General features: G+C 35.4%; 6 protein-coding genes, 2 long non-coding RNA genes, 2 other non-coding genes and 3 pseudogenes across 14 annotated transcripts; 7 read left to right on the top strand and 6 right to left on the bottom strand.

The window, feature by feature from the left end:
- Positions 1 to 325: 325 nt before the first annotated feature.
- LOC125194504 (serine/threonine-protein phosphatase PP1-like) lies at positions 326 to 3,361 on the bottom strand. Its single transcript, XM_048092757.2, has 4 exons — positions 3,012 to 3,361; positions 1,083 to 1,642; positions 782 to 1,003; positions 326 to 588 (listed from the first exon to the last, which is right to left on the bottom strand). The coding sequence occupies exons 1-4, from the start codon at positions 3,193 to 3,195 to the stop codon at positions 562 to 564; spliced, it is 993 nt and encodes a 330-aa protein (XP_047948714.1). The 5' UTR covers positions 3,196 to 3,361; the 3' UTR covers positions 326 to 561.
- Positions 3,362 to 3,794: 433 nt separating this feature from the next.
- LOC125194506 (RNA-binding ASCH domain protein) lies at positions 3,795 to 6,160 on the top strand. Its single transcript, XM_048092761.2, has 6 exons — positions 3,795 to 4,070; positions 4,921 to 5,064; positions 5,223 to 5,290; positions 5,419 to 5,469; positions 5,558 to 5,617; positions 5,704 to 6,160. The coding sequence occupies exons 1-6, from the start codon at positions 3,941 to 3,943 to the stop codon at positions 6,064 to 6,066; spliced, it is 816 nt and encodes a 271-aa protein (XP_047948718.1). The 5' UTR covers positions 3,795 to 3,940; the 3' UTR covers positions 6,067 to 6,160.
- Positions 6,161 to 17,054: 10,894 nt separating this feature from the next.
- LOC125195359 (uncharacterized) lies at positions 17,055 to 21,116 on the top strand (annotated as a pseudogene).
- A 974-nt stretch (positions 21,117 to 22,090) lies between these two features.
- LOC148929393 (pentatricopeptide repeat-containing protein At2g36980, mitochondrial-like) lies at positions 22,091 to 22,980 on the bottom strand. Its single transcript, XM_089056833.1, has 2 exons — positions 22,458 to 22,980; positions 22,091 to 22,365 (listed from the first exon to the last, which is right to left on the bottom strand). The coding sequence occupies exons 1-2, from the start codon at positions 22,978 to 22,980 to the stop codon at positions 22,091 to 22,093; spliced, it is 798 nt and encodes a 265-aa protein (XP_088912959.1).
- A 13,129-nt stretch (positions 22,981 to 36,109) lies between these two features.
- Positions 36,110 to 38,464, top strand: LOC125209375 (uncharacterized). Its single transcript, XM_089056832.1, has one exon. It carries the CDS (start codon positions 36,110 to 36,112, stop codon positions 38,462 to 38,464), a length of 2,355 nt encoding a protein of 784 aa, XP_088912958.1.
- LOC125197593 (small nucleolar RNA R71) lies at positions 36,503 to 36,609 on the bottom strand. The gene has a single exon (XR_007172129.2). It is a non-coding gene; the product is annotated as a small nucleolar RNA R71 (small nucleolar RNA).
- Positions 38,465 to 39,983: 1,519 nt separating the features above from the next.
- LOC148929392 (uncharacterized) lies at positions 39,984 to 41,224 on the top strand. The gene has a single exon (XM_089069830.1). It carries the CDS (start codon positions 40,079 to 40,081, stop codon positions 41,222 to 41,224), a length of 1,146 nt encoding a protein of 381 aa, XP_088925956.1. The 5' UTR covers positions 39,984 to 40,078.
- A 3,255-nt stretch (positions 41,225 to 44,479) lies between these two features.
- Positions 44,480 to 45,500, top strand: LOC125195356 (uncharacterized; annotated as a pseudogene).
- LOC125197592 (small nucleolar RNA R71) lies at positions 44,882 to 44,988 on the bottom strand. The gene has a single exon (XR_007172128.2). It is a non-coding gene; the product is annotated as a small nucleolar RNA R71 (small nucleolar RNA).
- A 6,440-nt stretch (positions 45,501 to 51,940) lies between the features above and the next one.
- Positions 51,941 to 52,871, top strand: LOC125192480 (uncharacterized). The gene is made up of 2 exons (XR_016137653.1): positions 51,941 to 52,187; positions 52,390 to 52,871. It is a non-coding gene; the product is annotated as an uncharacterized LOC125192480 (long non-coding RNA).
- A 2,108-nt stretch (positions 52,872 to 54,979) lies between these two features.
- LOC125195355 (uncharacterized) lies at positions 54,980 to 55,693 on the top strand (annotated as a pseudogene).
- A 1,418-nt stretch (positions 55,694 to 57,111) lies between these two features.
- Positions 57,112 to 58,075, bottom strand: LOC125191861 (uncharacterized). Its single transcript, XM_048089288.2, has 2 exons — positions 57,558 to 58,075; positions 57,112 to 57,480 (listed from the first exon to the last, which is right to left on the bottom strand). The coding sequence occupies exons 1-2, from the start codon at positions 57,921 to 57,923 to the stop codon at positions 57,283 to 57,285; spliced, it is 564 nt and encodes a 187-aa protein (XP_047945245.1). The 5' UTR covers positions 57,924 to 58,075; the 3' UTR covers positions 57,112 to 57,282.
- A 7,730-nt stretch (positions 58,076 to 65,805) lies between these two features.
- LOC125192980 (uncharacterized) lies at positions 65,806 to 70,723 on the bottom strand. 5 transcript variants are annotated; one of them, XR_007171501.1, is made up of 7 exons: positions 70,588 to 70,723; positions 70,416 to 70,509; positions 69,807 to 69,894; positions 68,993 to 69,654; positions 68,534 to 68,632; positions 68,348 to 68,440; positions 68,051 to 68,241 (listed from the first exon to the last, which is right to left on the bottom strand). It is a non-coding gene; the product is annotated as an uncharacterized LOC125192980 (long non-coding RNA). The 5 variants fall into 5 exon arrangements; XR_007171504.1 differs by having other exon boundaries at positions 68,534 to 69,075; positions 69,197 to 69,654; XR_016137798.1 differs by lacking the exon at positions 68,051 to 68,241 and adding an exon at positions 65,806 to 65,824 and having other exon boundaries at positions 68,534 to 69,654.
- Between the last annotated feature and the right edge of the window lie 1,218 nt (positions 70,724 to 71,941).

Here is a 71,941-nt window from a genome sequence, read left to right as displayed (position 1 = left end):
TACACGATTCAAAAACTAAATAAAGATATGAATTAGTAAAAATTCCCCTTAATCCATTGTACTAGTATATATTTTGGCATTTAGAAAGCCAAGTTATAGCTAATTCTAATCGATGAAGAAATCGTTTTCATTTACTCCTTAGTAGCTTAAATCCCATTGGCTTGCATCTTGAATATGAGAGAGAAGAGCATAAACAACAAATCTCACTCACTCTTTCCACTGTACACCAATTGCAAGAAAGTGAAGAAACTAAAAACAATCTCATAGCTAAAACCTAATAAGTAGATCACTATACACAATATACAGACTAAGGAAATCTTCAATGTAAAGGACCAAACAAAATGATTTACCTTTGCATTACTGATTGAAAGCATCCACGAGTTCAGAAAGTCTTTGGTGGATATCACACATTAGTCGAAGCTATTACAATTTTTCACAGTTTCTCCACGGAAGAGATCTTTTATATGCAACATTGACTTGTTTCCCTCAACAGTTCAGCGACGTCTGTGATCATTATTGTCGTCGATCAGAGTATTCTTGATCCCCCAAAGTTGGTTAAGGTCATCCTATTTTAGCACCAAGAAATGACTGCAATGATGCAAAATATACGTAGAGATTTAGGTTCTTTAAATTGTACGAAATAAGATGAACTACATGAAGTACGAAGATTGTGCCTATGACAAGGTAGAGTGACTGCCTAAAAAGAGAACGTTATTGTGCCTATGGGAAGTCCCTTAAGATGTCGGATTCTAAAGAGTCAAAGCTGTCATTAGGGGACTACCTTTGTTTTCATTAGAGGAGTTCCCAGCTTAGCTGTAGTAGTGCTCCCAAATCCAAATTTGGCCTTCTTTTCTGCAGGCCTTAAAATCTGAAACGAGCACATCAAAGACTCATCCACGCTCATTATCGCACCAGCATTGTCAAAATCTCCACAGTAATTTGGGGCCGAGAATATTGTCACAAGTTGTCTGTCAGCAAAGAACTCATATCCATCTTCGACCACCTAAAAATTGCCAGAGCCATTTAAACTAAGATTTGACAATGTGGACAAGGTAATTGACAGAACAACAGACAGTTCAAACCTGGTGGGCACGGCAGATAAGGTCAAGATCATGCTTTTCAAGAAATTCCTTGACCGTCTCGTGACCAAAAGTATACGACACTCCCCTATCGTTAATCCCCCACCCTCTGATATCTCTGCTAGGATCAGACCACAGCAAATCGCATAGCAAACCAGTTTCAGGGACGTCAGCAGGACGCTGTAAATTTCTGATTTGATCCAAAGTATTGAGATCCGGAGAGAGTCCTCCGTGCATACACAGTATCTTCCCATCAATTAGAGCCGCAACAGGTAGACAGTTGAAGCAATCTGTGAACACTTTCCATAGTTTTACATTAAACCGTCTCTTGCATTCATCGTAAAATCCATATATGCGGTTGACTGAAGCACATTCATGGTTGCCCCTCAGTAAGAAAAAATTCTCAGGGTACTTTATTTTGTAAGCAAACATGAGGCAGATTGTTTCCAGGCTTTGCTTCCCCCGATCCACATAATCACCCAGGAACAAGTAGTTTGATTCAGGGGGTGACCCACCATACTCGAAAAGTCTAAGAAGATCAGAATATTGGCCATGAATATCACCTGCCAAAGTTATGAATGAGAAAATGAAGAGCTAAGACTGGATTTTGGCAGTACTATACATAATCCACAGAAATTGGGTATGCAAGAGTGATGTGTGAGACCGTTAATTTCAAGTGTTCCACTACAAACTCAAACTTGGAACTGAAGAAGTAACAAAACCGAAAGAGCTTTTTCTTGAAGATCACTGTATGTCTTTTCAGCATAGGATCTTCAACTAAATAAGACCACATAATTTGGGAAGTAGTAATAGGATGCACGGTGGATACTTAAAAAAGACCGGGGTAATAGGCAGCTCGCACGTATACAGCTAAAAGACTGGCACATAGACTAAAAGGTGGGTGTTGCCTGTCATTAAGCATCTAATGTAGTGATTTTAAAGAAAATTGAAGAAGCATGTATCTCCTACTAATGCAGAAAAGATACTTAATCTCATGTGCCTTTTAGACCTCACTTGTCGTCCATACTAGAAATGCAAATGTTTCCGAGTTGCCACACAAGCACATAGCAAATAAGAAAATTCGACTTCTTTTAGCCTTTCAAGATTATAGAACATCCCATAGATTGTTGAGACTGATTCCATAATTATGGAGACCACTGATCATGAATATTGAATACATACAGCACTTGTAGAAGGCCATCCACAAGTTTTTTGGGTTAAAACAGAAAAGCTGTGAAGAAAACTGATGAAGAATGGAATGAAGCAAACAGCAACATCATATATTTTAAAAAACGGGGAAGACAAATCTGATGAGTGAGAATAACAGCACATTCAAACTCTCCAATTCTCATAGCCCCTTCCAAAATTGGCTTTGCAAACCAAGGTTCTAGTTTAGCTAAGCACACAACATCCTAGTTCGCATCATTATTCATAACCGCAGACCAATTTTGTTCTGAAACTATAACCACCCTAATCAAGACCACAAACCAAATATGCAACTCTGTATACTCAAACACCACTATTTAAGAAGTACACAGTAATTCCATAACAATAAAAGCAGACTCAAGTAAGATAGGAGTATTTGGCTGTCTAAGCTCCCAACACAAACAAACACCACGCTCACAAACAGTAATCACCATAAACTAAGTTCACTGCTAAAGCTTAAAACAGCAATGCTTTTCTTTCTTTAGTAGTAAAACTCTTCACGTATTCCATCCCTACACCAATAAAATCAATCATTCCCAAACTAGAGCTCAAAAGTCAACGCTGATCACAACTTTCACTACAAGTCAACCCACCACAAAAATACCCAAAATGAAACAAAACCCTAGCAAATCAATAGGACAGTAAATTCGATCAGCAGTAAACAACATTTCGTTTTAACCAAAATAAAGGAGTACACAAAAATCGAAACTTGGGAGAAAATCGGACCACAGATTTTAATGGGGGCTTCAAGCTCAAGAAGATTAGGCTGGTGGAGGAAAATCTCTTTGGAATGGAAACAGAGCTTTCTCATCTCCGACTCCGACAGCTGCACTTGCTTCCCAGGCCTCCCTTTGACCTCAAGCAATCGATTGATTATATCATCCAAAGCCGCTGAATCCATCTGATTCATCCCTTCTTCTTCGTTTAACCAAAACCCTGGTCGTGTGTGGATTGATTGTTTTGTTAGCAATTCTTTATAGTGTTGAAAATGGCGTCGCCACTCCCAGGAAGATGGCAGTCGGTAGATTCCAACCAATGAATTATTTTAAATTTTGATCAATCGAATTTGTAAATCCAAATAATGCCAAGGAAGGACGTTCAATAAAAAATTATGACGTGTATAAAAGTTATAGAGAATTAATGTTACCTAAAGTATGCTTGATTTTGAATTCAATAAAGATGTATACCAGTACTCTAATATTTTATTTTGTTATTTCAAATTCCTCAATATAATGCGAAACATATTTAAATAAATAAAAATGATAATATTTTATTGAAAACCTATTTGAAAATTATATACTCCATATTATATCACACGATTTCCATGGTATATTTGACCGGATCGATTCCGATCGAAATCCTCTTCTAAGTTTTTGACTATTGCTCTATGCTAAGATTTCATATAATAAAATAATTCTGATTATCGAATTTTGACAACAATAATACTAATAAAATAAATATAATAAATTGTAATCAATTCAATAATTTCAAGTAGTTTATGCTCGCAAACAAAGAAAGAACGAGTCCTTTTGCCAATCGGAATCATTGATTGTAAAAGGAAAAAAAACCATCACTTCATCTTCCAACTTGCAAACAACAGCTTCTCTCAAATCATTGAAGAAATCAGTGTCCAAATTCACTGAAAACTCGAAGATATGGCGAGCAGAAGAATGGAGTCGTCGAATTACAGAAACCCATGTATAACAATGCACCAACCGTGGGCGTCTCTGCTTGTGTATGGCATCAAACGGATTGAAGGCAGATCTTGGCCCTCTCCAATTCGAGGTAACAATTCAAATCCCTTTCAATTAATTCTTCTTTTTATCAAGTTTGAATTTGTGGGTACTAGCTGTTAGTTCATTATATGCTTCTTATAAAAAAATTTATTGTTGAGATTTGAATTTTGATAATTTTGGTTGTATTGCTTTGCATGATCGAGCAAAAGGAGACATTTTCAGTTGATTTCTAGCCTTTTGATGTTAGTTTTTGTGCCAATTGAGACTTTAAGAGTAAACTTTTTTATTTTTGAACAAGTTATAGTTGGACAAATTAAGTCTTTATGATTTTTGTGTAGTGAGATTAGTTAGGGTGCATAGCAATCAAGGTGGAAATTGTAATGAATTTATGGATATTGCTCGATTTGGGCTTTAGGACATTGCTTGGTTGAAAGACTAAGGAGTTCGATTTTCAATATGCCTCTGATCGACTTGAATGAAGAGAATTAGTGTTCGGTTTATGAATTTATCTGGAATCATGATGCATATGGAAGCTTCAATGAGTACTTTTCAGCTGATTTGACCTTAGATTAATTACATCAACCTATGTGTTTAGAGACAGAGAAGTTAGAAAAACTAGTGGCTTTTCGGGTGCAGCATTGGTTTAAGTTCCTTTGTGATCATTCGTGCAATCGGTCATTACTTTGATCATTAAGGTATATAGTCGTGTTTCTGTTAAGTTTCTACTCCGTTTTGATTTCCAAAGCCATTTTTTGTACACCTATGTGTCATGGAATCATGTGTATTCAAGTCCAATGGTTGTTGTTTTTACTTACATAGTGTCTATATTCAAATGTGATTGTTTGTACAATGGTTACAGTGGAGTCATGAATATCTTTGTCTTCTGTTTCTTTCCAAAGGACGGCTGTGGATTCATGCAGCGGGTAAGGTTCCCGAACCAGACACAGTCAAAGCTATGGAAGAGTTTTACAGGGAGATCTACAAACTGAATGGAGTAACAGATATCAAATTCCCTGAGCATTACCCGGTTTCCAGACTTCTCGGTAGCATATTAGATGCATTAGTGTAAATTAGTTTACGTCTAAATTTTTCTAATCCTAATCTATGTTTATATGATGTCAAATAAGTACCAAAACCTCTTCCTTTCTAGATGCTGAAAACCACTAGAAATCGTGTAACCATAAATTTCATTTTTCCATAGGCTGTGTTGACGTGGTAGGTTGCCTTACTTGTGAAGAGCTAGTAAATTGGGAAGCTATACCTGCATCGGTGATCACCAAAACTTCTTGTTCTTTTACTTACAATTACCTGCAATAACGGGATCATTGGTGTAAGTCCCTCTTGATGCATCAATGTATCTTATTTATGTTTATAAAGTTGGGATTTTGCTACTGCAGGTCAGAGTAGAAGGACAGACAGCTTTTTGCTGGCTCTGCGAGAAACCTCAGGTCTTCCATTGCACCCTATACTTTTTTGTCGATTGTTTTGGCTCTTAGTCTTATTTCTCAAGATAAGAATGCTGATTCATTCATGTAGAGATTGATCGTTCCATTTGAAATGCGTGGATTCCAGGGTGTTTATAATCTGGAAAAGAAGGTAGTTGTAGAAATCAACTCGAATTATTTCCTTTATGTTCTTCCATATTTATAGATCCCTCATATTTAATCTCGTTCTGCACGTAGATATATGAAGCCGCTGTAAGAGGTCTCTCTTCCGTCAAAGCACCACAACCAGTTACTTTCCCCCTTCCAGATCCACGAGACCGGTTCTCTCTGAAACCTGGTTCACTTGCTTCTTTTCCGAGTTGCACAAGTGCCTCAGCAGAGGAGAAACCTCCTAGCCTCGTTGCAGCAATTGCTGGCGCTAGAGCAGCTGCAACCCAATTCTCCAAGAACAATATCGCCGGAGCTCCTAAGATAGTCAGTATTGAAGGTAATGGGAAACCAATCTCTTCGAGAACAAGGGATAAATCTAAGGAATGGGTGCCGGTTCAACGAGCTGGTGGTGATACACCCGATAGCTCCTCTAGTAAAATTGGCTTATGATTAGTGGCGTGGTTGTTAAACGATGTGCTACCCTAGGTGTGTATTTTTATAGACACTCTCCGTGCATATCGAATTTAGTCATGTTTTTTTTTTTTCCATATTTGTCCGTTCTTGAAAATTAGTAGTACTAATATCACTTCAACCATTTTTTCTCGTACATTATCAATTTTGCAACAAAATTCCTACGGCGTCGAGGATGGTGTGGTGGGAGCATACGAAGACCACGCCGGATGAATTAGCATCGGGACGGCTCCTTTGCGGATGATGGGGCAGTCGAGGAGATGCATGACATGGCGAGCTTGTGAGATGGGGACGATGGAGCTAGGCCTGTCAAAACGGGTGCCCACACCCAATTTTGCCATGATTCACCCACCCAAATCCGTATATCTCATAGTTAAAATTAAGATATTTGTGCACGGTGAAGTAAAAATTAAGCAGCATATTTTTTGTTTGCAACACAAAAAGGAAACATGGTAAAACATGCACAAATAAATGTAGTTGGTTAATAACAAAAAAATCAAGAGCAAATGCGAGCCCATATGGAACAGACTCATCAGTTTACCAGCCAATATAGGGTATTTTGCGGACAAGCCAATGAATTAAAATCATTTCTTATTAAAATAAAAAATGTGTTATTCCAGAAGAAGAGTTGGCAACATCGAAAATGTTGATTGTATTGCAATGACTTGAAATTTGCACGCATTGATTATATTGGAATGACTTGAAATTCGCACGGTTATAACATTACCTTTTATTTACATAATTAACTATCAATTATTGTTGGTTGATGGATTCATGGAGTGGAGTACGTGTATTACATGGTTTACAACTTTACATCGTATTCTTTAACGTAAAATACACAGCCCATAATAACTCCATCGTCTCCGGCCCAACCTCTTAAAATAAACCCGAGATCTATTACCATTTACCAAGCCCACTTATAAGCAATACTAGTACTCCCTATAAATTTCATTACTCCCTTATTTTTACTTCAGGTCTTCCATTACACCCTATACTTTTGTCCATTGTTTTGTATTTTCAGTTATTTTGAGTGTGTTTCTTAGTGTCATTTCACAAGAAAAGAATGCCGATTCATTCATGTAGAGATTGATCGTTCCATTTGAAATGTGCGGATTCCAGGGTGTTTATAATCTGAAAAAGAAGGTAGTTGTAGAAATCAACTCGAAATATTTTCTTTATGTTCTTCATATTTATAAGTGTGACATCTATTATGGGATAGATGGAGTACAATGAATTTTAATACGGAGTATTTGATTAATATTTAAAAACACACTAACACTTAATTAACAACAAACTGAAAACGTTGAGTGTTTTAGATCAACTTGAAATTCGCCCGTGCTAAATAGGCTAATCAATCAAAATCATCTTTTTGTAATGATGTAGTACTATGATGTGATGGAATCAAAAACCCAATTTAACTGGTGTTGAAACTAAAAAGAAGAATAATATTAAAATATTTAATCCTATATTATAATTTTTTTACAATTTTTACACGTGCACTTGTTGACAAATTGTAATGACCAAAGATTCAATAACTCTATATATATATTCTCAAATTCACACAAATCACAATCCAAATTTCTAACTATTGATATTCGAAATCAATAAATCAAATTATAATTCACAGATCTAAAACCAGTATTATAAATTTCTAAATATGCAATTCCAAATTAAATAATTGAAGAAATAAAGTACCAGCCTTATCTAATTAATTGAAAAACCAATTAGATTTAACTGAAAAATTAGTACATATATAATTAGTTTTTACTGTCTCTAAATAATCGAGTATCTATTCAATTGAAAAAATAGCATAAATTTAGTTGGAAAATTGGCGTGTACTTAGTTCTATTTAACAATGTTCCAAGTCACCGATCTTTTAATCCTTTTCATACTTTACCAATTATTTCATTATCAATCTTTTTATCATTCTCGAAAATTGGCATATATATATTCTATAGAATGGTTGGGATTCATTGTTGACTTTAGGGATTTATTTCGAGAGATTGGGCTTAATGATTCAAAGCCCAACTGGGATTATACAATGACGAGTTGATGACTAAACGCAATCCTAATCCGAGCTTAGGTTTATAATTATGTGAGCATTATCATCGTTGTTATTATTATTATGAATGATGTGGTTAATGATATAATCGATTATAGCATATAGTATTATTGAAATAGAAACAACAAATTATAAACGCTAATCATTTTTTTATATGAAATTTAATACTTGCATTAAACTTATATAAAAACACTTGTTTGTGAAATGCATTAAATTATTTATCTAAATGTTTATTACATTCATTCATGTATATTATTATTATTTGAATAATTAAATTATTCCTCACCTCAATTGCTTAATTCACCATTTAAAAATATCGTAAAGAAAGTAAAATGAATGGAATGACTGCAATGAGTGTTGGAATAATTGAATGAACAATTACTTAAAGCTCTCTATGATGATCAACCGAGAACGACGGAGAAGGAGCATAAACTATAAAGCGGAAGCGTACCTTGATCCATCTAGAATTGAACGGTGGAATTGCTTTTTGCTTTGCAGCGGCTATGGATCTTCCAAACGATCAGAGACATTCTTCGCAATAGTCTGCCGAGAGAATACAGAGATATCGAATGTTCTTCTGACGTCTGGGACCATAACCCTAGCTTATATTTATATTAAATATAAACCCCTTTATTTTCTATTCGGTCCCTCATCAAATAGAAAATCACTTTATGGTATCTACACTTATTTCCATAACAATTAAATACACTTTAGCCCAAACTTTAATCTTTATTGGATCACTTTAATTGGGCAACTGAAAGATAGCCATACACATTAAATTAGTCATGTGGAAGCCCAAATTTCTAACAATCTCCCACTTGGGCAACACATGACACCAAATAAATGTGTACAAACCGAATGAGCGCTCAAAAGTGCTATCACGTAGTGTATTTCCGAACAATCTTATCATCAATCATATCGACATAGGACTAAAGGGGCAGTCACCATATTTTTTCATGATTAAACCCATCAGTAATCACATATGCAAATATATTCAACAACAGATCAATTATGGAGTGTAGCATGAAAATTTCATGCAAGGTGATCATACATGCCTATTTCCAACTGGTCCTCCCAAAGTGAGATCAAACCAAAAATAATGGACAAAACATAATACTTTATTTCTGCAGAGAATAACATGAGTTTTATAACTACATGTTCGAAACACAATATAGAGCAATACCAAAACTACTCCCACTGAACGAAAGTATCCTTAAACAACATAACACCCATTTGGGCTACATACCCATGAAAGACCTTGGATGATAGTACCTTAATGATTGGATTTGTAATCATCAAATCCATTCCCTTATGCTCTATATGTATTTGTCCATTCCGAACCCTTTATTTAACAATCAGGAAGCTCCTGTTGTTTTAGAATATAATACTGCAGAGTTATTGTCACAACATAACTTAAGTGGTCTTTCATTACCTTAATAGTATGCAGCCTAGTGACAAAATTTCACAGTCATATTCATTAACTAGATGCCCCAAAACAAGTTACGAATTCTGTTATCATGGCAGAAGTAGCTACAAGTGTTTGCTCAGCACTTCTCCACGAAATGGCTCTACAGCCAACAGACACACGTAACTTAAAATGGATCCTTTACTGTATTGGCATCTAACAAAATCAGAATCAAAATTCCTAAAGATCTCTCCAAATGATCTGATTTTATGTATGCGAGCATGTAATGCTTAGTTCTCTATATATATCTCATAACCCGTTTTGCTGTTTCCTAATGATCCATATCGGGTTATTGAAATATCTGCCCAACATATAAACAATTGAAACCAAATTGGGTCTGATACACACTTGAGCACACATTAGGCTCCCAATCACCGAAGCATATGGAAGCTTCTGCATTTTCTAAATCTCAAGATTTATCTTATGGCACTGAATGAGACTAGGTTTGTCTCCGTTAGTCATAGGGGTATTTCTTTACTTGCAATTATGCATCTCAAATACTTTAGGCACCTTTTCACTATATCCCTTCTGTGACAATCGAAAATTATTTCATTCGATTCCAAATACAAAAGAGGCTTCCCCAAGATCTTTCACCTCAAATTTCTTCGAGAGTAATTCTTGGTGTTGCGCAATATTCCTTATCATTAATTGCAATCAATATGTCATCGATATGCAATACCAACAAGATGCATTTGCTCCCACTGAACTTGTGTTACACAACCATCAATAGCATTCTTTCTGAATCCAAATGAAAGAACTACTTCATAAAATTTGTGGTACCATTGACGAGAGTCTTAATTGAGGTTGTTGAGATTGACTTTAAATGATATCATCCGCATGAGATTGAATGTTTACAACAATATCATCTTGAGGTTCTTAATATGCTTCTTCAATGATAGTAATTGATACCTGATCATTGTCAGAAGCAGTAGTAGGTGTCTATACAGACTCCTCCTCAAAAGTAATGTTCCTTAACACATTCTTCTCCCCAAACTCAACATCCTCAAGGAATACTATATTTCTCGTCCCAAAAATTAGTTCCTTTTGTGGGATCATAAAATTAAAAAACCCCTAAATTTTTCTAGAAGACCAAAGTGAGGATATATGCTACAGTCTTTAATGCCTCTCCCTAAAGCGAATGCGACAAGGAAGAATGATAAATCATACTCCTTCACATATCTTTAAGAGTTTTATTTTGTCTTTTAGCTACACCACTCATGCTAGGCGATCACGGCATGGTGAACAAAACGACGATCTCACACTCTTCCAAATAGAAGGCAAAAGGTCTTTGACATTGTTCACATGTGCAGTCATTTCTTTCGTAGTATTCACCACCACGGTTAGATTTGACTTTCTTAATGCCTTTGTTGAGTTGGAGCTCAACATCAACCCTGAATATTTTGAACTTGTCTAAAGCCTCATACTTTTAATAGATTAAATGTAGGTGCCTAGAATAAGAATATTCATTTGTGAATGATATAAAATATTGTTGATCATTCCAAGAAACCGAAGTGAATGAACCACAAATGTCCGTATATATCAATTCTAAAATGTATAGCTCTATTGGCACCTAATTTCTTAAGTTTGGTCTGATTTCCTTAGATACATTAAACACACAAATCAAGTTCTGAAAAGATAAGTGTATTCAATACAACATATGACACAAGTCTCACAATCCTTTATTTTGAGATATAACCAAAACACTTGTGTCATAAATTAACCAAATTCTAGTTATTTAATTTGCTTAGTCCCTTTTGATTCAACATGTAAAGCTTCTGAATATGAAGTAACATAATTGAGCATACAAAGATTGTTATATGCACTTAAGGAAACAGTGCCCACAATACTAGAATTATTTGAAGGAAGAGCTTTACTATTTCTGAATGAACAAGAGAAACCAAATTTGTCCAAAGCAGAAATAGAAACCAAATTTTGTCTAAAAGACAGTACAATAAAGTATCCTTCAAAGACAGAATAATTCCAGTCTTTAATAACAATCTATAATGCCCAATAGTCTCTACTTCCACCGATTTGTCATGTTCCACATAGATGTATCTTTCACCATCAATTGACTTTCGGTAGCTCAGACAGCCTTGCACTGATAACCTTATGTGAGTAGTAGCACCAGAATCTACCCACTAAATACCATTAGAGACTAAATCCAAATTAACTTTAGAACAGACCAAAACAAGAATTGTAACTTCCTTTGCACGTCATGCGCGATATTTACAATTCTTCTTTTTATATCCATGTTTACCACAAAAGAAACAACTATCATTATCTTTATGTTGTTTCTTTTGTGATCAACCCTTATCCATAGTAGCATTCTCAAAACACTCTCTTAATGCCTTTTTACTTTATTTCTTGAGATACTGACCAGATGTGCAACACCAAATGCACAAGCAAGTCTTTAAAGTTCAAGCTTTAGCGAAGCAACGTGAGACATTTGCATAATGTGCTCCCTTATGTTGCCCTTGCCCTTATACTTTATTGAGATCAAGCATGCTTGTCTCAACCTTATCGTTTTTCGCAAAACGTTCCTTAATTTTGGCAAGGTATTCACTTGGCCGTAGTGATATACGTTGATGCAGTGCTTCGAAAGGCTTCTGGGATGCTACACCTAAAGATCAATAGACTTACACGATTAGAGTATTCCCACTTCTCATAGTTCCTCCTTTGATAAGAAGCACTATAGTCCGTAGGAGAAGTAGGTTGCTCAATCCTCAGCGTGTAATCTAGATTCATGCAACCCAGAGCAATCAAAAATACAATCTTTGCAATCCCTAAAATTTGACCCATTCAACACTAACATATTGTTCATGTTGGAAGAAACTGCAAAAGCAGACATCATAATTGAATAGAGAACAAAACCAAATTAATTGTCATGCTCACATTATAAAATTCAAATAAAATGGTAGCATCTCGAGGTACCAGCACAACATTCAAATCAAGTCTGTGGACAGTAATATAAACTTGCAAGTGGCAACCTCTTTGTAGTGATCAAACACTGACAATAAGATCATGTCAAGTAATGTCCACCTTTGGGCATCACAATTACTTACACAAAAACTGGATAATTGTCACCTATTTATCACCACAGGTATGTGTGTATCTCGTGCCAAATAATAATCTTCCTTTGGGCCGACTAATATCCGCATTAAAATACACACACTTCACCGTCCTAATATTCGCAATAAAGAAGTCTAGACAAGAGAGGTTACTTTGGCAACGTCATGTTTCGACTAATCTATTTTGAATATTAGTAAGACATTATGAGGTTACGAGCACAACATCCACATCAAGTCTTTTGACAGTAATGTGAACTTGCAAGTGGTAACCTCCTTATAGTGATAAAAAACTGACAATAAAATCATATCAAATAGTGTCCACCTTTGGGCATCACACTACTTACACGAAAACTGAATAATTGTCACGTATTTATTACCACAAGTATATGTGTATTTCGTGCCAAATATTAATCTTCCTTTTGGCCGACTAATATCCGCATTAAAATACACATTCATTAGTAGAAAATAAGGAACATGAGATGTACCCAAAAAATTTGAATTTAAAAATTAAAACCGAATACAAACGCTCGCAAGGGAGTCGTTTATAATTTTCTGGAATAAGGTGATTAGCCAACGAGTCATTAGGTTCGCATATCTTGCGAACTCAGTGAGTCGCTAAATCCTGACGGCCAGTCCAATAGCTCCCCAGCAAATTGCTGCTCTTGATGGGATTCTATATAATTTTTCTCGATTTTAGACAAAAAACGACAAAACCCGAATTTTGATGTTCCCAAGATCGTAACCAACGAACTTTAACACACCAAAAAGCAACATCAAAACAACTAAACAAGTCCACAAAATAATAAACGACACCGCAAAGGCATATATTATCAAATTCAATAACCAAAGTCAACACATGTAATAAACAATTCTCAAAACCATACGAGAATTTAGATCTATACACAAGATCATAAACCTAATATGCGGCGGCGGTACTTATCTTCAATTCACTACGGCAGAAGGTGAAGGGAATTCGCATGTATTAAACAATCAAACTCAATATACATACACAATTTTGAAACCACTGAACAAGAATGAAATCATTCCATTTAACTAAAAGACAAACACCGTAAGTTTGCAACCACAAAACCATACTCAAATTCTCATGAATTCACCACCATCATGAATGACATAATTATTCAATTAACATACCATAATGAAAGGTAAGAAACGCTAAGGGTGAATGATAGTATAAGGCGGCTACAAACCCTAATATCAAGAAATTTGATTTCTTGATCCAAAAGGCAAACGAAAATATAAAACCTTAATTCTCCTTTTCCAATTCTCAGAGAATCATCAATAGAGTGGCTCTGATACCACTTGTTGGAATAATTGAATGAACAATTACTTAAAGCTCTCTATGATGATCAACCGAGAACGACGGAGAAGGAGCATAAACTATAAAGCGGAAGCGTACCTTGATCCATCTAGAATTGAACGGTGGAATTGCTTTTTGCTTTGCAGCGGCTATGGATCTTCCAAACGATCAGAGACATTCTTCGCAATAGTCTGCCGAGAGAATACAGAGATATCGAATGTTCTTCTGACGTCTGGGACCATAACCCTAGCTTATATTTATATTAAATATAAACCCCTTTATTTTCTATTCGGTCCCTCATCAAATAGAAAATCACTTTATGGTATCTACACTTATTTCCATAACAATTAAATACACTTTAGCCCAAACTTTAATCTTTATTGGATCACTTTAATTGGGCAATTGAAAGATAGCCATACACATTAAATTAGTCATGTGGAAGCCCAAATTTCTGACAATGAGGACCCATTTTTCCCCAGCAAGGTTTTTGAATAATATTGTACTAGTGATTACATGATTACAGTATTCAATACATTACTGAAATACGCTTCTTTGTTTTAATTTTTTGTTTTATTTGAAACATTCATATTTATAACACATCGTAAAGTTTGTAATATTTTAAGTCAATTTTAATTTCATGGAAAAGTACCAAAACTTGAAAAGAACAAAAATTTTATACCGCCTCTTTAAAAAATGGAATCAAACAAATGCCGAGAATTTATAAAAAAATGTTTCCATGTTATTTATGGTAGAATACTAGATATAGCTAGTACTATTTGTTGTTTCTCATGCATAATTAAATACGCAAAATAAAAATAAGTTCAATAATAGTAATCAATGAATATTTTTGGTAAGCACCGTATCTGTTATGTCTTTGATTATATGTATACGTTCTTCATTCGTATCGTTAATTGTTTCTATTTATGTAATAGTAATACATGTTGTGCATATATATATATATGACTTGATTAAATGTCTTATTATAATAATAATAATAATAATAATAATAATAATAATAATAATAATAATAATAATAATAATAATGTTTCTGAAACAATAACAACTAACATAAACTAATTAAGCTCAAATGACACAATCAACGACCCATTATTATGAGGGAAGTTTATATACATTCAAGAAAGGTATACAGATTAATTGGTGTATCAAATTGGAATTATCAATTATACACATTATATACATATACACGGCCTATCATAAAACATGTAGATATTTCAAATGCAATGTTTAATCTTAACACAAACCCATAATAAAATATCATACGATTATCCATAATTTCAACTCATTTTACACATCGCACGTGCTATTCGAAGCCATAAATACAATTCTTTGTTTAATGGGCAATGAAAAGGTCAAAGCAAAGATCGACGTGGGATAAAAAGAGACACCAGAGAGAAAAACTAGTAAGATGAGCCAAATATCAATAAATTTTAAAAACTAGTAATTTTCATTTTACTTATGGCCTTGATACTCACTTAATTATGTAATCAATTCTAGACTATAAGAAAAAACACACACACACACGCGCATATATATATATTTATAATCTTTAAATACAAAAATAAATCGATAAGGATATTTTGGTAATTAATATCATATTCTGTCTATAGAATGAATGTGTGGGCTATCTTATTAATTAACAAACATCATTAAAATTTGTAACTTGACATTATCTTAACTTTCAGACCGAACACAATATTCCTCGTTACCTGTCTAACTGTCTTATTATACACAAATCCATACATGATATACAACCAAATAAGCCCTTGATATATATTTTTAGAGTTAAGGCCACATTTGGTCCCTAACATATGGCCATTTTATCAATTTGGTCCTTAATATTATCTTTTTGATTATTTGGTCACTCACAAATAAACATCGACCCGAATTGGTCCTCACCGTTAAAAAATAGACGGTCAACGTTATTAATCATGTTTTGACCAAAATTAATAATTTTAATTAATATCTTTAATTATTTCAGAATAATAAAAATATAATTGTGTAAAACACATAAAAAAAACGTACTAAATACATTAAAAAATACAAATAAAAAATTAAACACACAGCAGTCTCCACTGGAAAATGCCGACTTAGACCACCTCCAACCATACACCAAATCCTATTTTTGGTGTAAAAATGTGCTCCAACCATACTCCATACCCATATCCATTTTTGGGTTTTTTAATCAAACAACACCAAATTTGAAGTGAACACCAAAATTGAGTATCTACTGCAAAAAAGTTTTAAATATTGCATAATAGTCCTTATTATTATTTTGATAGTTGAATCAGCCGGCGACCAATTTGTATACTGTCAATTTGTGTACTAGTACAGTAGTACTTGATAGTTGATTCAAACTATCAGCCGCATAATTTAGACACAATTTGTTCATGGAATTTACATATATTTTTCTAATAAAAATAATTAAATAGAAATTAGCAAGCTGACCATATTATAATAAATTATGTTTTTTTACAAATAATAACTGAATAGGAATGAATATTGCTGAAAAAATCTTGTTATTATTTCAAGAGTATATGACCCGATATGACACAATAAGAAATAAAAGTGCTCATCTGGAACTTCAAAATGCGCTAGTTGATCATTTGTGGGAACAATACACAAATTTCGAGTCTTGAATTTTAGCTATTTTTTATGTTTATCGTGATATGTTTTATGTAATTGCGATATATTTAAATGAGTTTCAATTTATATTTGAATTTTATTATTGCAAGTTTAGTGTATTTAATTTTAAAAGTAGTGTAATTTTTTTTAATATAAAGTATATTTAATACATAAATATATTAATAAAAAAAATTTGTATAATTATTTAAGTTACATAAATTATTGATAAAATATTATGGGACTAATATGTAATTTAAGTAAATATGTAGGTATAATTGAAAAGGTATAAAAAGAATATAAATATGGAATATTCTTTTGGGTTTGAGTTTGGAGTAAATGATTGGAGTAAAACTACTTTTTGGTGTGATCCAAACTCAAAAATGGGTTTGAGTTTGGTGTAAATGGTTGGAGATGGCCTTAGAATTTCTTGTTCTTCTTCCCAAAGAAATTCCGCTCCGATGCCCGACGCAACCCCTCCGCCGCCTCAACCCCCGCCGCCTCAAAGTCCGCCGCAACCCTTGCCGCCTCAAAACCCTCCGCATCCCATGCCGCCTCAAAACCCTCCGCAACCCATGCCGCCTCAAAACCCTCCTGTACGAGCGCCGGCTCAAAATCAGTCGCATTCGACCCGCGAAGGTAAAATTTTTATCTCCGTTTTTGATTTTTTATTGTTTAGGGTGGGGTTGTGAGAAATGTGTGATTTTTATTGATTAGAGTTAGGTCTGATTTTATAGTAATTTTTTGGGGGAAATTGAATAATGTTTCTTGTTTGGTTGTGGTCCCCAAATAAGACTACATATATTGCGAATGGGTTAGGGTAGATTAAAGTATGAGTTATTGGTATTGTTTTTGCTGTGTATTTTTTTGTTTGGCCATATTATGTTCTTTATGAGCATGTTGGGTATGCTCCATTTTTTATATTGGGTTTGTGTGCTCTACCTTGTATTTTATTGTGAATGTTTTGTACTGGGGAACAAGCAAGTTGGTGGGGACCAAAGTTGTTTCATATTGCTCACTGCAATTATTTAGGAATAACACAAAAGTAATTATTTTCTTACCTGGTGTCTTTATTTGTTCTCTTTAAGTGTGTTGGTGCATTTTGTTTTCTTATGGTAGTATAGTTCGTAAGTTTGAATTAGTGTGACTGGAGTTTTAAAAAATACTGGTGGAAGTTTCTATATAGTTAGTACAGATCTGTATGAATAATGGCTACATTGAGGATGACTACATTGAGGTGAAGAATAAGACAGAGTTTGGATTGTATTGTTATTGGCCGTTTGCAGGGGAAGGCATAAGATTTAAACTTCAAATTCTAACTTAATTACTGTGCTATATTTGCTAATTAACCTTAATTACTTAATGCTACATTTTCTGATTTGCTAATTAGTAATGAATGCACTAATCACAATTAGTAGAATCAAATTTTAAGGAACATGTAACGTTGAGCTTTTTCATATTAAGCTTTACTCAATCTAATTTATATTGAGCTCTTTCATATTGAGCTTTACTCAAACTTTCCTTTTTAATTTATATTCTGCCACCTCAATAAAATATTGAGCTTTACTCAATCTAATTTTCCATATTTACTCAAATTTAATGATTGCTAAATTTAATGAAGAAAAAAACAAGTTGAGTGACTAAAAGTTACAATACTTTGTGTATAATTGTTTATGTGTGTGGTGCAGTTTTGTGTATTGAGTGTGAAGGTGCAAATTTGTGCTGAGTGCTGATTATATCTTTTTGCAATGTAGATGGTTCTTTCACAACAAGGTTGATGCACTCTGGTATGATGTTAGATTCTGGTGGAAAATGTTATATGGGTAGGCAGGAGCATTACATTGACAACTGTGACCCCAGATAGGTGGTCCAAACTTGAAGTTGACGATGTGCTCGAGAAGCTTGGACATGATGTCAGTCGTTTACATTATTATTACTTGAAATCCGGGATGAGCTTAGACGAAGGACTGGGGAGATTGTTTGACAACATCTCATCAATGGAGATGGCTGAATTAGGAGTCCAGAGAGGGATAGTGGACATTTATGCAGTCCAAGAAAATGATTTGTTAGTTAGTCAACTATCACAAGAGCTTGGTTTAAGTGATGTAGGAACTGGGGCCGTTGATGTAGAGGCTAGTAATTCGGGATATGTGGATGTAGGGGATGATGACTTTGATATATGGATTGGGGATGGTGTTGGAGGTGATAGAAGGGGTGGAGATGTAACTGGTGATACACTCATTATACCTAAATTGAGTGAGACCAGTGAGAAGGCTAAGAATAATGACAAGGCGAAAGCGATTAAGAAGGAGAAAAATAAGGTAGATGGGGATAGCTCTCGAGTGGCTGATGAAGATCCCGAGGATGATCCTTTCTTTGTTGATAGCGATTATGACCTCAGCGAGCATGAAGAAGATGCAATCATGGCTGTCCAAGTTGAAGGCTGGAAAAAGGTGGTGGATCAGATGTCGACACATCCGATGGAACACATTGGTGATACGAGTGACAGTGATCGACTCCCAAGTGACTCACCAAGTTCAGGTACTGAAGATGAGTTGGATTACGACAACGACAAACTCTCGACTCGGAGGTACAAGAAAGCCACTGATTTTAATGACCCGCGTTGGGAAGTTGGAATGCGGTTCAACTACAAGGATGACTTTACTGAACTCATCCGACATCAAGGAGTGGTGCAGGGCAAGAAGTTAAGGTTGAAGAAGAACGACAAGAACCGTTGTGTGGCGCATTGCAGAGGAGTTCTGAGCAGCAAGAATGGCCCCCCTTGTCCGTGGTATGTACGGATACGCTTTATTAAAATCAGCGGCTACTGGCAGATTTCTCGACTATGAAACAAACACAAATGCGGTGGGGTTTCATTCAACCATGGATGTGCCAATTCTAAATATCTGAGCAAGAAGTATAAGGAAGATATCCGACTCTTCCCTGACATGACTGTGTGGCAGTTCATCGAGAAGGTGCACTCCGACATGAAGATCACCATATCTTCTGGAAAGGCTACGAGATTCATGCATCAAGCCCGTAAGATGATTGAAGTGGACTTGGTGAGACAATACAAGCGATTGCAAGATTATAGGGCAGAAATTCTAAGGAGTAATCCTGGTAGCACTGTTGTCTTATCGACCCATCGTCTTACTGATGGGACTAACAAGTTTAAAGGGATATATATAGCTTACGAAGCATGTAAGATCTCGTTCAAACGCCATTGTCGCCGCTTAGTAGGGCTAGATGGGTGCCATCTCAAAGGCCAAGCCAAGGGAATACTTCTGACAGCCGTCGGGCTCGACCCGAATGATCAAATATTTCCAATCGCACATGCCGTTGTTCACATTGAAAACACGGAGATATGGACTTGGTTTCTGGGACTTCTAGTCATGGATCTGGAGATAACTGACTCCAGCAAATGGACATTTATATCAGATAAACAGAAGGTACAATAATTTCTGAAGATAATATTGTCATGGTTTCAACATTCCTTGATTAATTCATATTTCGATTGATTTTTGTTAATTTACTTTGCTGCTAGGGTCTGATTGCCGCTATGCGGGCCTGCGTTGAGCATGCCGAACACCGTATGTGTGTTTGGCATATGCACAACAATTTCAAGAAGCAGTTTCCTTCGTCAAAGTTGAAGGATAAAATATGGGAGGCAGCTCGGGCTACCAACACTTATGGATTTGATGAGGTTTTATTGGAAATCAAGAATCAAAGTCAAGGCGCATACAAATGGTTGATGGAGCACACAAGGAAGGAGAATTGGAGTCGAGCCTTCTTCGGGTTCGATGCAAAATGTGACATCCTTGTCAATAACATTTCCAAATGTTATAACAAGGTGTTACTATTTGCTCGTCAGAAGCCGTTGTATGCGATGCTAGAGTGCATCCGAATGTACCTGATGGATAGATTTACAACAAGGAGGAAGATGGGTGCCAAAATGGAGGATGTGTTTGGGCCGAAAATCCGTAAGAAGCTCGAAAAGGCAAAACAGAAAATGGGAGAATGTATGGTAAGGGAGGCTTCCGAGTGGATCTATCAAGTGAATACAGCTCGAGATGAGCAATTTTCGGTTAATCTGAGGGAGCGAACGTGCAGCTGCAGGAGATGGATGTTGACGGGGATACCTTGTCCACACGCAATTGCTGCTATAGAGACGACATCAGAGAACGTAGATAGCTTCGTCTCCAATATATACTGCAAGGCTACGTTCCAACAGGTCTACGCCCCCATCATCTACCCGGTGCTGGGTCCACAAGTGTGGAAGAGGACCGAGTATCCTGATATTGTGCCACCCGAGATTACCAAACTGTCTGGACGTCCCAAGGGTGCTAGACAAAAGACCGTTGAAGAGACAAGACAAATAACAAGAGCCAAGGCTCGGGCAGCTCGGAAAGTGCATGTTAGAGAACAAGGAGATGGATTTATGACGATGTCTAGGAAAGAATTAATGTCGGATTATAAGTGCCGACTTTATGGTGCAGTCGGCCACAACAAAAGAAGTTTTCGAGAGCGCCAGTCAGCGGCATCAACGAGCAACCCGAAACCTACACCAGGTATTACTTATTCTATTTTACTATCTATTGTATTTCACGAATTAGTGTATTATGGTGATTATGGTGATTATTAAACTTTGTTTGGTGCATTCATCAACAGGCAAGAAACAAAAGCGGTCCGAAGAGCAGCCAAAATGTGCATTGTGTCGCCAACCCGGCCACAACAGGGCACGTTGTATGAGTGCCATAGCTGACATGTATGCGAATCCGGCATCTTCGGCGACGGGTGACAACTAAGCTAGTTCATCGCATCCATGTTGAAGAAAAATCTGAACTTTTGTAACATAATCTGCATTTAGATGTCGTACCACATGACTTTTGCCGGTTACTTTATATTTGGGTAGTGCCCATCATGGCTGTGTTGATTGTGTATGTTGATTAAGTTATTTTGGACATGTTATGGCCAGGTTTTGGACATGATTTGGGCAACTGTGTATTACTTTTTGGACATGTATTATGCAGGTTTTGAACATGTATCAGATTAGTGTTGAATTCTCTGTTTGTGGTTGGAAATTTTGTACTGCTATTAGTTTGACATATAGTAGCAAGTGGTATTGTCATTTTTGGTGGTGCTGTATAAACAAAGTGGAGATGATATTATCTGTTATTAATTGAGTTACATATAACTCTTTTCCCTTTATATGCATATTGTGATGTACGATATTAGAATGTAAAGTGTGTAAAGTGAAAGGCAATAATCATAGTCAATCAATGAAATTAGTTTTCTTGAAGGGATCAAGCAATTAGCTGACATAACTTACTTTTCAAGTCTGCTGATTTTCTGAAAGGATAAAGAAAGCTGAATTTCAAGAGTCTGTTTTTGTCAAGAAATGCTATGTAATCCCATCCCACATAGAAGGAAAAGATACGGGGAATCTCATTTCAAATCCAAGAACAGATAGCATCATATGCACATCTTCCTTGCACAAGCAAGAGTTGCTCCCAGCAATGAATGCCACAACCTGATTCCTCACTTCGACCAGCTGCAGCGGGCATTTTCTTAATGCCGCGGTCAGCCATTGCCTTCCTCAAAGTCTCTGCTCGTCTCCACTGCCCGCTAGCTGAATACATGTTCGACAGCATGACATAGCTCATCTCATCGCCGGGCTTCACCAGTTGCAGCTGTTCTGCTATCTCCGCACCCATCTTAACACAACCTTGAGATGAGTATGACCCAAAAAGAGCCTCCAACGAGCCAACACTCACATTCTTCGGCTCTGCATATTTATCTGCAATTTCTTTTGCTCACCTGGCATGATTCGATTCCTCACCATATCAATAAAATAGGTTAATGCACACTCTCCACACCTGTTTCTCAAGTATCCAGTGATCATTGATGTCCATGAGATAAGATTCTTTTCAGACATACGCTGAAACACAAGATGAGCTTCTTGAAGATCACCTATCTTCATATAAGCATCGATAATTGCATTCCACGAAACATCACTACACATCCCCACAGCCTGGACTAATTCAAGAACCCCATGTTTTTCACCGAAGTTAGTATAGAAACTAAGAGCCGAATTGTTAACCTCCACTGCAAAACTCCATCCACTTTTTATGATAAATCCGTGCACCATATGACCATAACACGACTCACTTGTTTCAGCGCAAGCATTCAAAACTGCACTCAAAGTCCACTGATCAGGCCTGAAAGACTCCTCTAACATCATCTTGAAAAACCACAAACACCATTGTAGTTCTCCCCACTTTGCATAACCAGCAATGATAGTATTCCACGCTATAACCACTTTTACCGGCTGATAAATCATCTTCAAGATTTCTCTCAACTCCAGAATCTTGACATGAAATCTGCCAATTTCTCTGTTTTTTCATCCCATTAAGAAACTAGCCTGCTTAGTGATTTCTGCCCCTAAAATGCTACTGTCAAACAATACTTTCTAAACATGACTAGTAGCAACACAATGATCATTCGGTTTCCCCTTCAAGAAACTCATTTTTGGAATGGGTCTTTTATCAAACACTTTCTGTGCAAAGTTTGTTACTCCCTCCGTCCCGGTTAAGATGACACATTGCTTAGCCGGCACAGGGTTTTAGGAGTTATTGGTTTAAGTGTTTAAATGGAAAGAGAGAAGGTGGGTGTAAGTATTAAAGTAGATAGATAAAGAAAGATGGATATTTTAATAGGAGTGAGAAAAAGTAGTTGAGTATATTAATTGGAGAGAGAAAGTTACCAAAAAAGGAAATGTGTCATCTTAGTTGGGACAAACTAAAAAGAAAAACGTGTCATCTTAAGCGGGACGGAGGGAGTACTTGTTATTGCTTTTGGGTTTAGGATCCAAATGTCAATCCAATTGCAAGCAAACACATCCAATTGAAAACAAATAACTTCAACTCGAAAATACAAAAGAGCATTACAACAAAAATCAAAGTTGTTCATCACCAAATCAATTCAACTGGAAAATACAAACAAGTATTACAACAAAAAACCATAATCCATACATAAAAACACTGTGTAATTTCTTCATGGCCCAATTATTCTCTTCAATTGCTGTCAAAATCAAGTCTAAACGATCAGTTTCGGTCTCACCCAGCGACGGTGAAGAGGTCACGACATCGTCGTCGTCCTCGATTGAGTCGATTGGCTCGCACCACCTAAAAAATTCGCAATCTTTTCTCTCACAAACAAAGTAGAGCTTCGCTTTACTCGGTTTGTCATTGCTTCTCACGATTCGGAGTGAAGCAAGTTTCTTGCAATTGCAAAACTCGTACCGGAATCGGAGGTCGCGGCCACCGCTACTCTCACCGGACCGTTTATTGTGCAAAGAACGCTCCATAACTTGTTCACAGTAGTTGCAGCCGTCGTTGGAAGAGAGAAAATGAAGAAAAGAGAATGAGAATGAAGAGAAGAGAATGAGAATGAAGAGAACGAAGCAGAGTTCGTCGTTCTTTTTTATGTGTTTTACACAATTATATTTTTATTATTATGAAATAATTAAAGATATTAATTAAAATTGTTAATTTTGGTCAAAACATGATTAATAACGTTGACAGTCTATTTTTAACGGTGAGGACCGATTCGGGTCGGAATTTATTTGTGAGGGACCAAATAATCAAAAAGATAATGTTAAGGACCAAATTGGTAAAACGGCCATATGTTAGGGACCAAATGTGACCTTTACTCATATATTTACTGGGCAAAATGAAAAAGAGAGTTGTTAATCTTAAAAGAGGAAAACACGTGACTTGCAGTTCATTTTTAAGAGATACACGAGAGCACCCCGTGTCTTTAAACAATAAAGCTATGCAACCAAATTTTGTACAACTAAATTTTGGTTTATTTGAAAAAAAATATAATTTATTTATACATTTAATTAAAAAGTATAGACATACATATAGTATAGGGAACGTTCATAATATTATGGTATTTGTGTATAATTTTTTAAAAAAAATTTAATCATAAAATATAATTAATGCATATTTTAATTCAAATTTGAAAAATAATAGAGAAATAATTCAAATATAAAAATAAAAAATTGAAAATGAGGCTAAAAACTAATAAAGTGTTTTTAATTTGTTAACCAACTATATTTAGTATTTTAATATTTAATTAACACATCAAAATTACTAATATGATCTTGTTTTGGTTGTACAAAATTTGATTGTTTATCATTACTCGTCTTTAAAAGACATAGAAAACGTGTCATTAGAAAAACAATACTATCACTATGTTGCCCAATCAAGATGAGCCAAATCTATATAAATTCGTACCTAATTTTCATTTTATTGTTTGTGGCCTTGAATACTCACTTAACAATGTAATCAATTCATAGATGGACAATAAAACATAATTATTTAAAGGTTTTAAATGCTCCCACTGTTCTATATTAGTTTTGGAGCATATCTATTTAGAATATACCATTAAAGTTGAGTTAGCAAAATACAACATGATATTTATTTTCTTGCTTATTTTTATTTCTCTTATTTACTTTTTTTTGTTTTAATTTTATTTTTAATTTCATTTCATTTAACTTTTTAAATATGTATTACTTAATCTTCGTATCCAAAAGAAATATTTAAATATTAATGGAATAGGAGAGTACTATTTCTAAATTAACGTGCAAACTATATTTTGAACAATGAATTAGAATATTATTGCGAAAAAAATCAGTCTCTCTAGATGTATACTTGGTACGAAAGAGGTGGAAAGGGGGAGTGAGTGGATTGAGACCGAGCTAGGAGTATACGATTAGTTGCGCTGCCCCACCCATGCTCGAGATTAATGTATTTTTATATAGAGAAATATTTTGGAGACATAATGGCAATGCCATAATGGGGTTGAAATGGTAATTGTACATTATATTTTAGTTTCAATTAAATTTTTATTTTATGTATGTACTTTATTACCCTTGCATTAATGTATTAATTAAAGACACCTATTTATGGACATAGATTAACTTATGCATATTTTATTACGCATTTAATGATATACGTGTGTCATATAATCTTTTTAAAATATGATTAGATATTTTTTTTATCTCTTCTCCTAATATTAACTCATATACATTTAATTAACATTCTAAAGCTATATATTCTTTATATTCTTAATTAATTCATTGATATATCATATATGGTACATTAAAATAATCTAAAATGATAAAAGTGGATTCATCCAATTATTTTTTTACTAAACAATAATTTATTGAATTTTAATTTTTGAAATTTTACACTCAAATATCAATAAAAAAAATAATCATATATTTCTTAACTTATCTACTTTATATTTAAAAGCTATATAATATATTTTCATTTATAAAAATATTAGAGTTATAAGTTCAATTAATATAAAAAGGGAAATATTAAAACAAAAATAAAAAAGATAATGTAAAAGAAAGCTTCATCATAATGACTAGTATAAAATTTAAATCTGAATAAGAAAATTATTTAATTATTTAAATTTTACCATATATTAAATAAATAATTTCATTGCTATTGCATTGATAAAATATTTTAAAATATTTAACAAAAAGAACAAACTATGAAAGAATAGCACAAGAACAAAGAAAAAACTTAAAATTACACTATAAATTTATTAATAAATGCTATTTATTCGAGAAAAGTATACTCTTTCTATTTAAGTTATCAAATTATTTTACAATTATATATAATGATTTAGTTATGTAGTGTGTTAATTAACACTATGATAATTAATTCACTAAATTACTAAGTATTTTTTTTAAAATAATAGTATTGAATTGACATGACGAACGAAATATATTCCTTTGAAATTTTTGGAAATATGTTACTTTAATGCATGATTCAAGTTTATCTCCAACTAATATATGCATTTAGATAAGGATATTTAATGTTAGGATAAATTAGTCACAATATAGATTATATAGATTATATTTATGGAAAAAAAATATAAGGGCATTATGGTATGGAGACATTATGTCTCTAAATCACTACTCTTTTATATAATAGTACAATATAAAATTGTAAATAATGTTAATGAATATGAACAAATATACAGGAATTAATCATATAAATTAAAGTGCTGAAATATAAATAACAACATTGGAACTAATCAAATACTACAACTAAATAAGGAATTAGAAGTTAGAGACGATTATATAAGTTGAGTTAGATCGCTTCTTAACCGAATGAAATTCATCAACCAGTTTTCTAGTTGAATATCAAGAATTCATCCAATGAATAGTAATGTACCGATTGCAGAGAAATCACATGAGTGATATACATTTATAAGGTAAATTCGTATTAAAAAAAAACTTTGAGAACTAATTCTATTGTGTATCCTGCACCAATCTGACAATGCCTATTCCAGAATAACATTTGACAATTTTTTACTAATTTTAGCTAAAAGTATTCACCAAAGGGAATTGACAAGAAGGAATAGAAATGCAAACATTTATGGAGAATTAGATACAGGTAAGAAAGCATAGAAGTGGTGAATGTGATTAGTTTACCCAACAAATTACTTTTAATCTAAAAGACAATATTTTGGTGAACATCATTGTTTTATCAGACAAATTACTTGAAAAAACGTCATTTATAATTGCAATAGTTTTTGAAAAATTACAACTCATATAAAGGCAAAGCTATGGTCAGATGGCACAAACTTCGGCCTATTTAATTTGAGGAAGACTTTTTGCTAACTGATTTGTGTTAAGTCGTCAACATTATTACTATTATACAAATGAATTAGGAAACTCAATAATATACAAGTACAGCTCCAGAAATAAATCCAGAGGTCAACTAATATTTGAATTAATTAGTAGGCCTAAAGAAATAAAAGAATGGAGCCCAAAGTATTTAACTCTCAATTTATAATAGGAGGCCCAAGAGAGTAGCCTAAGAGCACTCCCAATGGGGGTGGCGAAAATCCGGCGAAAAATCGCCGGATATCGCCGACTTATCGCCGGCCATTGGGAGGATTTCGGCGAAAATCCTACCGATTTTACGCCAAGCGGCGTCTTTTCGCCGGATTATCGCCGAGCGATCGCCGGCCACTGTGGGCGACGCTTGGCGATAAATCGGCGATATTTAATTTTTTTTTTTTTTTCGGCCCAACGGCTATTTTTACATCCCACCCCTATAAATATTTCCTCCACTTCCTCCATTCATCACCCACAATCTTCATTCTCTCCATTTTCAATCTCTTCTCCCCATCTTCAATCTTCATCAATCTTCCAAAAATTATGAGCTTTTGGAAGAAAAATTCCCGCTCGGGTAAGGGTAAGGGTAAGGGGAAAGAGTCGAGTTTACAAATTCCCAACACGGATGAAGCAAACGAGCAGTGGATGCACTCGTTTTTTTTTTTCTCGTTGTATTATATTTTCCAATGATTAATACAACGATGAATTGTTCATTATTAGTCTATTTATTAAATACATTTGTAGGGAAAATTAAATAATATAAAAAATAATGATGTAAAAATGAAATGTTGAGTTAGGGAGAAATAAGGGAGAAACCAATGTAGCAGTTGGCTAAAAACTGGGGATAAAATGTGATACTGATGTGGCGCTGATGTAGCAGGAGTTAGGGAGAAATAAGGGAGTGCCATTGGGAGTGCTCTAATTTAAATTAATTCACTCCCAAAATAAAAGGAATCGGTAAACTCCCTGTTTTCGTTCTTCCTCATGCTACTCCACAATTCAATAGTTGAAAAATTCCCAAATTGAGAAGTCCTTAACCCGTCGCCGACTCCGACCACCTCCCTCTCTCTGCGTCCACTCGCCGATCGTTCCCTCTCCTTCAACAAAATTAGTTTCCCGAAAACAGAAAAACCCCAATTTTGAAGAAACCCTCATCAATTTCATCGCCGTCGCATCAGTTATACCCTCAAGCATACTTGTAAAGTGGGGCGTTTTTTCACAATCAAACGAATATTTAATGTTTGGTGTATTGACGGCCAATTTGCTTATTCTGCATTTGGATAGCTCGTCTGGACTGAATTATCAGTTTCAATTGTATGGATTTATCCCTAGCTAGTTTTTCTTGAAACTGTTTATCAATTGCTTAAGTTGTGATCCATTGGTCAAATTTAATCTAGTCAAATTGTTAAATAACTTATCATTTGTAGGAGATAATGCATAGCTTGGCTGCAGATTGTTTCAATGTTTCTAGTATTACAGAATTAAAAGGTATGTCGTTACCTGCTTGTTAAAATGACCCTGAATAGAGCATAGAATAAAACCAGCTCTAAATTTATGACAATTTTTTTTTATATTCTATTAATTTAATGTAGTATTGAGTTAATCAGTTTATAAGTGAATACATGGTTTTCCGTGACTTTGCTAAGGTAGAATGACTTGAAAAGTTGAAATGGTGGCTGCCACCCAATGTCACATCTTATTCAGCTGACAAATCGTTGGAAATCTTTTCTAGTTGTGTAGTAGTGACTAAATCTTGATCTTTTTCTGTCTAGTGCTTAATACAAACCATGCCTCGCTAACACTGTTGTTACATGTAGAACCTCATAATACAGACATGAATTTGTATGAAGTAAATAGCTGTGTGGAGACCTTGTATCCTGCTTGCTGCCACTGGAAGTGTTGCTGCAATAAAATTTGTTAATCTTTGCCATTGCTTCTCCGAGTGGGCAGAAATGCATCGCTCCATTCATACACAGGGTAGCTCTTTCCAAGGATGTGGAGTAGTACTTTATGCCGATGAGGATGAATGGTCGAGTTATTAAAATATACTCCATAACTCCATTCATAGAGAGGGTAGCTCTTTCCAAGGAGTATAAGGTACTAATGTGCTTTACATTGAGTTGCGTATATAATGGTCATCACACCTTTGTATGCTAATACACACTTGCCATGGTAAAAGTAAGCTGCGATGATGGCTGTTCGTATTTGGCTTTTAAGGAATCTTGGTCATGCTATATATCTGGTGCATTTTTCACTGATAAATCGCAGGCTGCTTCCATGTTCAATGATCATTTGGACAAATGATATACTACATTTTATTGCATAGACTTTGTTGATAAAAGTAAAGTGACTTTAGTTCTAGTTGACCTTAGGTTTGGGTTGTATTTGCAACTTTTTCAAAATTTCTAAGTTTTTCTAAATCTTTTTTTAAAGGTCGAACCGATTTTGCTTTTCAGCTCAAAGGTCTTCTTATAGTACTATAACAATTGTTTTGGAAGCTAACAAAGTGTGATTTGACTAAAATTTGTTAAACTTTTGTTTCTGTATGTCTTAAATAGATTGCTGGAGGTTTAGGTGATGAACGATCTGTTACCTGAAGTGCTGTTTGTCAAAACCGTGATCTTCCATTAGGAACTTTAGTGTTTGCCATTCGAAATTGTGTGTTGTTAGAGTGTTTTCTACTTGCAAAAGTGGACGAGTATCACGAGCTTTAGATTTTTATTCCCTAGCAAGTTCATATATGAGATGCATATTATGAGTTATTGTGATGCAGTTTGCGTAAAATTGCTCATTTGAAGATCATTGTCGAGATTGGCGAGCTTTGCAAAAGGCTTCCGTGACCTCGTTTTCGAGTTCCATGGCCTTGTTAGAGGATCCAAGAATGTGAAGATGGAGAAGAGGAAGAATGATACACTTGCTATCAACTTAGTATTCCATCTCACTTCACTCAAAACTCTCCCCGATATCTCAGAAACTCTAAGCTTAGTCTACTCTCTTAAGCCCTCGATTGTCGTTCCAGTCGAGCAAGAAGGCACATGCAGCAGCAACAAGTTTTTGCACAGACTCATGGAGTCTTTGCATCAAATTTGCAGCAATTTTTGATTCATTGGAAGACTGCCTTCCATTAGGGAGTGATGAGAGGCTGAGCATTGAGAGGGATCATCTAGGGAGGGAGATTAGGAGACATGGTGTTGGAGAATGGAGAGAAGGGGCTTTGTGGGAGTTGAGCAGAGCTGTGATGCAGGCAAAGTTGCTAGCTGCTGAAAATCAGAGGCCGTTGTTGCTCTATGAAGTTTGATGAAGAGAATGGTGGTTTAAGAGCTTTTGAGAGAGAATATAATGGCAAGATTGAATTCTGATCACAGCATATTTTTGGTGTTCCGGTGTATGAAATGCTATTTACTTTCATGTAAATTTATATCGATTGGTTCATTTTATCAGTACATATTTTGTTTACTTTTCATGATTAATAAGATAGATGACTGAACATTTTTGGTCTCCCCAATTTACTTATTGCTTGTGTTTCATATTTGAAAGAGAGTTTTTGAAGGAAGATCACAACTTACTTGTTTAAGACAACGGAACAACTGCTGCGTCCAATGATTTAAGTCCTGCAAGCATTTCATAAGATTGATAGTATTTGAAAGACTAGACGACGGCCAAACAAGCTCTAAATTTGAACAAGAGGTCACAAGGCAGGTGTGGCATGTGTATCAAATTCCGATATAAGTATTAAAAGCTAAATTACTTGAACGAGAAATTAAAATGATTAGGTAACATTCTTGCATCAAGACCTAATTAGCCTTCACTAAGATACAAGTTTGAGAACGATAATTACCTACTTTGGTAAGAACCACAAATACAGCTGATGCTCGAATGAGCATATTAGGAAGGCGAGTGCGAGTTACATGTCTGCATCGTGCAAGCAAACATAGTTTAGTTAGTAATATATTGAATAATGAATATTCAACCTATGAAATGTAATGTTACGGCCAATCATTATAAATGTGCATAAACGTTAATTGTCATGTGACAGCACGGAGAGAGAGGGTGGCGGTGATCTTTATTTTGAAGATGTGGTAAATTGTCATGGTGTATTTGATTGTGAATGAAGTTTCTGAAACTAAATTCGTATGTATTTTTATTGGTATGAAGTGTTTGAGTAATCAGTTGGACACGATTATTTCTCGTCACATTAAACATGCTTCACATTGGATTCACTTGCCATAATTTTACTAACTTATACTATCAACCTCCTAAACACTCTCTCCAACAAAAATCCCAAAATCAATACCATGTACGTAAGCACTAAGCACTCATCATAATGCTAATTAAATCTAAACTCAGTAGCCAGTATCCAATCAAAATCGGACTTCAAAACAAAATCATTTTCCACACGAAAGTCTGTTGCATACACAATTTGATTTTGCAACAGAGACGTAGGAGAGGATCGAAGCAGAGAATAATTGCCATGTACATTCGGGCTGACGTGGAGGGAGAGTATAAGACGGGACCACATGCTCATTCAATGTGCCGCGGGGCTGGGATCTGAGATCCATAGCTTGTTATCAATCATTCATTTCCGTTTAATTAGCAATTACTATTAATCTTACACATTTACTTTTGAATTTAGCTTGCTGTTTTGTTAAATTGTGGAATGCTAGCTCTCTGTTGTGGTGTTGATATTGTTGATTTGGTGTTGTGGAGTGTGGGTTGTGGACAGTAGCGGATCTAATTCAACACAAAGGGGTACAATTACAACCAATCTATATTGTTCATTATCTATGTAATGATGGATTTATTTAAAACTTGGTAGTTTACTTGATTTTTATTCATTAAGCAGAAAATCATTTTGATAAATACTGAAAGCAGCATATATTGGAAATGCATCTACAATTTACTGGCTTCACGAAGTACAGACTCGAATTTTTGTTTCAAATTTCCACGTTTCTTTCTTTCCATGGTCCCTAGTTATAAATCATTAATTTATCTCCTTTCCTCTTTCTTGGAAAATTTGTATTAATTGTGACATTCCAAACACTTAAACTTAGTTCACACTTTGTTTAAAACGGATGTTACAAAAATATATTTAGGAAACGAGGATGTCGTCCAGCTATACGAGAGTTAACACTTTCGTAATTTTTTAAATTATTTATTTTTTGTTTGAAGTCAAAATAATACATGGTATTTACAAAAATATGTCCATTCGGCGTAGGTGTGCGGTAATTATGCTACTCGCAACATTTTCACCTTTTTCAGTGGTATGGAGTAACATACAAAAGAAAGTTACATAACTATACAGGAGTAATTAATTTGTTTTTCGACTAGTTTTAATTTGGTGAAAGTAGAAAACTTATAAATGAACATCTAATATAAAAGAGATCAAAGTGGGGATGGACGTTGAACCGACCTAACAAACGGTAAATTGACGAGAAAAAAATTATATACTATATAGATTTTTTTTCAATATCTATACAATTTACCCCTTTACGCCACAGACTAGATTTACCTGTCTTCATCATTCCAATATTATAAATGGCATTTAGATGGGCAGGCAGACATGCGATTCTATCCCGTAAAATTGGCTTTACGAAAAAAAGATACTCCTATAAAACATACTCCCTCCGTCCCAAGGAAGATGACCCCTTTCTTGGACGGCACGAGATTTTATACAACTTTATTTTGTGTGTTAAATGGAGAGAGTAAAGTAAGAGAGAGAGGATAAAGTAGAGATAAAGGAGTTTCCATTTTAAGTAATGGGTCATTTTGATTGGGACAAATCAAAAAGGAAAGTGGTCATCTTTAATGGAACGGAGGGAGTAGTACTTATTCAACAAAAACTAAATCATTTGAAAAAAATCTCAATAATTATTTTTGCATTAGATAATTATATGCAGCACTACATATTTGTTTCCATGTAGACTGAAAGTGTTGGACAAAATAAGTTATCCGTTGTCATTTAGTTTATAGGTGGAACTACAACTTGACACTTAATTCTAGTCGTAATTTTTTTCCTTTTATACAAAATGTCAAAATAATGAGTGCAGATAGGATATATTGACTTAATTTTGTATAAATTTATGTGCAACTAATCCAATCAAATGGTACAAATTTGAACTATGCTATGTGGATAAGTAATTCACCAAAATAAACATTTAAGATTGTACGACGTCCAATATTATTCAATCATATTTATGTATAGCACTAACAAAGTGGGGGATGCATAATGATGCTCATCATTTTCAGATTAGTAAAGAAGTCTAATTTATTTTATACTCCTCCGTAAGAGATTAGTGATGAGTAATACCTCGCCCCCTAAAGTTGTGTTGTTAACAGTATTATTATTCCCCATTAAATAATCTCTCATAACCGACACCCACTGAAAAACTATGGATTCCTAATTATCACAAAACAAAAAGATCTAGTTTTTATATTCAACTATATTTATTTAATTTATCTCTATGCATTTCTAAGTATACTTTTCCAGATTGACTGATTTCATGAAACTATGCGAGTAAATTCCAATGGAAAGAAGGAAATTTCTGATTAATAGTAGTTTTCTGATTAATAGTAGTAGTACTACTATTATATTGTAATTGTACTACCTAGCTTAACTTCCTTTGACATTATCTAATCATTTCAGGTGGTGGTTGTTCAATGATCATTTTAATCATGCTTGATTTTTTTAACTCTCTAGTCAAATTTTCGAACTGTTATTAACATGGTCAAAATAAGAGTAGAGTTAAGGCCAAAATTGGTCCTAAACATATGACCATTTTATCTTTTTAGTCCTAAACTTTATCTTTTGGATTTTTTGGTCCTACACATATGGAAATTTGATCATTTTGGTCCTCCGTCAATAGTTTCGTTAATTTTTTAACAGTCAACACGTTTTGCCCAATTTTGACCAGATTAGAATCATTTTAAGTCACTAATGTCTAATAATTTCCTAATTAAAGTGGCCCAAATCACATATTCTCATTCTCTTCATCATTTCACATTTTCCCCAAATTAGGACTCCTAATTGAATCTGGAGAGCAGTGACAAACTCATATTTTAGTCTTGTTTTATGGGTGATTAAAGAGTGCTTTTGATGGTTTAAGATGTTAAATACAAGTTTTTTCACCGCATATACACTAATTAGGTGAGTTGATGGGTTTGTCGTAGTTTTGTGATGAAAACAGGTTGAAACGAGCCGAAGCTGAAATTCGAGGAGTTCTCCAGAAGGAAAACCCGACCGGGTGTTTTCCATTTCTCGGAAAACCCGGTCGGGTGTTTTGAAGTAGCCACTCCAGGAGGAAAACCCGACCGGGTGTTTTCCATTTCTCGGAAAACCCGGTCGGGTGTTTTGCAAAATAGCGGGCTTCGGGAAGAAAACCCGGTCGGGTGTTTTATCACCTACAAATCACCCGACCGGGTGTTTGCTAATTGTCCTGATTTTCACTCCGAGTATAAAAGGGGTTCTAACTCAATTTAGAACCCTAACCTTCCCCACGACAAATTGAGAGAAAAAAATCGAGAGATACAAGTCATTGAAGGCAAGGAGGCTTCCATCTTCAAGAGATTGAAGAAGAAAGATCCTCCCCAACATCAAGTCTACATTAGGGAGTTCTATTACCTTTTCTTACTATGTTTTCCTTTGAAGTTTTTGTATTTTCTTTTGTCTTAGCTTCCATTATGAGTAGCTAAGTTCTTATTAGGGATATTGGTGAAGTTTGTATGGAATTCATGGGCTAAATCTTGATTTATGCTTATCTATGTCTTATGTGATGGTTTTGTTGGTTGTTGTGCTTTTTCATTATCCAATTGATTAGCTACCAGTTTGATATGTCTTATTCTAATTATTGTCGTTGAAAGATGCTTAATTAGATAGTTAAATGACCAACAACTCCGTGCGTTGTATGTGCTCGAGAGAGGCATAGCTAGAGAGAGGGCTTGGGTCCGTAGGTTGTAGGAGTCGGTTCCGAAGTGTAGGGAGGAGACTCCGACATTAGAGGCCGATCAACGCGTTAGGTGCACCCGAGAGGGGGTCTAACCAATTAACCCGACCTTCCTAGCCACACATAAGACCATTTAGATGAGCATGATCCCTAGGTGAACACCCGTGATCCATACCAACGGATCCATATCCCTACCTTCCCAATTTGAGTGAAAACTATCCTTTTTCTTGTCTTAATTTCCTTTTGCTATTACTTGCTTACTTGTTCTTTGATCTTAGTTAAGAAAAAAAACCAAAAACCCCTTCTATTAGTCTAGATAGTGTTCAAAGTTGCATCGTAGTACTCAAGCCGGCATTTAGTCTTCGAGGATCGATAATTTCAACTTGCCACGTGCTACATACCCCATACACTTGTGGGTGACATATTTATTGCAAATTTAGCAGGAGTCAAGTTTTTGGCGCCATTGCCGGGGACTAATTTGCTTTTGTGTTTGATATTGTGATAAAATAGAGAATACTAGTTTAGACATTTACTTGCTTTATTTAGTTTAGTTTTCTAGTTTAGCTCTAATTTTCCTTTGTTTCCTCTCTTGTGTTGTGTAGGTTTTTATGCTCACGCGCTCAAGGCATTTACCCCTTGAGCCGATTAATTTAGAGATAGAAGCCGCCAATAGAAGAAGAGGAGGACGAAGGAGGAGAGCACGAGCTCAACATCTAGTTGAGCCAATGGAAAATCCAAATGGGAACAACGAGGAAGTACCACCTCCACCACCTCCCCTTAATCAAGACCAAATCATCCTCCAACTACAACAACAAATGGAGGAGATGAGAAGGGAAAGAGAGGAGGAAAGGAGAAGAGATGCACCGGTTAGAAATGCATTTGGGAACGTTAATATCCCAATGCCACCCATTGATCCAAGAGTGAATGCCAACAATTTTGAGTTGAAGACGGCATTGATCCAATTTGTGGAGCAACGTGTTTTCTCGGGAAGGCCCACGGAGGATCCTAATATGCACTTAGCCAAATTCTTGGAGATTGCCAACACTACCAAGCTTAATGGGGTTCCCGAAGATACAATCAAGCTTAGGCTATTCCCTTTCTCATTGACGGGATATGCTAGAGATTGGTTTGATAACCTTGAGCCGGGCTCGGTTATAAGTTGGGACGACTTAGCCAAAAAGTTCTTGGAGAGGTTCTTCCCTCTTAGCTCTACTCTCAACCTACAAGCGGAGATCTCCCACTTTAAAATGAAGAGCCAAGAGTCTATGTTCGAAGCATGGGGGAGATTCAATGCTTTGTTGAAGAAGTGTCCTAACCATGGGTTGTCTCCGGGCCATCAAGTGAGCCTTTTCTATAATGGATGCTCGGAATTTATCAAAAGTCAACTAGACTTTGGTTCGGGGGGATCATTCTTGGACAAAGGGGTTGATGAGTGCAAGAAGATGCTTCAAAGGCTTGCATACACTAGCAAGAGTTGGAGTTCGGGTCGAGATGGCTCTATGCCGGTAGCTTCGGTTGTTGATTCGGATGCATTCAATCTCCTCAACCAACAAATGATGATTCTCAATCAAAAGGTGGATAGCATAAGTTTGGGGATGGCACCCAATGTAGAGCCTCAACCTACCGTAGAGGATGTTAATTATGTGCATCAAGGAGGAAATCAAAGGAACTTCTACAATTATCGCCCCAACAATGGGGGTGGTAATTATCGTCCATCCTTCAATACACATCCAAATCTTTCGTATGGGAATCCGAATAATGCTATTCAACCAAGTGGGGTTAACAATGCATCTAGCACTTCAAAGTCTTCAACTGATGTTACCAATGAGCTTCTAAAAGCTTTGATGGAGAAGACCGATGGGATTATGGAACACTCTACCAAGAGAATTGATAAAGTTGAGACGGCGGTGGTAGAAGTTGCTACAAGAATGGGGGCCTTGGAGCACCAAATGAGTCATATTGCTCAAACCGTGGGTCAACTTCATCAACCGGGGCAATTCCCAAGCACTACAATTCCAAATCCGAAAGATTGCAAGGCAATCTACTTGAGGAGTGGGACAAGTTATGAGAGTCCTCCTATGCCCGAAGTGGAAGCTAAGGAAGTACCCGAAGAAGAGAACGAAGAAGAGGAAATAGAGGTGGAGTCACCCAATATGCCATCCGAGGGTCAACCCGAGACAATTATTCCTCCCAAGCTCATGGAAGTCAAAATTCCTTTTCCTCAAGTGGTGCACAAGAAGAAATTAGATGAGAAGTTTGCAAAGTTCCTTGAGATCTTCAAGAGGGTGCACCTCAATATACCTCTCATTGAGGCACTCCAACAAATGCCCGGCTATCTCAAATTCTTGAAGGAGATTATGTCAAAGAAGAAGAAGTTGGTTGATTATGAAACCGTGAGCTTGACCGAGAATTGTAGTGCAATCATCCAACAAAAGATGCCGGCAAAGATGAAAGATCCAGGAAGCTTCAACATCTCTTGTGTGATCGGGAATGATAGGCAAACCAAGGCCTTGTGTGATTTGGGGGCAAGCATAAATCTTATGCCCTTAAGCTTCTTCCGGAAGTTAAAGTTTGGTGTTTTGAAGCCGACTACCATCACCCTTCAAATGGCGGATAAGTCCGTCAAGTTCTCCAATGGAATTCTTGAAAATGTCTTAGTAAAGGTGAATGATTTTATCTTCCCCGTGGACTTTGTAGTCTTGGACATGAAGGAGGATCCTAATGTTCCTCTCATTCTTGGAAGACCATTCCTTGCAACCGGGAAAGCTTTAATTGATGTCACCAAGGGAGAACTCACCCTTAGGCATGGAAACAAGACGGCTATCCTCTCTATGTTAGACAAGATGAAACGCCATGAAATGGAAGAATCCAAGAGAGTAGAAGAGGTGCCTTTGGAAATTGAAGAGTGCAAGGTGATACAAGTGTCTAAGGATGTTGAAGTTGAGAAGCCATTGGAGGAGATCTTGGTCCCTAATTGTTTTTTTGAGCTTGAGAATGAAACAAGTTTGGGGGAGCAAAAGAAGGAGGTGCCAAAATGGGCAAATGGTGAATCTCATGGAGTTGACCTTGGAGAAAATGACAAGCCTATTTGGTGGAAAAAGCGGCTAAACAAGCTCTATTTGGCCGCAAAAGCTAGGACGGGCCCCGATGAGGTGATCCAAGTGAGCTTGGACCATTAAGTGAGAGCTTGAAGACCGTCGGGCAAACGACGTTAAACAATTGCGCTATGGGGGAGGCAACCCCTAGTAGGTACAATTTTATTTTGTGTCAATATGTTTTTCTCTCATTTTTCTTGGGTTTGTTTTTGTTTTAAAGTGTTGGAACAGGAAAATGAAAACGAAAGAGTGAAAATTGGAAGGAACGAAAAAACAGGGTTCAAGTCCAGAGAGAAAACCCGACCGGGTGTTTTCCATTTTCTGGAAAACCCGGTCGGGTGTTTAGGATAAGCAATCGGGAGTCCAGAGGGAAAACCCGACCGGGTGTTTTCCATTTCTCGAAAAACCCGGTCGGGTGTTTTGAAGAAGGGTCGTGTTCCAGGAAGAAAACCCAGTCGGGTGTTTCTAATTTCCGAATCACCCGGTCGGGTGTTTTGCTCGCGTATATATAGCTGGAGAAAGAGAAAACCCGGCAGAATCACCCGACGCGAACCCTAGCTCCCCAAATTTCGAATTTCGGTGAATTCCTCTCAATGTCTCCTTCTAATCTCATTTCTACACTCTAATATCTCTTCTACTTCATCTTTTACACATTTTAAACCATTTAAGTGGTGGAATTTTGTGAGAACAAGGCAAGAAGCTAATTTTCGAGTTCTACTTGAATTAAGCCCTAAAGGTATGAATTTCTCCCTCTATTCTTCTCTACCCATGTATCATTGTTGAATATTGAGTGATTTATGGAAGATTATGATGATTTTGATGCATAATTGTGGGTTTTAGAGGATTAAGAGTGGATTTGTTGTAGAATTGCTAGAATGGGTGAGAATTTAGAACTTGTTTGCATAATGTGAAGTTGAATGTGTTGATGTGTTGCTTTATTGGACATTGTTGATCATTTGTTTCATGTTGATGAGGAGTTGTGATGGTAGAAGGATAAGACAATGAATGAATGGTGTAGTTGTGAGAGATATTGGTTTGAATTGTTAACAATTGTGATTGATTGGTTTTAGGGGAGAATTTGGCTACAAGCATGAGGATTGATGATGATTTTTGTGATATGATGAAGTAAAATTTTTGAGCTTTGCATGTTAGAACAAGAATAGAATGAATTTGTGCATCTCTTGAGCTTAAAGTGTAATTTATGCTTAGTTTCTTTTGTTATATACTTAGATTGTTGATATATAAGCAATTATTTGGAGGTGATGCCTACTCTTGTGTTTTTAAATGTTTAGTTTGATGATAGAGAGTAGAGAAAAGTACTCTATGGTGTTAACTTGTGTATGTTAGCCTTTGAGCTAAGTTTGGGGGAGTACTTTTACTTTGATGGGTTGATAGATTCTTCTAGATTTTGATTACATTGCAATTTAATACTTGGCATTTGTAGGTACAATGGTCCTTTCAGCGTCAGCATGTTCGGTCGCCCTAAGAACTGCAGAAGAGCAGACTAAATGGAAGGTTTTGGCCCGACAGGATTACAGGGTCGCGAGACAACCTTGCCGGGCACTTTTGCACAACTTGGGCCTCCTTCAATGCTTTGATGAACTATGTAACGTGGGGGAACTCAACGGAATCTTCACAAGGGAGATTGTTTCCTACCATCGTCTCACTCTCGAGTTTTTAACCACATTGGTGGTACAGATGCGAGGAAGGAATATTGTGGCCATAAGGTTCCGACTAAGGAACAATGAATACGAGCTATCAATGCAAGAGCTTAAGGAGATTTATGGGATCACTACGGATGAGTATGACATGCCGATGGAGTTCAAGAACAGTAGATTCTGGAACGACATCACTCTTGAGACAGAGGGGTTCAAGGCTGCCCGGGCCAAGAGCTCCATGATCCGTAATCCAGTTCTCCGGATGATTCAGAAGGCCTGCAATAATCACCCTTTTGCACGTACCGAAACAGGGAGTGTACAAAAAGATGAGCTGTTTTTGTTATGGTGCCTTGTACACAAAAGACCAATGAATATGGCCCACTATATTGTGAAGAACTTAGAGCGAGCATCGAGGAGGAGTACAGGGACTATATGTTGCGGTGCTGTGGTAGGCGCAATTGCGCGCCACTTGGAGGTGGACATGAGGGGATTTGAGCATGATATAGGATCTACGGTTATGGATATTGAAATACTCCGGAGATCACATGATCTTGGAGTAGATGGAGGCCAGGCCTTTTTCTTGCAGAGGTTGAAGGATCACTTTCCTCTCCCGGACCCCATCAACACGTACATCAATAGCGCCGTAGAGAAGAGGAACTGGAAGATGAATTCCCCAATCCACCAAGCTATCGCATCCCGATATCCAAATAAAAGATTTGAAGAGGTTGATCCGGATGAGTATGAAGAGCTTGATCACGCGGAATTTCCTGAGGCTCCCGAGGTCCCTGAGCATTTGATGATAGGGCATGCGAACGAAGATGAAGAGGAGGTTCATGAGGAACCCGATGCAGAGATACCGCCATATGGTGATGGTGGAGCCGGGACAAGCGCTCAGAGGACAAGAAGCCGCCAAGAGAGAGAAGAAGAGGACTACAGCTCGATCAATGAGAGGATGGCACGTATGGAGCTTCGGCAGGAAGAACAGTGGGCCCGGAACGATGCACGGCTGACTGAGTATGAGGCGAGGTGGAACCAGTTCGAAACTAAGAATGATGCGCGATGGAACCGGAATGAGGAGAACTGGAGTCATTTTACCGAGTTCAACACTGCACAATGGGCCAACCTCAATGCTCGGTTCGATGAATTTTGCGGCCCTTGGCAGTATCCACCTCCGCCTCCACAGTGAAGGTCCACGGGAGATCCACTCTCTTTCAAACTTATCCTAGCTTTGCTTGGAATAAGTTTGGGGGGGTGTCTAGTGGATTCCCTCTTCTATCTCTATCTCTCTATATTTGATGATACCCCGTCTGTACCCCTATTCTTTTGATGCTAGTTGATGATGATATGTGGGCATGTAATCTTAACTCATGATATTCTTGATTGTGGATTTTGGGGAGTGTTTCCTTGTTTCTTTGTTCCAATTATTTTTGTGTTTTTGTTTCTTTTTAGGAATGTTTTTCTTGTTTTCTTAGTGTGTTTAATAATTTCCCTTGGGTAGAATGATAGTAGGGTGAGAGAAAGTGATGTTTGAACGAGTGTGAGGATTTGTTGGAGGAGTTGCCAATGATGATTTTGTGCAAAAATTTTTGAAAATCTTGTTGATATGGCTAAGTAACATGTAATTTTCATTTCAAATTGCCTAAAGTGAATTGCATGGTGCCTTGTCTTTTGCCAAAATGACCTTGTGAGAATTAAGCCTATACTATCACTAAATGTGTGTTTTATCTCAAACATGTCATTTGTTTCTAGAACTTGCTCGCGATCTCCTTGAGTCTACATAGTGGCTATAGAGATAAGGGAGGATGTTAGGCCATTTTTATTAGCCAAATCCTAGTTTCACCCACTATGTTATTAATCCTTGTTAGCCCACTTTGAGCCTATAAACCTTTTCTTTGACAAACCGAGGGGTTGGAATTGCCATATGGTACTTTTGAAAAATCAAAGAGAAATGTGGAAGTGGTGTTGGCAAATGAAAAACAAGTTTGTTGAGTTAGAAAAAAAAACAAAAAAAAAAAGAGAAAAGAAAAAAAAATAGTGATGATACCATGCAAAGCATGGAGAAAAAAAAAAGAGAGAAAAAGAAGGGAACGAAAAGAAAAGAAAAGAAAAATGAAAGAGAAAAATGGTGAATAATTGACATTGGGTGAAAAAGGATGCCTTGAAAGTTGAAAAAGAAGCATTGAACAAAAGTGGAATGTTGGTAGATGAGAAGAGTCTAGGCAAAGCCTAGTACTAGCTAAGATTGGGGAAGAAAGTTGGTGAAGTTGAATATGTCATATCTTGGGGATTAAAGTCACTTTAGCCAAAAATTACCTCACCTATCCAAAGAGCCTACATTACAACCTATAGAAAAGACCTTTCGGACCTTAGATCTTTAATCACACCGTAGTAGAGGAGAGTGTAGATTTCGAGCAAGCATATGGTAAACTATGCATGATTTGATGATTTGAGAGTTATGTCATGAGCCATACACTTTGAGAGTGAGTGAAATTTCTAAAATGCACATTGCATTTTCTCCTAGTGAGGGCAAATTGGCAAGGTTGAGTACATGATAGTAGCTTGAAGCAATACCTTATAATGTTATACTCGTCTACGAGGCCATTGATAATTGTTGAATACTTTATTTCTACTGAGGCAATGATGACACTCCAACATCCTTACATGAGTTTGTCTTCTTATTTTCTTCTTCTTGTTTAGGGACAAACAAGTGTTTAAGTTTGGGGGAGTTGACAAACTCATATTTTAGTCTTGTTTTATGGGTGATTAAAGAGTGCTTTTGATGGTTTAAGATGTTAAATACAAGTTTTTTCACCGCATATACACTAATTAGGTGAGTTGATGGGTTTGTCGTAGTTTTGTGATGAAAACAGGTTGAAACGAGCCGAAGCTGAAATTCGAGGAGTTCTCCAGAAGGAAAACCCGACCGGGTGTTTTCCATTTCTCGGAAAACCCGGTCGGGTGTTTTGAAGTAGCCACTCCAGGAGGAAAACCCGACCGGGTGTTTTCCATTTCTCGGAAAACCCGGTCGGGTGTTTTGCAAAATAGCGGGCTTCGGGAAGAAAACCCGGTCGGGTGTTTTATCACCTACAAATCACCCGACCGGGTGTTTGCTAATTGTCCTGATTTTCACTCCGAGTATAAAAGGGGTTCTAACTCAATTTAGAACCCTAACCTTCCCCACGACAAATTGAGAGAAAAAAATCGAGAGATACAAGTCATTGAAGGCAAGGAGGCTTCCATCTTCAAGAGATTGAAGAAGAAAGATCCTCCCCAACATCAAGTCTACATTAGGGAGTTCTATTACCTTTTCTTACTATGTTTTCCTTTGAAGTTTTTGTATTTTCTTTTGTCTTAGCTTCCATTATGAGTAGCTAAGTTCTTATTAGGGATATTGGTGAAGTTTGTATGGAATTCATGGGCTAAATCTTGATTTATGCTTATCTATGTCTTATGTGATGGTTTTGTTGGTTGTTGTGCTTTTTCATTATCCAATTGATTAGCTACCAGTTTGATATGTCTTATTCTAATTATTGTCGTTGAAAGATGCTTAATTAGATAGTTAAATGACCAACAACTCCGTGCGTTGTATGTGCTCGAGAGAGGCATAGCTAGAGAGAGGGCTTGGGTCCGTAGGTTGTAGGAGTCGGTTCCGAAGTGTAGGGAGGAGACTCCGACATTAGAGGCCGATCAACGCGTTAGGTGCACCCGAGAGGGGGTCTAACCAATTAACCCGACCTTCCTAGCCACACATAAGACCATTTAGATGAGCATGATCCCTAGGTGAACACCCGTGATCCATACCAACGGATCCATATCCCTACCTTCCCAATTTGAGTGAAAACTATCCTTTTTCTTGTCTTAATTTCCTTTTGCTATTACTTGCTTACTTGTTCTTTGATCTTAGTTAAGAAAAAAAACCAAAAACCCCTTCTATTAGTCTAGATAGTGTTCAAAGTTGCATCGTAGTACTCAAGCCGGCATTTAGTCTTCGAGGATCGATAATTTCAACTTGCCACGTGCTACATACCCCATACACTTGTGGGTGACATATTTATTGCAAATTTAGCAGGAGTCAAGTTTTTGGCGCCATTGCCGGGGACTAATTTGCTTTTGTGTTTGATATTGTGATAAAATAGAGAATACTAGTTTAGACATTTACTTGCTTTATTTAGTTTAGTTTTCTAGTTTAGCTCTAATTTTCCTTTGTTTCCTCTCTTGTGTTGTGTAGGTTTTTATGCTCACGCGCTCAAGGCATTTACCCCTTGAGCCGATTAATTTAGAGATAGAAGCCGCCAATAGAAGAAGAGGAGGACGAAGGAGGAGAGCACGAGCTCAACATCTAGTTGAGCCAATGGAAAATCCAAATGGGAACAACGAGGAAGTACCACCTCCACCACCTCCCCTTAATCAAGACCAAATCATCCTCCAACTACAACAACAAATGGAGGAGATGAGAAGGGAAAGAGAGGAGGAAAGGAGAAGAGATGCACCGGTTAGAAATGCATTTGGGAACGTTAATATCCCAATGCCACCCATTGATCCAAGAGTGAATGCCAACAATTTTGAGTTGAAGACGGCATTGATCCAATTTGTGGAGCAACGTGTTTTCTCGGGAAGGCCCACGGAGGATCCTAATATGCACTTAGCCAAATTCTTGGAGATTGCCAACACTACCAAGCTTAATGGGGTTCCCGAAGATACAATCAAGCTTAGGCTATTCCCTTTCTCATTGACGGGATATGCTAGAGATTGGTTTGATAACCTTGAGCCGGGCTCGGTTATAAGTTGGGACGACTTAGCCAAAAAGTTCTTGGAGAGGTTCTTCCCTCTTAGCTCTACTCTCAACCTACAAGCGGAGATCTCCCACTTTAAAATGAAGAGCCAAGAGTCTATGTTCGAAGCATGGGGGAGATTCAATGCTTTGTTGAAGAAGTGTCCTAACCATGGGTTGTCTCCGGGCCATCAAGTGAGCCTTTTCTATAATGGATGCTCGGAATTTATCAAAAGTCAACTAGACTTTGGTTCGGGGGGATCATTCTTGGACAAAGGGGTTGATGAGTGCAAGAAGATGCTTCAAAGGCTTGCATACACTAGCAAGAGTTGGAGTTCGGGTCGAGATGGCTCTATGCCGGTAGCTTCGGTTGTTGATTCGGATGCATTCAATCTCCTCAACCAACAAATGATGATTCTCAATCAAAAGGTGGATAGCATAAGTTTGGGGATGGCACCCAATGTAGAGCCTCAACCTACCGTAGAGGATGTTAATTATGTGCATCAAGGAGGAAATCAAAGGAACTTCTACAATTATCGCCCCAACAATGGGGGTGGTAATTATCGTCCATCCTTCAATACACATCCAAATCTTTCGTATGGGAATCCGAATAATGCTATTCAACCAAGTGGGGTTAACAATGCATCTAGCACTTCAAAGTCTTCAACTGATGTTACCAATGAGCTTCTAAAAGCTTTGATGGAGAAGACCGATGGGATTATGGAACACTCTACCAAGAGAATTGATAAAGTTGAGACGGCGGTGGTAGAAGTTGCTACAAGAATGGGGGCCTTGGAGCACCAAATGAGTCAAATTGCTCAAACCGTGGGTCAACTTCATCAACCGGGGCAATTCCCAAGCACTACAATTCCAAATCCGAAAGATTGCAAGGCAATCTACTTGAGGAGTGGGACAAGTTATGAGAGTCCTCCTATGCCCGAAGTGGAAGCTAAGGAAGTACCCGAAGAAGAGAACGAAGAAGAGGAAATAGAGGTGGAGTCACCCAATATGCCATCCGAGGGTCAACCCGAGACAATTATTCCTCCCAAGCTCATGGAAGTCAAAATTCCTTTTCCTCAAGTGGTGCACAAGAAGAAATTAGATGAGAAGTTTGCAAAGTTCCTTGAGATCTTCAAGAGGGTGCACCTCAATATACCTCTCATTGAGGCACTCCAACAAATGCCCGGCTATCTCAAATTCTTGAAGGAGATTATGTCAAAGAAGAAGAAGTTGGTTGATTATGAAACCGTGAGCTTGACCGAGAATTGTAGTGCAATCGACTTGGTGATGATCCAATCTAATCAAGCAGCGGCGGAGCTGATTACTCCCCTCGCCTCCTGTTAAATTCTCTAAATTCTGTCCCACATCGACTTGGTGATGATCCAATCTAATCTATATAAGTGTGGATAACCCTCCCCCTTATGAGGTCTTTTAAGGGGTGAGTGACCCATTTCTAATATGGTATCAGAGCGGGCCCAAGTCGATGATGGTTTTCTCTTTATCTCTTATCTACCTCACGAGTGGAAGACCGGTGTCCTTTCCGGCCCACATCGATGATGGTTCTCTTATCTCTAGCATTGCTTACTCACGTAATGGAAGACCGATGTCCTTTCCGACCCACACGTGAGGGGGCGTGTTAAATTCTCTAAATTCTGTCTCACATCAACTTGGTGATGATCCAATCTAATCTATATAAGTGTGGATAACCCTCCCCCTTATGAGACCTTTTAAGGGGTGAGTGGCTCATTTCTAATACCACTGCCGGTGTTTCTCGGCGAGTTTGCGACCGACGTCAGGTCGTCCTCCACTGCCGGTGTTTCTCGACAAGTTGGAGCACAGCGGAAGTTCGACGACGACGACGAGCGGGCAACGGCGAATGGGCGGTGGCTCCCCATCGGCTGAAGCCTCAACGCCGAGGCTGACAAAGGACGACAGCGCTGCAGGTCTGCCGGGGAGTGGGCGGCTGTTCACCAAGAAGCGACGCCTTCTCTCCAACCGAGGCTTCGTCGAATAGAGAAAACGACGGAGATAGAGAAACACCGGCGGTGGAGGACGACCCAACGTCGGTCGCAAACTCGCCAGAGGAGGCGAGGGGAGGAATCAGCGCCGCCGCTGATGGGTTTGATGGGAATGAGAATATGTGATTTGGGTGGGTCACTTTAATTAGGAAATAATTAGACATTAGTGACTTAAAATGATTCTAATCTGGTCAAAATTGGGCAAAATGCGTCGACTGTTAAAAAATTAACGGAACTAAATGATCAAATTTTCATATGTGCAGGACCAAAAAATCCAAAAGATAAAGTTTAGGACCAAAAAGATAAAATGGTCATATGTTTAGGACCAATTTTGGCCTTAACTCATAAGAGTAATATGCAGGATTCAAACTTGTAGTCGTAATTTTTGAAAATAGTTGAGGTTCGCGAGAACCTAATCTTCAAGCAACTTGCATATATATAACGTTCACCGCTGTATGATGTCGCAATTTCTAGCACATAAGAGTGAGTATAAGTGTGGAATGTACAAAGTATAAATGGCCGCTCGGCTTCTCTGAGCACCAAGGGTACCATTTTATCCAAGCACGTAAAAGGTGCTCTGAATTTTCCGACCACTTTAGGGCAATGGAATAGTTCCGAGCACTTTGGGGCAATGGAATAATTCCGAGCACACCTTGGTGCTCGGCATTCTGGTTTTTATAAATATTATATTCTATATTTTTCGTTGAATTATTAATAAATTATATTTCAATTTATGGTATTTTCCTAAATTAGGAGTATTAAGTAAATAAATAAAGTAAACCAATTGGAAATGGCATTACATTGAATTAATTTAAATTGTTTTACAGTGCATTTGAATTGGAAATCGAAAAATTTATAAATTTGAATACAGAGCATGATATTGGGGACATGGACGAGCACTAAGCCCGGGTCAAGACCTAGAATCCAAGCCAGCGAAACCTTGCTATGCATCTCGAATGGTGGTGCTTCAACTTCCCATAGTGCCAGCCGTACACTTACATGATGAAGAGGAAGGCATCAGCTATTAGGAACCGGGCCCAGCCACCTTGATCGACCATGAAAAATGCATGCATTTCACCATGAGCGCAACAATCAACAGGAGGAAGATCCACTGACAGGGGTGTGACAAGCATATGATCACGATGACAGTGGTACCTGTTGGTACCATAGGTCGTAGAGACGATGAAATCAGATGGAATATATCATTATTATCAATATTTTCTCGAACAAGAATCAACAAACATTATATTGGAAAAAGAAAAAATCAAGCAAAAGCAATATATACGAGTCGAGCATGAATACGAACCGTAACCATTGCCAATTTGGCTCTTGTTTCTGAATCCAGCAGTAACAGCAATGCAAAGAACTGTGAGGATCCAATTTATGTTGAGGATATACGTTTGGCAGAGGTTACCAATTGGGCTCCTGTTTCTTAATCCAGCAGAAATAGCAATGCAAAGAACCGTGAGGATCCAATTCATGTTGAGGAGAGAGAAAGTAGTTAGTTATAATTACTACATATAGGATTCAATATTAATATCCCTTTAATATAATTAATAATTATTTAAATTTAAAATATATTACACTTGGCATTATATTAACCACAAGATCTTCTAATTTAATGATTGAAAATTGGTCTCAATTTGAGATTGTTAATTAGTTAGTAATTGATTACATCCCTCTGCCTAAATATGTGTTTGGAGAGAAAAACGTTGGGGAATTTCAATTTCTCTGTATGGGATGAACATTTCTCAGCAAATATGAGATTATTGATATATTAGAAGTGAGAAATTACAATATGAGATTGGAATTTGATTTTGGAAAAGAAAATGTTCTGGAATCTCAATTTGGAAAAATAGTTGATAGAAATTAGGAAGAGTGAATTGAGCACATGAAATTGTACGAGATAAAAAAAAACCGTGCCTATGATTTTTTGACTCAATATCGCAATCAGATCGGTAGTATGAACTAATTTCACAAGCTAAAAGTAATTTAAAATAATTTAAAAAAATCAAAAGAGAAAATGAAAAAAATGATGAAAGAAACCGTTGCTCATGTGGCGCTCAGCGGACCATTACTCCCCAAAACATTGCATAACAGTATTGATGGGAATCTATGATATAGTCAAATCCAGGGGATTATCCTCGTTGCTTATTATTTACTCCCCCTTTCCACAAAAGATGTCACACTTTCCTTTTTAGTTTGTCCAACAAAAGATGTCACATTTCATTTTTTGGAAAAAGTTCCTTCTCACATCAATTATAAAATTATATTTTCTCTACCACTAACACACAAAATAACATCTCCTAAAATCTCGTGTCATTTTCCAAGTGTTACATCTTCTCTGGGACGGAGGGAGTAGTTAATTACTCCATCCGTTCCGATTAAAAGTCACACTTCATTTTTACCATAAATAGTAAGAAAGTCTCACATTCCACTAACTCAATTCACTCACATTTTATTATAAAATCAATATAAAAAAATGAGTCCCACATTCTACTAACTTTTTCAACTAACTTTTCTTTATATTTCTTAAAACCCGTGTCTGGTCAAAGTGTGACTCCTAATTGGAGACGGATGGAGTAATAATTTATCATATCTTTTCATACATGCTTAGAATTATTTTCTTGATTTATACTCCATCCGTCCACAAAAGATGTCACACTTGTGGGACGGCACGAGATTTTAGGAGGTTTTATTTTGTAAAGTGAACTACAAAAATGGTCCCTGGACTATGGGTTTATCTCGCCCATAGTCCCTGGACTTTAAAAATATCGCCAGTAGTCCCTGGACTAAGGGTTTATCTCGAAATTGGTCCTTTTGGCTTTTTTTGGTACGAAAATACCCTTTGATATTATTTTGGAGGGTTTGGGCAATTTGGTCTTTTTACACTTTTAACATTTTAAATCTGATATTATTTTAGTTATGTACTAACTTTGATATTATTTCAAAATTATCATTCTTCTTCCATTTTGTTATCCTTCACTGAATTTGTTTCTTTTTTTTTTTATTTCAATATTAGATTTAATTTTATAAAATTAAATTTAATATTTAGATTTTTAAATATCAATAAATTTTTTTAATGAAAACTATTAATTCATGGACACTATAACTATTGATTAAAACTATTAATTTTTGTTATTTAATATAATATTCAATTGAATTGAAGAAGTACAGAAAAATATATTAATCATGATGGAAAAATAAGAGTTATTCTATTTAGTCTCCGTTCGGTTGTTATAATTGCTTGTGATTGAATATTATGAAGTTGACTAAAAATTTGATCTTACTTAAAATTTTATATAGGAGTATTTTTGTTGAAATTTTCTAGTAAATTTTGATTGTTTTCAAATTAATAAACGAAAATTATATTAGTCTTACATTAGATGCATATTTATTTCAGAATAAATTGTGTTATATAATCTATTTATGATTAAAGCTACTATTAAATATTGATTAAAACTAAGACGTTGTCATACCTTATTGATTACATAGTACTATACACTATCAAATATTGATTATAACTATTAATTTTTGCTATTTAATAATTTTTATAATTAAAAAAATTTATTGATATTTAAAAATTAAAATTTAAAATTTTATAAAATTAAATCTAATATTGAAATAAGGAAATAAAGTGAAGGATGACAAAAGAGAAAAAGGATGATAAATTTGAAATAATATCAAAGTTAGTACATAACTAAAATAATACTCCCTCCGTCCCGCTTTAGGAGTCCCGGTTGAGTCGGGCACATGTTTTAAGAAAAAGATGTTTGAGTGTGTAATAAATAAATATTTAGTGGATGTTGGGACCCACTTTTAATTGATTGTCCAATAAATAAGTGTTGTAGTGGATGTTGGGACCCACTTTTAACACTTTTTTATTAGTTGTAGTGGATGTTGGGACCACTTTTAACACTTTGTAGGCATTTTTTATTAATTTATCTCAACCGGGACTCCTAATGCGGGACGCCCAAAATTGATCAACCGGGACTCCTAAAGCGGGACGGAGGGAGTATCAGATTTAAAATGTTAAAAGTGTAAAAAGACCAAATTGCCCAAACCCCCCAAAATAATATCAAATGGTATTTTCGTACCAAAAAAAGCCAAAAGGACCAATTTCGAGATAAACCCTTAGTCCAGGGACTACTGACGATATTTTTAAAGTCCAGGAACTATGGGCGAGATAAACCCATAGTCCAGGGACCATTTTTGTAGTTCACTCTATTTTGTATGTTAAATGGAGAAAGAAAATATAATTTTTATATTCATGTGAGAGAAAAAAAATTTCAAAATGGGAAATGTGACATCTTTTGTGGGACAAATTAAAAAGGAAAATGTGACATCTTTTGAGGAACGGAGAGAGTAATATTTTGTCATGCTTAGGATTATTTTCTTATTACTTAAATTAAGGTATTTAGCTTTATAAATAGAAACATTGTTATTCATTTGAATCATTCAAGAAATATCAAATTACAATCTCAATCTCGGTTGATAGACGGACTTTACTTAGCGACTTCTTTACTTTGTTATACGTTCTTATCAAGGAATTTACCCTTAACAATCTATAGATCATTCTAGGTTGCCAACCTCTTTAACTAACATACGACCTACCTATTTTTGGGTATCACTCGGATAATCTCCGCGCGATTATCTGATTTTTACCCTAAGTCAAAATGTCAATTAAATAAATAGGGTTAGGTCATTGTCATTCTTTTCTTATTTCAAAACCGCCTCTCTCTCGCCTTTCTTCGTGAAATTGCCATTTTATTACTTTCTCCAATTACACGCTACCATTTTTATAAGAAAAACTACCTTATTCTCTATTTTGTTCCAAAAATAACAGAATCACAATGAAAATTATTTAACGGTCGTGATCAATGCATTAATTGAACAATAAATTACATAAGTTACAAAAATCTCGATTGCATTTAAGACTCAGTGATTTTCTAACTCCAGCTCTTATAACATTACACACTGTTTTAGTATTACAAGAGTAATGACTAATTAATTATAATTACGTTTATCTGATTTTTCTGTGACTATATATACACCTCTTAAATCAAGCAGATTAAAACATTATCTAATCAAGTTATTCCAATGTCTCTTTTAAGAATGACACTTTGGCTACTGGTGATTTTTTCTTGCATTATTGTACAAAAATGCAAAGGTCATGAAACAAGAGGATATGGAGGAGATGGTCCTCCGGTGCAATGTAATAAAATTGAATGTCCGGCATTTACTATTATTCACAGTGAAAAGGAATTTGAAATAAGAAATTACAGTCAAGCTTTATGGGTGACAGCTCCGAGTGTCGTACAATACTCAATCATGGGTGGTATTGGAATAGGTGAAAAAATGTAAGATTTTTTTTTATGTCAACCAATTTTAGTTTTAGGAGCAGTAATATGCTTCTGTTTGAAAATTTAACAACCAAATTCAGTTTATATTTTTATTTATAGTATTTAACTGGTAACACATTAAATTATGTTAATTTCTTAGATTTTAAAACTCTAACATCTTTTTGTCCATTTTCTAATAATTTATGTTTTGTATATACAGTTTGCTGGATTACTTCTATCGCAAGAATGACCGAAACGAGTATATTATCAATGCAGGGCCACTATTGATGATGGATGTCGTGAATTCTACTTATAAAGTTTATTTGTACGTGCCTAACAAGTATCAGAATGGTGGTCTTCCTAAACCTTTAATACAAGACGTGAAACAAGTGAAACTGCCTAATTATAAATATGCTGCGGTTAGAAGGATTGATGGTGAGATTACAGAGGAAATTGTGTCAACACAAGTTGATTTATTGAAAAAACACTTGAAAGATACTACTTACAAACGGGCAGCAGATACTGATCAATTTACATATATTATGTATGATCGAAGAAGTTGGGTAAAAGGATATGAAATCCTTATCTGGTTTAACTAGCTACCCTATAAATGAGTTGCAATATTAAGAACCCAATAATACTGATAAATTCAGTCATATATAAATTGCAAGTTTTACCTAATGGAAGATGTATTTCTTATGACTCTTTGACTATGATTACATTATTTTTCCAGCTATAATTATAAGAATATATGCCAAAAAAGTCGAGCATAGAACACTAGAAAGATATCGAATTATGGTTGGGTCAAAATTACACAATACTCTCTCAGTTCTACTGTATAACAAAATTGATTGTCCATATTAATCACATGGGAAAAATAATTTAAATTGTAAACTTACTGCTATCCCCATTTAATTTATGTACTGAAACAGTCGTGTTCAAATAAGGAACATGGATATGCAATTAGGCGTATTTGAATAGAGATACCAATATGTATATTTTTTTCCAATATTGTTCTCAAAAGCAAAAACTATACAGCAAAAATGGGATCATCCTAATCTAAAGACCTTAAAAAATGATTTTGTGTTATAAATTCTATCTAAATAGATATAATTAAGAATGTAATTTAATGGTAACGAATTGTGTGAAATGTAAAATGAATCAAAATCAAGGAAGATATGATATTTTATTATCGGTGGTGAGTTTCGTAGATGATCTGCGGATTTACTTTAAGAGGTTATTCTTGTAATCTTAATTTAGTTTTTGGCATTATTTATGAGCTAATGATATACTTATTCCGCACTAAGAATTAAAAAAGTCAGAGTATATGCATATTTTAGTCAGCGGCCCCCTCTCTCTACGGTAGTCCACTCTTTGCGTTTCTACTTTTTGAGCAATGCTTTTTCACCAAAAATTTGTCACTCATGCGCCATCGATCCCTGGACATATTGGCCGTATGGGTATACGTATGAAGCTCTAAACCACTACACTTCCTTCTCCTTTTTTGTATAGCATAAGTGCATAACTTTTGAACTTCAATTAATATTTATTTACATAGGGTAATATCCATAAATATTAAATACTACTATCTCTGTTTCTGAAAATTTGATACAGTTTATTATTTCGGTCCGTCCCTAAAAATTTGATACACTTCACTTTTACCATTTTTGGTAGTGGACCTCATATTCCACTAACTCATTCTTACTCACATTTTATTATAAAACTAATACTTTAAAAGTATGACCCACATCCCACCAACTTTTTCAACTCACTTTCTATTACATTTCTTAAAACTCGTGTCGGATCAAAAGTGTAGCAAATTTTGGGAGAGGGAGGTAGAATAATTAACGTACACCACCGTACGTGTGTTATTATGGAATGATGTGGCGATGATGTGTATTAAATACAAGTGGAAATCTAACTTACTATTTTTAGTAACAAGTAAAATGACTTTATTTCTAAATTATAGAACAATTGGTTTCAATACAAGAATTCGGGAATTTTTCTCACAATCTGAAATCCTGCTAATAAATCCAGATATTTATTCCACAAGTCATATGTTCCCAATGTCCATGTCATGCTCAATTTTCTGCATATTTTAATCCATAGGACAATTAAGTACATCGTCAAAGTTAATACTAAAATTATAATATAGACCAAAATTTAACTAAAATTCATGATTTTTTTTATTTACCTTTTATTATAACAAACTTTAATTATTATCAACTATATCTCTCTCTAATTTTTTTCCATACATATAAACATCAAAATCATAGGCTATGCTTTTGTAGATTAAGTCAATTCCCGACTCAGTACCCATTATCCGATTTTTTAGATATCAGATATCCATTATCCAATAGTTTCTTAATCGGATAAGACCATCTCCAAGGGTACTCTAAAACCTAAAATGGAATAGGTATTTAGCTCTAATAGTACTCAAAAACCAATCCCATTTTTGATTTTTGAGAAAAAAATACCTATCTTTAGGTTTACACTAAACCAAAACCTAAAAGTTTTTCAAGTTTTGTGAGTAAAAAAGGCATAATTTAGAGAAGAGTTAAGGCCAAAATTGGTCCTAAACATATGACCATTTTACCTTTTTGGTCCTAAACTTTATCTTTTGGTTTTTTTGGTCCTGCACATATGAAAATTTGATCATTTTGATCATCCGTCAATAGTTTCGTTAATTTTTTTAACAGTCAACGCGTTTGCCCAATTTTGACCAGATTAAAATCTTGTTAAGTCACTAATTGTTTCCTAATTATTTTAACAAATATATCCATTAAAATCAGAAATAATTTCTGATCAAATCTTATCCAAGATAAGGAGAGATGGGTTTTAGATCGGCAGCCATGGCAGCGCTTTCACAAGCAAACCCTAGCTCCATCTCCACCGCATCCGCCCACCCAACGTCTCCTTCAGATTCACCCCAAACTGATCTACCCAAACTCGAATCCGATCCTGCGCCCCACCCCGAATCCCTAATTCGAGAATCCCCTGATCCACCGAAACCAGAGGAAAATTCCCCAAATGAGAAATTGTCGGACGATTCGGCCAAAGAAGGGATCGGCGGCGATGGATTAGGAGAGGAGGAAGAAGAAGGCGAGTGCGGATTCGGCTTGTTCATGAAAGCGGGCGGGTGCAGAGAGACTTTCATGGATTGAGAGAGGTGCTTGGAGGAAGGGGAGAAGAACAAAGAGGATATTGTGGAGAAATGCGTTCAGTCGACTTTGGCGTTGAGGAAGTGTATGGAGGCGCATTCCGATTACTCTGCACCGCTGCTCGATGCGGAGGAGGGGGTGATGAAGCAGCTAGAGGAGGAAGAGAAATCGGATGATGCTGACAAGAAGGAATCGCCTTGATTTTGACTCTGATACGATTAATTTTGATTTTTAGTGTTTCGTGATAGGAAATTGTTCTATCAGCACTGGATATTTGGCTGCGAAACTGTTGATTTTAACATTGATTTCTTAATCTTTGTGATGTTTTGTTGTTCAATGAACTGCCTATTTTGGCTTTTTCCAGCTTCTGCAAAATGATTTTATTGATTAGTGATTTGTGTTTTAATCAAGAATCATGTGCTTTAGAAATGTGTATCTTGGATAAGATTTGATCAGAAAAATTTACGCAAAATTTTGATTGACATAGCCATGGTTCTTAAATGTCACATGTATAAAAAAAAGAGAGATAGAGACTTAATTAGTGACTTAAAAAGATTCTAATATGGTCAAAATTGGATAAACGCGTTGACGGTTAAAAAATTAATGGAATTATTGACGGAGGACCAAAATGATAAAATTTTCATATGTGCAGGACCAAAAAATGCAAAAGATCAAGTTTAGGATAAAAAGGTAAAATGATCATATGTTTAGGACTAATTTTGGCCTTAACTCTTTAGAGTATATTCTTTTAAGTTTGAGTTTAGTGTAAATGATTGGAGTAAAATCAATATTTAATTTGATATTTACACTAAAATGGATTTGAGTTTAGTAGAATGGCTGGAGATGCTCTAAGATATATACTCGGAGTCACTAAATATATGGGTAATTGGAATAGAGTTTGAAAACTTATAGTACTCCTAATTGATGAGGCCAATCACGTTGGGGTCATTTAATTTTAATGAACATGTGTCTGTCTATATTCAATAAATCTAACTTGAAATTACAAATTATAGATGGGACAAGATTCCAATGAGTATGGAATTGAGTATTTATTATAGATAGGACAAGATTCCAAGCGAGTATGGAATTGAGTATTTAATTGCCTACGATTTTGGGTATCAGATAATACCCAATTATATGATTTTGACCCATGTCAAAATGTCATGTCAACTAATTAAATGGGGTTAGGGGATAGTCATCCTGATTTCAAACCCGAAGTGTTGTTGTTCAATATGAAGTCGATTTCACTATCATGAATTGATTCTCTTTAAAAAGTTGCATAAGCATACGACTATGCTTAATAATTCCTTGAAGTGAGAAACAATAGTAGTTGTAGTGATACATAGTTAAAATTAGCTGGCTTATAGTCATTTTTTTCGATAATAATTTTAATTGGTACGCACTTTCCGTAACCTATTCGATATTAACATGCCAAAATCAAAGAAAGAGTAAGTTTTTTAGTGAAAAGCTTATTAATAATTTGTACATGTGAGTATAGTTTATTTGGCATCAAGTAATTTGAGCATGATCTCTTCACTACATTTGGTAACTGCAACAAGAGCACGAGAATTCTGAAATTTGATATTCCATATAGGCCTTAATTAATTAATGATATCCCTTGATTTCAAAGCAGTGTAATTATTAATTATATTAGTTCAGAAATTGGAGGATTTCGTCATTCAAGTCAATTATTGGACATGTTTTGAGTGTAAGCTTTTACCCTTTTTAGTCAGTTTTCAAGAAATGATTAGTGGTACTTAAATTATTAGTGGAGTAATATATATTAACAGAGAACTTGAAAATCGTTAATATTAATACTATATTACAAACATGGGAACAGTAGTACTAATTATTAATTAAGTAGGAGTACGGACAAGTACGTACTCCTATTGATTAGAAACAAAAAAAAAACGCAAATCCTACTACTACTACTCCTCCTCCGGCTCCTCCTGTCAAGCGTCAAAGTAGTCCTCGACGGTGAGCTCCCGGGGCGGCACCATCTTGTTGACGAGGAAGATCTCGTCAACAAGCAGCTTGTAGACGGCAAAGGTGCCGTTCATCTTCGGGAAGCCGGAGAAGGAGGGGTGGGCTTTGAATAAAGCCCGCTCCGCCTTGCGGCCCTCCTTGGAGTTTCCGGGAAGCTTGAGAAGCTAAAAAAAAAGAGAGAAGGTGAGTGAGAGAGAGAGAGAGAGAGAGAGAAAAACAAAAAGGAGAGAAGAGAAGGTACCTCGCCGGAGAGACTGATCTTTGTGCAGGAGGGATTCTGCGCCTCCTGGCCCCGGCAGCCGTCAAAGGATATCTCAGTGACGGTGAGGCTGGCTCGGGAGTCGGTCGGGACGACCATCCCGACCGGGTCGAGGGTGGAGAGGTAGAAGTAGGGGCTCCCCGTGCCTGCATCCGCGTAGGATGCAATGTACCCGTGGGGTACAAAGACCGGGGAGTTGGTCGAGATGACCCCCCACTTGCCCTGGTGGACGAGCCACCGGGCAAATCGGGGGACGTCATCGACGTCGGGGCGGTCATCGGCGGCGGCGAAGGAGGTGGTGCTTACAAGTAGCACCACCAAGAGCATGAGGATCTTCATAGGCGCCATTGGCAGAGAGCGAGAGCGATAGAGAGAGAGAGATAGTTAGAGAGTAAGGCGTAGCGTAGTGATGAAATGATGAACGTGTAAATAAACTACTTATAAAACTCTACATAATTTTTGGACGAGAATGACTTAGTATTTGTCTTGCATTGGAAATCTAATTCTGATCACCTAGTTCACAATCATTAATAATAATTGCTACGTACACTTGTCTCGATCATGCAAGTTGCATAGTACTACCACTAATTGGTTTTTGAGAATTTTATAAATCGTAACAGAAATGAAAAAATAGTACAGATCAGCTAGTTCACAAATGATTAATTAATAATTGCTACAGATGTCTCGATCACGCAAGTTGCATAGTATACTACTATACTAATTGGTTTTTGAGAATTTCATAAATCTTAACAAAAGCATAGAGGATCATTATACCTAACCTGTAAGAGACATTGAAATATTAATTGATTTTATTTTTGATTTTGTTTTCTATCAAATCTGCATTTCTTTCTTAAATCACAATAGTAGTAATGTGATCATGGCAAGATTGAAAATAAAGTTTCCAACATTTTTTTGACCATAGCCCGTGAAATGAGACGTCCATTTTCGAGCACGTGCAATAGTAGTTGTTATGTATACTACTCCTACTTATCTAAGCGGGAATGAGCACTTATTGTAAAAATAAATTGCCGAAAGAATGGGAATATATATATGGTCAGATGGGTACTTAATTACTTTAATGAAACTACCAATTTAAACTCGAACCTTTGTTTATGTTTCCGAGACATTGATAAAGGCTTGGGAATTGGACATCTACCAAATCTTAGAGTTTTTATTTGTCACATGCTATGACGTTCAATCATTTTTATGAGAATGACGTTCTACTATTATTATTTATGGATGACCAAATTTATATCCTAAGGCATAAATTCAATCACCCAAATTTGAACTCAAAACTATTAGAGTTATAGATCGATATTAGTTTAAAAGTCATAAATTCATTTCCCCAACTCGTACGTACACTGGCAGCTCACTTCCTATATGAAATTAAAGTCATGTTGTTTTTGACCCAACGATACTAATTAGACGAGTTCATAAACCTAACTTTGTCATTGTGATTCCATATCTCTTGATGTAAATTAATCCAAATATCAATTAATTCGTTCATGTTAATTAGGACTTAATACTCTTCTAACAAATTGGATCTTTATAATTTATATAGTCCATTCCTGATTATATCTTATAATTTTCTGGACGAAATTCTGACAATATAATTGCCTTGCATTGGAAATCTAATTCTGATGATTTAGTTAACAATGATTAATAATAATTGCTATTTGTCTCCATCACGTAAGTTGGATAGTAGTACTGCTAATTCAATTGGTTTTTTATGATTGTCTCATAGTAATAAATCTATAGTTTAATAAATCTTAACAAAAGAGACACCTGTTTTGATCAAGCTGCAAAATTTACGTTTGGTTATTGGACACGTGAACTCTTAAAAATTTTAGTAATTGGACTCGTGAACGCTCATAAAATATAGCTAGTACGTTCTCTTTTATAGTAATCACATTAAATAATTTCTTCTTATATCTTTGACGTACTGGAGTACTATATCATATTTGATAGATATTTCAAATTTTGGTTCAATTAGGTCGTGGTCCACTGACGTTTTTATATTTTTGTAAATATTCGTATATTTTTGTAAATATATTTGTTTATGTTTCCGAGACATTAAGGATTGGGACATCTACCAAATCTTCTCCGCCGGAAACAGGCGATGATCGTCCACAAAGTCTAGAGTTTATATTTGTCACATGCTATATACTATATGAAACTTTAAAATTTTTGTCACTTAATAAAATACTTGGACACGTGAATAATGATAAGAAATTACTAGTATATGAAATGCACAATGACGTGGCCCGTGGGTGTTGGAAATATAATTATGGGATTCAATAATTTTTAAGAGAATGACTAGCTAGCTAATGGCGTTCTATTATGGATGACCAAATCTATATCCTAAGGCATATATTCAATCACCAAACACAATTCCACTTAAATGTACGTAAATTGCGATTAGGACTTTAACGTTACAAATTTGAACTCAAAACTATTAGAATTTCAATCAATCTTTTTTGATAATATAGAGTTAAGATCGATATTAGTTTAAAAATCGAAATTCATTTTCTCCAACTCGTACACTGGCAAAGGCTGAACCTTAATCACAACTTTGTTAAGAAGTAATTTACAATTAATTACGTACTATAAAAAGATTCGTTGCGCCTAGCTATTCATGTATAGTTTGTTAAGAGGCATACGTGGAAATACAAAAAAAATTGATGGCCTAATACTCCATTTATTAAATGCAATAAATACTAGATATTTTTTTGATCGGATGCATGGGGTATTACCGAATAACTAATTAAATTGACAATCCAACTAATTGCAATGGGTTCCATTCCATAATTTCCATCATATATAGTAGTAGTACAAATTTTGGTATACATTTTGTTTTTTCTGTACTATTAGAAATGGGGCGCCCAATTTAATTAATTTGACACCGTGTGTTTTTTGACATTGGAATCGTGACTAGCTACAACATGGCCATGGGTACATGACATCGCTCAATTTCATTTCACGTTGATTATTGTGAACTATGGAAATAAAAATAGGCTAGTGCATTATCCATGAACGTGGCCCTGGATGGAAATTTATTTTCTATGTGAAAGGTCATTAAAAACCCTTTCTCTTTTTTTGATTGGGGGGATGCCCATCAAAAAGGAAGGGCATAATGGTAAAGGCACGCCCAATTAAATCAAATACTACCAATTTCAACAGATATGAAAACCTCTCTAATTTCATGAACAGTGCGGGCTCGAGGGCTCTGCATAAATATTTGATTTCATGCAACTGAACAATGGAAAATGTGTAGATTTGGGATATATCATACCATTTCTTTTAAAAAGATAAATGTTTATTGAAATTCTCTAGCAATAATGAATTACAATAGAATTCATTAATCATCAATCAGAATTTATCAATCAGTTATAAAATTTTGGCATATTCAACAAGATCATTATGGCCGCAATTGTTCTAAACAACCAGGCGACCATTAGATTTGTTCTTAAATTCTTATTCCACTTTAATTTTTATAAGCCCTTGTTAACATTTCACGAGGTCAAGTTTCAATTCCCTACACGTGGTACTCCTAGTGGACCTTCTGGGAACTTTTCCTCTAATTTGCATCGACACATGTTCATTAGTACAATTCTATAAGCAAGAAAACTCCTACTATAAAAATATTACACAGTTAAGAAATTAAGCTATTAATCCCAATTATAAAAATTTATCCATTCAGAATTTATCAATCCATTTCATAAAGAAAACAAGCCACTAGAAATGGGACTTATCTGCCGACGGTAAACTATACAATTATAACACATATATTCTCTTGGAAGCGAACTGGGTTCGGCCGGGTCAACCCGAAAATGAAAATGAATAAAGTTATGTGCACATATTTATATTTCCCTCTTTCACTCCATAAAAAGTAAAAAAATCAGAATTTAAATCAAAGCCATTTATCATTTCTCGATCTTAATTAATGCACAAGTTACACAGATCTCAAATTTGAACATAATCGCAACTTATCACATATGCTTTATTAGTTATTTCAATAGCAATGACTAATTACTGAGAACTACTTGTACTGTATGATTTTTTGTGACTATGAAATTGAGTAAAAATGACAACACTGTGAAATCAAGTTCTTCTAATGTCTCCTTTGAGCATGACAATTTGTTTTTTTTTTTTGGTTTTTTCTTGCATTGTTGTACCAAAATAGTCTGTAATCTTTTCTATGTATCAAATAGACTGATATTTGTGCAAAATATATTTAGACGGTGCTACACGATTGGAACGACGAGGAATGCATAGAGATATTGAGAAAATGAAAGGAGACGATAAAGGTGAAGTTAATGATCACGAGTACAGCGATGTGCGGCTAGCATTGGACATGGTGATGTTGGCTCACAAGTCACACCTTAGGGACGGAGAGGACTTTGAAGGACTCCTCTAACAAATATTTGTATATTTTCTGGATCATGTATAAATATAGACTCTAAAAAGCTTTGCTCTAGCAAATAAGTTGAATATAAATATGTTACTCCCTCCGTCCATGAAATATGAGTGGGTAGGTACGGTATATCTAATCGTGCTTACATTTAAAATTTCATTATTCTACTAAAAATAGATACTGCGTTACTAATTAATTATATTGACCTATATATTCCATCAAAGTTTAAGAACCATAAATAAAATGATTGAATCTCAACTCAATGCATATTTTTCATTGGTGTGAGCCATACGCTGATTATAAGAGGACAGAAACAATTTGATTTTAATTTGTAAAAATTTATGTGCAAATAATCTAATCAAATTGTAGAAATATGAAATACGCAACGTGGATAAGTAGTATTTCGCCAAAATAAACATTTAAGAGTTCAAAATTGCAAGGTATATGGGTTTTTTAATTTAATTATAAAAAGTGCATGGAGTACTGATTTAAGTTATCAACATAGGAGATCATCAATATTTTTTTTCATAACTAATGCTACATTCGACAGTGATAAAGTGCTACATTCGACAGTGATAAAATTAGGAATTTGACAGCGTGTGTATTTTTTGACATTGGAATCGCATGGGTACATCGCCCAACTCCAGAAATACGAGCAGCTTAGTTACGCTAATTAATGCTCAACCAAACTGTACGTGCCACTTCGAATTAGGATTTCATAAAAATAATCCCACGATTGGATGAGTTTGCTACTTATATTTGGATAGAGACTACCAATTTGATTAAGCAATCTCATAAATTTTGTCACACTTTGGCCGGACATATATGGATATGAGTTTTAAAAAATGTTATAAAAATTGAGTGGAAAAAGTTAGTGGAATGTGAGTCTACTTTTATATACTATGAGGGTGTTCGGTTTGCAAGATTGTATCTGAGATTAAATTTGTTGTATATATATTTGGTTCATGAGATTCAATCTATCTTGCAAACCGAACACCACCTATTAGTTTTATAATAAAATGCGAGTGAGAATAAGTTGGTGTAATAAGTTGGTAATATGAAGTATACTACCAAAAGTGGTAAAAAATGAAATGTGACAAATTTTGTGGGAATGAGGGAGTAAATTCTAAAATAATGAAAAAAAATATTTCAAAACTAAACTTAAATTTGAAATGACAACAGTTTTATTATTTTGAATCTATATTAATTATTAAACATATCATAAGTAAAATTAATATTATTTTCATTAGTTTTTTAAGTTCATATATGTAGATTATTGTTGAATGACATCGATATTCAAAATATTATTGTGACGCTCCGCCTTCATCGCGTCATTATATTTTAAGTCGTTATTAAAAAACATTGAATGTTTAGCCTAATATCATGTTTATTATATTATAGAATTAATGAAATATATAATAAAGACGACATTCGGCTATAGTTATGGAAATAGCAAATGATATGGATCACATCATCGAATGTAAGAGTAGCTTTGACCCGTTCACTTTTCCATTTGTAATTATCAAGAGTCCTAAAACTTGGCACTTGGCAGAAATGAGTACTGTGGACTACAGAAATGAAAATAGGTTTTCAGTGAATTATCCATGTTTTCCATGAACGTGGCCCACATTACACCTTGATGGAAATTTATTTTCTATGTGAAAGGTCAATAAAAACCCTTTCTCTTTTGGGGGATGCCCATCAAAAAGGAGGGCATAATAGTAAAGTCCGCCCAATTCACGGTACATTGTTCGATACAGAAATCAAATAACGGATTTGAAAACCTCTCTATTATCATATCATGTAAACTGAACAATGGAAAATGTGTAGATATCTTTCTGTTTCTTTTACAAACGGGTTAGAATATTTGAAATGGCAAAGGATACAGATTATCAAATGATAAAAAAGGATAAATATTTATTGAAATTCTCTCCCAATAATGAATTTCATAGAATTCATTAATCATTAAACAATTATTAAATTTGGGCATATTCAACGAGATCGCCTATTCATAAGTGTTTATTGAAAATTCTTATCGCAGACAAATACAAGAGTTCATTATTCAACCTACGTACCCTTTTGGTAGCCAACTTCAAAAAGCTTTGGCCGCAATTGTTCTAAAGGTCTGTCAAATCAGGTATCCGCGGATACCTCAAATCAGGTATCCGCGGATACCTGATCCGAAAATTTCCCAAAATCTAGTACCCGATAGGCAGATACCCAATCCAAATTTATTTCTTAAATATTAACCACACACTTTTAGAAATACAAAATTAATACAAACTAGAAGGGAAGGGAGGCGTGTCCTGCATGCAGTAACTAGTAACAATAAACCTAATACTTAATTACTTAAAAGTTTTAAAATTGGAGTTAATATATTAATACATTATTATTATTTTAAAACTCTATGACTATGAGGTCAGGTTTGTTCATATAGTCTTATTCAACTTTATTATAAGTCCTTCTGTCCTTGTTAACATTTCATGAAGAGGTCAATGCTTCCGTTTCAATTCCCTACACGGGTGGTACTCCTAGGAACTTTTCCTCTTTTGTTGAGCTCTATAATTTAATTTGTATTGACACATGTTTATTACTCCAGTTACTAGTACAAATCTACAAGCAAGAAAACTCCTACCATAAAAATATTACACACAGTTAAGAACTTAAGAAATTATCCATTCAGAATTTATCAATTAGTTATTCATTCCATAAAGAAAACAAGCAACAGAAATGGACTTATTTGCCGAACTGGGATCGGGCCGGGTCAACCCTAAAGGCTGCGCCGAAAATGAAAATGAATAAAGTTATGTACATACACATTTATATTTCCCTCTGTCATTCCATAAAAAGAAAAAAAGTCAAAATTTAAATCAAAGCCATTTCATGATATTGACCTAACTATAACCTATTAGTAATATTTTTATAGTGTTGGATGTGGACCATGGACTCCACGTCTCTGGTGATGGAGCCCTTAAATACAGAGCTTTCCATTCACCTTTGCAACAAAGCTACTCTCACGTGGTTAGTGTTGCGCCGCCTTGAGTGGAGCATTTGGCCGGAGACATGTTTGATGTTGTTCCTAAAGCTGATGCTGCTTTTCTCATGATTTTTACACTCGACCTTGATTTCTACATTAACTAAATTCTAATTAAAAAATGATAAACACTACTACAAATTAACTCTGATTAATATATATCGAAATTGTAAGATAGTGAAATAGAAGTTAATACAATATTCCGTAATCTTTTCTATGTATCAAATATACTGATATTTGGGTAAAATATATTTAGACGGTGCTACACGATTTGAATGCATAGATATTGAGAAAATGAAAGGAGACAATAAAGGCGAAGGTAATGATCATGAGTACAGCAATGTGCGGCTAGCGTTGGACATGGTGATGTTGGCTCACACCTCAGGGAAGGAGAGGACTTTGAAGGAGTCATCTAACAAAAATATTTTCTGCATAATGTATAAATATAGACTCAAAAAAGCTCTACTCTAACAAACAAGTTGAATATAAATAAGTTATTCCCTCAGTCCGTAAAATAGGAGTGGGTAGGTACAGTATATCTAATCATGCTATATTTAAAATTTCATTATTCAACTAGAAATAGATACTATGTGAGTAATTAATTATTTTGACCTATATATTCCATCAAATTTAAGAACCATAAATAAAATGATTGAATCTCAACTCAATGCATATTTTTCATTGGTGTGAGCCATACACTGATTATACGAGGACAGAAACAATTTGGAAGAGAACCTGAATTTTTGTTAATTGTATGCAAACGTGACAAATTCAGGTCAATGATGTGTGTGACCATATTACCTGCAGGTCAAGTAAATCCACGTCAACTTATTATTTTACAAAAACGCCAGACAAGCCAAGTCATCTTCATTTTTTAACATACCAAGGTCTAATATTGCTTAAACTAAAAATCAAATTTTGAGTATTTGATTTTAAATTTCAAAGATTGTGAGTAAAATCAAAATTCGTCCAAACTTGTGTGTTTTATGACGATATATAGTTTTTGTCCACACAAACTCAAAATTTCTAATACCTCTGCGCCCAAAGAAATGTATGTGTACTTCAACTTTGAAATAGGAATAGTAAGAAAATAACAGGATTAACTGTAGTAAGCAACAGCACATGCACTTTCTTGAATATTCATCATGAAATATCTAGTTTTACTTGTACATGTTTATGATAAATAGTCACATTCCATTAATCATTACATTCATATTTTAATTATATAAAGTCTAAAAATAGGATCAGTCCATATTCCACTAATATTTAATCCAATTTAGTTTGCATTTCCTAAAGGGATTATAAACGCTAAAATCACGAATTACATTGGCAAATTTTTGCTATTTGCCGTAAACTCAAGTTTTTTAGGTTCGTTAGTAATATTGTTTGGGCATTGCCCGATGTTTATACCAAAAAAATTGTGTTATAAATTCCATCTAAATAGATAATTAAGAATGGAATTTAATTGCAACGAATTGTGTAAATGTAAAATGAATCAAAATCAATGGAAGATATGCATGAGTATTTAATATCTGTGAGTTTCGTAGTTAATCCGGGGATTTATTTTAATCTTTGGGTTTTTTGGAATTATTCGTGAGTTACGTAATTGATAGTATAACTTCAAACATGCATAGATTAGTAAGCGGCCCCTCTGGTCAACTCTCGAGTAGCGTTTTTGATGTTTGAAAAACGCAATTGATTTTGCGATGGATTATTTAGACAGCGACAGGCGACAGCGGTCTCCTCTCCCTTCTGTCACACGTCGTTTTAGTACCCTGATGAGTGATGATACACATGCCTTCCCAATTTGTGTTGGAAGTTTGCGATAACCACATGACCAAATGAACTCATAGTTAGGTTGGTGATTGTGAACAATCAAAATTTTAATATTTTAAAAGTAGTGTAGCTATAGCTTTTAATAATTCTATTTCCTTTAACTATTAGTAGTATTACTCCCCTTAGCCAGCCATTAGAAAGTCTTGTTTGAATTTGACACCAATTTTAAGAAATACTAATAAAAAAAGAGTTACTGGAATATGAAGTCTACCTACCAGGGATGGAACTAGAAAAAATAAATTAGCCGGAACTGAAATTTCATATATAATAATATTAAAAAATAATTTATAATATATACTCCATTATTCAATTTATTGTTTTGTCATGTGCTATTGTGATTTGATGAAGACAGATAAAAGTAGATTTCGTTAATTGAAAATATTTTTTTCAAAGAAAAATTTCATGATTTCAACTTAATCACAATTGGTTTGGTGGAGAGAGGATCGAACGCATGCTTGAAAATTGAAATAGAGGAGAAAGCAGTGCAGTTCAAACATACTCCAAGTTTGCCACATCAATAGTAGAAAGAGGGAGTCAACAAAAGGGCTGTTAGCAAGAAAAAAAGAAAGTTTCTAAAATTCATCGTTGAGTTATACGGGAATAAGGGATGGATAGAGCATCTTTATGAAAGCATTCACAATAATCCAGTAGGACTCGAACTCGGGTGAAACTGAAACACTTCCCACTAGAGCAATATTGAGGCAATTTATGAAAGTATTCACACTTCTAATAAATTGGCATAGTCACAAATTATAAGGGATGGATGAAGTACTGTATCTTCTAAAATGGCATGTGGACCCTCAAAATCTAATAAATTTATTTAAAATGCGATTATGAACCCCTACACAACTATAGAAATGGTGTTTCTTCTAAATATTTCACCGACACTTCAAAAAGCGTTCTCATTGGCGGTGTGCAAAAAAATGACGCAAATAATAAGCGTTGGTAAATTAAATTGGAGACGCTTTTTTAAAAAGCACCCCCAAATGCTTAGAGACACTTTTAGAAAAGCATCCCTAAATGCTTAGAAACGTTATTAAAAAGCATTCCTAAAACCACTTAGAGACTCTTTCAAAAAGAGTCCTAAACACAACTTTAATAAGGAATATCATATGATTGCAATATTAAAATATTCAAATGCTCTATTCCTTCTACAAACTTTTGTTTCTAATTTAGTTCAACACCAAGTGGTGAATCTTACTAACCAGACACTTATGCATAAATTTTCCCAGAAAGTGATTACACTGGAGTTGAATACCACCTCATGAAGAAGGCCGGCCAATACATGCAAAACATAATATAAGTAACAATGTGATATTAACATTACAAAAACCAGTAAGTATGTCTGATATTAGCATTCTTGATGAACAACAATTTGACACCTAGAGAAACAATGAAAAATTAACATCGTATTCATCACCTAAAGGAGTATTTTTATGAACATGCACATTGTTAAAAGCAACAAATGGAGTCAAGCAAGACACATACCTAATACAAATAATAATTTTGTTGAAGTCCCAATCTCCAACCCATCGACATGCTGCACACCTTTCTGTTGTCCATTTCGCACAAACAGGTGCTCTATCATGTCAAAAAATAACTAAGTTATAATTCATGCTACAGTGAATAGAGGGTTCACGGGAGATATAATAGGGTTTAGGGTTAGGGGAGAACCTTGTAGGATATAAAGTAACGTTTGCTTCAACTTGTTTGCCATTTCCGTTTACCAAGTGCATGCTTCTCAATTCGCAAGACCCAAACTTGCTAACAACTCTTTAACAGGTAAAACAATGGCAATGTTTCTTTCAGGAAATGAAAGGATATGTAAAGTGCCCAGATTAAATGAAACTAGAAAAGTAAGCAATATTTACAAATGAAGACTTGGAAAGTAAATTCCCTCAACACCACGTCAAAAAACAGTAACTTTATCAGGCGGTGCAACTTTACCATTCTTTTTCTTGTTTCTGAAACAAACATCATGATTCTCAGTAGTTAAGGTGACACAAGATTTTGAATTGCCATACAAAACTAATACAGTACTACATTAGAAAAAAACAGAGTATCTCCCCGACATCCACATCACCAATGACCCCATGATTAAACCATAATTAGAAAACAAACACAGTATCTGACCTCCATATATATGCTTGATTGTCGTTCATTTCCATGTAGATCCTTAGCAATCAACCCATGTACTCAGTTTGCTGGCTCATATCCTGATAGGAGAACAATCATTATCCACCATGTATACACATATAAACTGAACCTGGTACTCCTTTACAGCAATCATTTCTAACGTTTGACTTATAAATGTAACAATTTGCTTTGTAAATCAACCATTTAACATTGGAAATGGAGATTGTGCCATAATGGTGCCATGGATCAATCTGCTTGAAACCAAATTCAACATATTAGTTCAAATTCCCAATCAAATCAAGAAATTCTAAACAAAAAATAAATGGAATCAATTCACAGTTGAATCAATAAAAAATTCCTCTATTAGAATTGCAAACAAAAAACTTCCCGTCATTCAGAAACACTAATACAGCCTTGGGATGCTCTGACAAATTTCAGTAAAAAACAATTAGATCTACATACAAAAATCAGAGCTACATGGAACCAATAAAGATTAGATATTACATAGGTAAGTCAAGAATATCACTGAGTATAACGATGATCAAATAAACATTGGTGGAACCATACAATCATCTCCGGAATAAATGAAGGTAATAAGTACAAATTCAAAAGAAAGGAAGTAAATACACCTGATCCTGAAGCAAGTATGGTTCGAAGTCCTGCATACAAGAGGGAGACAATCATTATCCCGGCAAAGTTACATTGCAAGTTATATAACATAGGCTAAATAATTCACAAAACAAGTTGTATGAAATGTAAATAGTGTTCATATTCAGCTGAACCATGAACATTTGATCGGTAGAGTTCCTACACTGTGTCCAAACTTGATGTAGATGAGGAGTTCCACGATGCCAATAGCAAGTGAGAGCCAACAAAAAGTTCCTACATAAACTAACTTTCTGCTAACAAAGCGAGAAATCAATTAGTCCCTTGGAAACATCAAACCTTCATATTTATGATACTGAAAGTATTGAAAGTCTATAAATATGTGTATGCGTGTGTGTGAGTCAGTGAGTGTATGGGAGAGAGATCCAATAATTATAGTGGTCAGTGGTGTATGAAGATATCTGGAGGTCAAGAATAATATATACTTTTTCAGAATTTATGCTTCATAAATATATAAGCAAACATGAAATATTTTCAAGCAATTCATCTATAATGACTTCCTTCAACCAACAATGCCTCAGACTGCATAAACTGAAAGTGAGTGACGGAATTAGTTTAACATGTTAACAAAATGTTTCAGTTCAATTATCGAGTCCAAAATGAAACCTAAGAAACATATAGAAAACTTATATTGACTAAATAACGATGATCAATTGAATGGAAATAAGCATTAGATTTGGGATATTGAGGGGCGATTTGGCTAAATTAAAGTAGTAGTCGAAGGAGAAATTGTTGACATGAACATAGGGTTTACCTTGAGGAGCGGAGGAGCTGCCTCGACAGCTTCAACATCTATCTTCATGGAAACAGAGAGAGAGGCAGAGAATTCCGCCACTTGATCATTTTATCTAATTCAATAATCCTTAATCGATCAAATTGTAGAATGTTGAACAAGAAATGCAGATGATTAAATTGATTATACAAACCTGAAAGATCTACTGATGATCAAGGAGTGAATTCGCCCAAATTGAATAGGAGTGGGAGCAATGAGATTGTAGAAAAAATTTAAAGCGAGTTTGATGCTGAGCCCTTTTTAGTGAAGAAAAAGGTATGAGTCGTAACTGAGCCACCAAAAAAAAATTTAAAACGCTTTCAATTGCGTTAATTGTAACATTTCTTTTTTAATTTACAACGCTATTGCTAATCTAGTGTCTTTAGACCATCGATAAATAATTAGTTTAAATAGGCAATAGTATTCTAAAACTAATTCTATTTTTGGTTTTGGAAAAAAAAAATACCTATCTATAGGTTTACTATAAATCCAAATCCAAATTTTTTTCAAATTTTGTAAGTAAAAGAAGAATAATATAGAGAATATTTTTTTAAGTTTGAGCTTAGTGTAAATAGTTGGATAAAATCATATTTAATGTGACATTTATACTAAAATGAGCTTGAGTTTAGTGTAAATGGTTAGAGATGTTATTAGAGGAAGGATTTATGGTAGTGAATCTTGGGGCTATTTTACTTAAATTGCTTATTTTGATTTAATTACACCCAAATGTGTAGTACTACCTTCGAGTTAATTAAATTTTCATGATTAAAGCTCTTGATTTAGTTAAGTCTCAAAGTAGTTAAATTTTCCATTTTAATGTAGACCCAATGCAGTTAAATCTCATGATTAATTTAGTGCAAAGGATAACACCAAACTTTCAAGTAAGATGAAGAATTAGGATGCAAAAATTTAATAGGATAGGTGAATATCATTTTCAACAAATGTTTATTTTTAAGCCAAATTCTTTTCATCTTCGTGAGGCCGTAGCCCGTATGCGAGAAGAACAGCATGATCCAAGGCAGTATATTTTATTTGAAGAATACAAAATATGCCGAATCAAATGCGTAACACGTGTACTGATTACTGAAGCGGGTGCGCGGTAACTCATTTTGTCTCCTTCCAATAGTATTTGAGCTATTGTGGCCCGATAAGCTGATACATAAATTATCACGATGTAATAACTAGTAATGAGTAATCTAGAAAATGAAAATTATGTTAGTTTTGATTGAATTATACCAAATTATGTACATTAGTTCATAAATTTGATCAGTGCGAATGTATGATCCCATTCTCGATGTAAATCCAAATGTCGATTAGTTCATTGGATTTGAGCAATATTAGGACATAACACTCTTATAATGAATTAGATTCTTAAAATAGTCCATTGATATGAATAATAAAACATTTATATCCTACTATTAATTTGGAATCGTGACAAATCCCTAATTTAATCATATTGGCCTTGTATTATGTCAAAATGTTATAAAAATGTATTGTTTGCACGATCA

The sequence above is a fragment of the Salvia hispanica genome, chromosome 4, assembly GCF_029641045.1.
Source record: "Salvia hispanica isolate PSC_SH4W2 chromosome 4, Shi_PSC_v1, whole genome shotgun sequence".
NCBI classification, from domain to species: Eukaryota; Viridiplantae; Streptophyta; class Magnoliopsida; order Lamiales; family Lamiaceae; genus Salvia; species Salvia hispanica.
The sequence above is the reverse complement of the archived record's forward strand: the minus strand, read 5'-3'. Positions and strand labels throughout refer to the sequence as shown.

Bases quoted from the DNA above. Each gene is read 5' to 3' on its own strand.
- LOC125194506 (XM_048092761.2), top strand. From the start codon at position 3,941: ATGGCGAGCAGAAGAATGGAGTCGTCGAATTACAGAAACCCATGTATA. The intron at 5,065-5,222 runs GTAGCATATTAG...ATTTTTCCATAG, and splicing joins CCCGGTTTCCAGACTTCTCG to GCTGTGTTGACGTGGTAGGT. The intron at 5,470-5,557 runs GTCTTCCATTGC...TCATTCATGTAG, and splicing joins GGCTCTGCGAGAAACCTCAG to AGATTGATCGTTCCATTTGA.
- LOC125191861 (XM_048089288.2), bottom strand. From the start codon at position 57,923: ATGGCGCCTATGAAGATCCTCATGCTCTTGGTGGTGCTACTTGTAAGC. The intron at 57,481-57,557 runs GTACCTTCTCTT...CTTTTTTTTTAG, and splicing joins AGATCAGTCTCTCCGGCGAG to CTTCTCAAGCTTCCCGGAAA.
- LOC125209375 (XM_089056832.1), top strand. From the start codon at position 36,110: ATGAGAAGGGAAAGAGAGGAGGAAAGGAGAAGAGATGCACCGGTTAGA.
- LOC125194504 (XM_048092757.2), bottom strand. From the start codon at position 3,195: ATGAATCAGATGGATTCAGCGGCTTTGGATGATATAATCAATCGATTG. The intron at 1,004-1,082 runs GTTTGAACTGTC...GGCAATTTTTAG, and splicing joins TTATCTGCCGTGCCCACCAG to GTGGTCGAAGATGGATATGA. The intron at 589-781 runs GTAGTCCCCTAA...GCATCATTGCAG, and splicing joins CTCCTCTAATGAAAACAAAG to TCATTTCTTGGTGCTAAAAT.
- LOC148929392 (XM_089069830.1), top strand. From the start codon at position 40,079: ATGCGAGGAAGGAATATTGTGGCCATAAGGTTCCGACTAAGGAACAAT.
- LOC148929393 (XM_089056833.1), bottom strand. From the start codon at position 22,980: ATGATTTATCAGCCGGTAAAAGTGGTTATAGCGTGGAATACTATCATT. The intron at 22,366-22,457 runs GTGAGCAAAAGA...ACTCATCTCAAG, and splicing joins GAGGAATCGAATCATGCCAG to GTTGTGTTAAGATGGGTGCG.